We start from the raw sequence: 72,089 nt of genomic DNA on the forward strand, positions 1-72,089 counted from the left end.
GGAGTTTTGAGCCTGACTCCTCTGGTGATTCTGAGCCTACGGGTATCCTTAAGGATGGGGTGATTTTGTCTGCTGTCTCCCCAGACTTGCGACGTGCTTTGCAGGAGTTTCAGACTGATAGGCCTGATCGTTGTCCGCCTGGAAGACTGTTTGTTCCAGATGAGTGGACCAGTAGAGTCATCTCGGAGGTTCATTCTTCTGTGTTGGCAGGCCACCCTGGAATCTTTGGTACCAGAGATTTGGTGGCCAGGTCCTTCTGGTGGCCTTCCCTGTCTCGGGATGTGCGTACTTTTGTACAGTCTTGTGATGTTTGTGCTCGGGCCAAGCCTTGCTGTTCTCGGGCTAGTGGATTGTTGTTGTCCTTGCCTATTCCGAAGAGGCCGTGGACGCACATCTCTATGGACTTTATCTCGGACCTCCCGGTTTCTCAGAAAATGTCCGCTATTTGGGTGGTGTGTGACCGTTTTTCTAAGATGGTTCATTTGGTACCCTTGCCCAAATTGCCTTCTTCATCGGAGTTGGTTCCTTTGTTTTTTCAGAATGTGGTTCATTTACATGGTATCCCGGAAAACATCGTTTCTGACAGGGGATCTCAATTTGTGTCTAGGTTCTGGCGAGCGTTCTGTGCCAGGATGGGCATTGATTTATCTTTCTCGTCTGCTTTCCATCCTCAGACTAATGGCCAGACGGAGCGAACTAATCAGACCTTGGAGACTTATTTGAGGTGTTTTGTGTCTGCTGATCAGGATGATTGGGTCGCCTTTTTTCATGTTGGCAGAGTTTGCCCTTAATAATCGGGCCAGTTCTGCCACTCTGGTTTCTCCTTTCTTTTGCAATTCAGGGTTTCACCCTCGTTTTTCATCTGGTCAGGTGGAATCTTCGGATTGCCCTGGAGTGGACACTGTGGTGGATAGACTGCACCGGATTTGGAGTCATGTGGTGGACAATTTGAAGTTGTCTCAGGAGAAGACTCAGCAGTTTGCTAATCGGCATCGTCGTGTGGGTCATCGTCTTCGTGTTGGGGACTTGGTGTGGTTATCTTCTCGTTTTGTCCCTATGAAGGTCTCTTCTCCTAAGTTTAAACCTCGGTTCATAGGTCCTTATAAGATTTTGGAGATTCTTAATCTTGTATCTTTTCGTTTGGACCTACCAGCATCTTTCGCCATTCATAATGTCTTCCATCGGTCGTTGTTGCGGAGGTACGAGGTACCGGTTGTTCCTTCTGTTGAACCTCCTGCTCCTGTGCTGGTGGAGGGTGAATTGGAGTATGTTGTGGAAAAGATTTTGGACTCTCGCATTTCCAGACGGAGACTTCAATATTTGGTTAAATGGAAGGGATACGGGCAGGAAGATAATTCTTGGGTTACTGCCTCTGATGTTCATGCCTCTGATTTGGTCCGCGCCTTTCATAGGGCGCATCCAGATCGCCCTGGTGGTTCTCATGAGGGTTCGGTGCCCCCTCCTTAAGGGGGGGGTACTGTTGTGAATTCTGTTTTTGGCTCCCTCTGGTGGCTACTGGTGGTACTGGCTTACTTTTGTCTTTTGTTTCCAGTGCACCTGTTCCCATCAGGGTTTGGGAGTTTCCTATTTAGTTTGGCTTCTCAGTCATTCTAGTGCCGGCAATCAATGTTATCAGAGCACCTCTGTTGCTTGCTACCTGCTTCAAGTCTGCAATTCAGCTAAGTTGGATCTTTGGTATTTTTGTGTTTGTTTGGTCCAGCACGCATTTATACACTCTTGCTGCTGGAAGCTCTAGTGATCTGAAATTACTACTCCGGTGTCATGAGTTGATATCGGAGTTAAAGTAATTTCAGGATGGCTGATTAGGGTTTTGAGGTGACCGCGAAGTCCTCTTTTGTATTTTCTGCTATCTAGTCAGAGGGCCTCTCTTTGCTGAACCTATATTCATACTGCGTACGTGTTTTCCGCTTACCTAACCGTTATTATATGTGGGGGGCTACTATCACTTTTGGGGTTTCCCTGGAGGCAAGTCAGGTCTGTGTATTCCTCTACTAGGGGTAGCTAGATCTCCGGCTGGTGCGAGACGTCTAGGGATAAAAACGTAGGCACGCCCCCCGGCTACTGTTATTTGCGTGTTAGGTTCAGCATCGCGGTCATCTGAGTTACCATCTTCCTAGAGCTAGTCCGTTTTTGCCTAAGTCCCTGCCATTGGGAATCATGACAGCGTGGGTGTAGAAAATGAGCGTCTATCTGGGCACAAAATAAAGCACAATAGAAGTAGACAGTGTCAGCAGACCAATAGCCAGTAAATGCCTGTTTAGTACAGAGTTACACATAAAGTGCGTGGCTACTATTGAAAGGAAAAGTACACTTACTGACTGATGGTGTAGCTGCTTGTAAGTGTAACGTCCACAGTGGGGCTGTAGTTGTCCTGATAGGTGGTAGAGACAGGATCGCCAGCGGCCCAGAGAAGTGAAGGTGCAATGTCCAGGGTAGCAATGTCCAAGTAGCAGCGTGGTGCGGCACAAAAAAAAAAAAAAACCCAGGAGTCTATTAAAGCAAAGAAGTGGAATATTATTGAATAGCCAAGTCAGTCACCTGATCTCAACCCAATTGAGCAGCATTTCACTTGTTAAAGACTAAACTTCAGACAGAAAGGCCCACAAACAAACAGCAACTGAAAACCACTGCAGTGAAGGCCTGGCAGAGCATCAAAAAGGAGGAAACACAGCGTCTGGTGATGTCCATGAGTTCAAGACTTCAGGCAGTCATTGCCAACAAAGGGTTTTCAACCAAGTACTAGAAATGAACATTTTATTTAAAATTATTGAATCTGTCCAATTACTTTTGGTCCCTTTAAAAACAGGGTGGCACATGTTAACGAGCTGAAACTCCTAAACCCTTCATCCAATTTTAATGTGGATACCCTCAAATGAAAGCTGAAAGTCTGAACTTCAACTGCATCTGAATTGTTTTGTTTAAAATTCATTGTGGTAATGTCTATAACCAAAATGCGAAAAATGTTGTCACTGTCCAAATATATATGGACCTAACTGTAGATATATCTATAGATATATAGATGTTTCTAGCCATATATCTATCTGGCTAATTTCACACATCAGGTTTTTGCCATCAGGCGCAATCCGGCGAGTTTTGAAAAAAAAAATCCTTTTTTTCTGCTGGATCCGTTTTTTCTCATAGAGTTGTATTAGTGCCGGATTGCGCTTGATGGCCACACGTTTCATCCATTTTTTGCGAAATCCGTCGCTGTGCATTTTTTTGCTGGACAGAAAAAAAGTTTCTCTGTATGACTTTTCCATCCGGCAGAAACAGCTTTTTTGACAGATCCGGCAAAAAACGGATTAAATGTGTGGCCATCAGGCGCAATACGGCGCTAATACAACTCTATGAGAAATAACGGATCCAGCAGAAAAAAACGGATCTTTTTTTTCAAAACTCGCCAGATTGTGCCTGATGGCAAAAACCTGATGTGTGAAATTAGCCAGATAGATATATCCACAGATAGGCCGATGTTGATTAATGAACACAAAGAAAAAATGAGAAAAAATGGCGTGGGCTCCTGTGCAATTTTCTGCGCCAGAGGGGGAAAGCTGACGGCCGGGGCCAATATTTGTAGCCTGGGGAGGGGTTAATACCCATGGCCCCTCCCAGGCTATGAATATCAGCCCACAGCTGTCTCCAAAGCCTTTACTGGCTATTAAAATTGGGGCCCCCCCCAAAAAATGACGTGGAGTCCCCCTATATTTTATAGCCAGAAAGGCTACGCAGACAGCTGCGGGTTGATATTCATCGCCTACAGAGGGGCCATGGATATTGGCCCCCCGGCTACAAATACCAGCCCGCAGCCACCCCAGAAATGGCGCATCTGTAAGATGCGCCAATTCTGGCACTTAGCCCCTCTCATCCCACTCCCGAATAATGGTGGGATATGGGGTAATAAGGGGTTAATGTCACCTTGCTATTGTAAGGTGACATTAAGCTGGGTTAATAATGGAGAGGCATCAATAAGACGCCTATCCATTATTAATCCTAGAGTAGTGAAAGAGTTAAAAACAAAATACACAGCCAGAAAAAAAGTATTTTATTATTCTGAATTTAACCATACTTACCATACTTCAGCGCCTGCAAAAAACGTAAAATAATAAACCGTATACTCCCTGTCTGACGCAGTCCAATTAATAACGAGGGTCCCACGACGATCTCCCCTATAGAACAGTGACATCGGGTGATGTCGCTGCTCTTTAGGACCTCCAGTGACACACTGACAGGAGACATTGGCTCCTGCAGTGTATCACTGAGAGGTTGCTGTATTTTACTGGTCTCACTTTATGGCAATTGCTGCGTGGGAACTTTTTCACACAGCAATGCCAAAAGTGAAACTAGGGACTGTTTTTTACAGTGGCGGAGGAATATATATTCCTGGAGCCCCTAGAGAGCGGTCACATCAGCTGATGCTGCTCCTCTCCACGGGAGATTGTCGTGGGACACTCATGGATTTCTGTGGATCAGGGAGTATATTGTTTGTTTGTTATTTTAATATTTTTTACAGGTGACACTGGCTTCGGGGATCAAAATGACAAGTGATGGTGAGTATGAACTCTATGTTATATGTACTGAATGTCTATATGTATGTATTGTATGTAATGTATGAATGTATTGAATGTAGTATGCATGTAGTATGTATGTATGTATGTATGTTGTATGTATGTAGTATGTTGTATGTTTGTATGTAGTATGTATGTTGAATGTATGTAGTATGTTGTATGTATGTTTTATGTATGTGGTATGTTGTATGTATGTTGTATGTTGTATGCATGTTGTATGTATGTATGTAATATGTATGTATGTAGTATGTATGTATGTAGTATGTAGTATTATGTATGTAGTATGTTGTATGTATGTAGAATGCATGCAGTATATAGTATGTTGTATGTATGTAGTATGTATGTATGTAGTATGTATGTAGTATGTATGTAATATGTATGTAGTATGTATGTATTATACTGTATGTATGATGTATGTATGTGGTATGTTGTATGTATGTATGTAGTATGTATGTAGTATGTATGTAGTATTTAGTATGTTGTATGTATGTAGTATGTTGTATGTAGTATGTATGTTTGTGGGGGGGTTTTACATTCAACACATTAGCCAGATGATGGGACTACTACTGTCTTATGAACCTTTATTAAATGATATCCCAAAATTAGTATTAAACAAGAACTAAACAAAAAACTAATTTATACACAATCTTTATTCCAGAACTAGGATAAACAAACCAACACAACCCCTTAAAAAACCCCTCTGTATGAGACTGGGTTTACAAACTGGCCTGCATGTTCATGGGCAAAGAAGGGTTGAATACCCATCTAAAATCTGATACCTACACGTCCCTAGGGTACCCCCTGCCTATCTGCGGAGGTTGGCACCCTGCGCAGATGACTACTACTGTCCCATCATTGGCTAATGTGTCAATCACTGTCATTGCAGCAGGCATAGCCTGATGGGACTTGTAGTCCCATCGGACGGTGCCTGCACACCCGCACAGACCCTGAGAGGTCCGTACAGATCCCCGGCAGGCCAGCACAGACCCCCGGCTGGCCCACACAGACCCCCGGCAGGCCCGCACAGACCCCCGGCAGCCCGCATAGACCCCCGGCAGGCCCTCACAGACCCCGGCAGGCCCTCACAGACCCCCAGCAGCCCGCACAGACCCCCAGCAGGCCCACACAGACCCCCGTCAGGCCCGCACAGACCCCTGGCAGGCCCGCACACACCCCTGGCAGCCGCACAGACCCCCGGCAGGCCCGCACAGGAAGGACAAGGAAAGAAAGGGTTTATTTTCATTCCAATATTTGTGTCCCATTGACTTGCATTGGTTTCCGGTATTGGAATCAGCGATACCCGATTTTGTTTTGAGTATCGATCCGATCCAATCCGATCAGATATTTCCCGATATCGGAAGGTATTGCTCAACACTAATTGTTACATGTGTACAAGATCCGAACCAATAATAGCACAGGAATCCATCACCAGAACCACCAGCATTACAGAAATACATCACTAGAACCCTGGTCAGTACAGAAACACACTTGCACAACCCTTATCAGTACAGAAATACATCACCAGAACCACTAGCAGTACATAAATTTATCATCAGAATCATCAGCAGTATATAAACACAGCATCAAACCCTCATCAATACATAAATACATCACAATAACCACCATCAGTACAGGGATACATCACTAGGACCACTATCAGTACATGAATTTAGCATCAGAACCATCATCAGTACATGATATATCCATTGTAATGTCAGGTCAGATACATATAAATTTGTATTTCTTCATCTTGTCCAGACACCATTATGACTTTTCATAGCCACAGCTTGTCTCTGCACACTTCCATATTCTCTGGTCTTGTGCAGCATATTTCCTGACAATACCCTTAAACATAGTGTCAAAAATATCTGCCCTACTCTGTGCCCCTGCATAAATAATTGCTCCTCATTGGGTTCCCTGCAAAACAATATGACCCACACACTGTCCCTCTTTTGGTACATGCCCTCCACACTACAGTCTCCTTTCCATACTGGGCCCCATCTTTGCACTGTCCTCTCACACTATGTCTCCCTATATGGCCAGTCTCTATACTATGCTACTTCATCAGACTCCGACTACTCAGCATACTGTCCCCTGTCCACACCAATCCCACCAACTCACTCCCCATAGTGTGTCTTCAAATTTACCCCCACACTCCCAATAGTGTCCTCAAAATTCCCAACTTCTCTCCCCATACCTTATCTGCATCCATCTACCTCACTCCCCAAACTGTGTCTGCACCAATCCCCCTCGCTCCCCATACTTTATCTGCACCAATCCCCATTGCTTCTCATACTTTGCCGAGCACATCCAGCCCCATCACTCCCATGACTGTCTTTAAATTTACCCCATACTCTCCTTAAATTTCCCCCACTTGTTGCCAATATTGTGTACGCACCCATCCATCCTTGCTCAATAAACAGTGTCCTCAAATTTACCCCTTTGCTCTCCATATTGTCCTCAAATTTCTCTCCCTTGCTTTCCATACTGTGTCTTCATCCATCCACCCCTTGCTTCCTATACTATGTTCTCTAATTTCTCCCCCCATTTGTTCCCCATACTATGTCTGCATACAGTCCCCACCTCCCCCCATACTGTGTGCTCAAATGTGTTCATCCCTTCCCCTAATTACAATAAATCTTTGTTGTCTTCAGCTCCATTGGAGCACTTACTGCACCAAACGTCTGCATGATGCCAAGGAGTGAAGATAATAGTGTGAACACATGACCTGATCATGCTATTGACATTATCCTGACCAGGACATGCTGGTGGTCAGGGCTGTAATTGTAATTGAGCCTGAATGCTGTGACTACAATTGACCACTGGGAGCTGTCATGCTGCACCTTCTCTAAGCTGGCTGTCAGCTTGACAGTCTGCTCATAGAACATCCAATTCCAAACTACAAGGGGCAGCAAATAGCAGCTACTGATGAGAAACCTCAGCCCACCGCATCAGTCCATTTGTGCCCAGGGCAAATGCCTTGAATACACCCTAGACACTGTCAAGACAGAGCTCTTGGGTGACCCGGGACAAGGGGCTCATTTACAGTCCCTACCACTATGGGCGCCCTAGCTCGCCCTGCTTCCTAGGATACTTTAGATGGTAAAGATGCCCTTGCCTTAACTCCTAGATTAGCTCTCTGTCTGTTCTCTTCCCCCTCCCAGGGAAGATGGGGAGCTACTGTACACCGCAGTACATCAACCTGACAAACAGGGCAACACAGACAAGGGTTAACCGAAAACTCCAGACATACAAAATATTTACTCACATATCCACTGGGGTGTGCAGGAAGGGGAAAAAACAAAATAGAGAAGTTTAAGGAATTAACATGCATAAACCAAGCAACAGTCACAAATAACTCCTCCAACTCTCATTCTCATACCAACTCCTATCCCTCCATTAGCCATGCAACAATAAAGCTAGCTCTCAGGAGGATTAGTAACAGAGCCAGAGATTACAAAGGGAAAAGGAGTGGCTAACCGAGAACAGCTGAGCACAGGGATTTGCAACATGGCTGATTAACCTGTGGACTGTCAAAAGAAATAACCACATAAGATGGAGAAGTGCTTCTTCTCAGCACCGGAGTAAGAGCAATCAAACGCTGCTATCTTCTGGCTCCACACCGTCATGGCATCCGTGTGACAGATACACTCCTGATGTAAGTTCTTCTGTGTTTGTTCTGTTTATGTTTGGTGTACATTAGTATTAATATGTACAGTTGGGTGATATATTTGGCAAGTGGCACAAGTTTTAATACTGATCATATCAATCGACATTTTACCATACTACTTAAGAAGCAAAGGAATACAATAAATATAATTTAATCGGCCCCATAGCAAATTTTTGATATACACGTCTGGTCCTCTTACCCCTGTCTTCCCACTAAAAAAAAATATTTGGTGTATGTGATGACACAGCTGCAAGCCAGGTGGAATAGGCTGTTATCTATATGTTGACTATTGAATTTATGTGTTTATTCTTTGGTTGGTCAAGAAAACAAAGACTTTTGTTCGTATAAGCCTGTAATATTGATTTTTAAGTTGACATTTGTTGTAACATATTGTACTGTTATCTTTGATGACAGAGATGCAGGGCAATTGAATAATAATGTTTGCTGATATGTTGTTTACACATTGTCCAGGTCAGCTAGCTTGTTGATTTGCAAAACAGAGGAGTAAAAACTATGCAAATTGATTAAATAGTCAAACAGTGCGAGTTAACCTCATCACATCTTCCTCTTGATCTCTGGATACTGGCTTGAAGGACAATAGTTGTAGGCTATATAAGTGGGATATGCCTCTAACAAATATACATCTAGACATCCAGAGAGCCAAGAGAACCAGAGATCCAAAGAGCCAGAGATTCTTTACAAAACCACACCCAGGAACACTCTACAGGATAAATGCCAGATCATGGCTCCATCACAAAGGACACAAATTCGACATTCTACAGGATGCCAGCTAAGGGGATCATGGCCTTGGCTGAAAGAATACAGATCTGCTCCATTGACCATCACTGAACAATGGATACATTTAGGATAGTCAGGATTTGGTCCCACTGATCACCTGAGCCCCATGGATACATTTGGGAAAACCCGGATTGTTTCCCTCCGGTCACCTGACCTTGTACCTCAGTGGTCTGTCAGCTTCCTAAGCTTGATGTTAGCTCCTCTTTGTGCATGATTCAGGTGGGGGTTGTTGACCCTTGAAGCTCTGAATGCATAGCTGCTGTTATCCCAGTGAGTCAGCGGAAGGGTGAGACTCTGAAATGTTACCCCAGTTTGATACTCAAAGAAATTTCCCTCTCATTCCTCATACACAGTATGTTACCACTATAGTGAATTTTCCCACACAATTTACCCCAACAATTACAATATGATGTCCACACTGTGCCCCCAGAAAAGTGTGATTACCCTACAGTGTCACCAACAAAAGTATAATGCTACTACAATGATCCAGCACACTATGATGACCTCACTGTGCCCCTAACATAGTATAATGCTACCACGGTGAACCTCAACATGGTAAAATCTCCCCACACAGCACTACAATACAGTATGATGACCAAATAGTGATAATTCAGGGCAACGTAATATCTACTTTACTATATTCACCTAGACATCTGCTGATGGGAGTCTTGATTTTTTGGTTTTCCCTTGGATCTACAGCAACTCACTAGTACGCTTGTCTTTAATAGGCATAAGCTTAAAAAATAGCCAGATACACATATACTATATGTTTGAACTCTTTTGAATTTATTTGAAGCTAAGTAGGCAATTGTCTGCATCTTGGCTATCTTTGATGTACAATTTTATACAGAAATGTATATGTATTCTGCATTATATATGGAATGTAATATTATACACGATTGTTACCAACATGCCTTTTTGTATTAAATCACCATGTTTTCTTCATTTCGCATTGATACAATTGAACTGATTACTTGCCTCTGTATAGATTCCTTTCTTTAGTGTATTACTGATGAAGGTCTAATGACTAGTGTTGAGCGATACCTTCCGATACTCAAAGGTATCGGTATCGGATGGTATCGGCCGATATCCAAAAAATATCGGATACCGCCGATACCGATACCCGATACCAATGCAAGTCAATGGGACACAAGTATCGGAAGGTATCCTGGATGGTTCCCAGGGTCTGAAGGAGAGGAAACTCTCCTTCAGGCCCTGGGATCCATATTCATGTAAAAAATAAAGAATTAAAATGAAAAATATGGATATACTCACCCCTCCGGCGGCCCCTGGACCTTACCGATGTAACCGGCAGCCTCCGTTCCTAAGAATGAGGAGTGAAGGACCTTCGATGATGTCGCGGCTTGTGCTTGGTCGCGTGACCGCTCATGTGACCGCTCACGCGACCAATCACAAGCCGCGACGTCATCGCAGGTCCTAAACTCACTGCATTCTTAGGAAGGGAGGCTGCCGGTTACATCGGTAAGGTCCAGGGGCCGCCGGAGGGGTGAGTATATCCATATTTTTTATTTTAATTCTTTATTTTTTACATGAATATGGATCATAGGGCCTGAAGGAGAGTCTCCTTTCCTCCAGACCCTGGGAACCATACACTGGGAACTTCCGATTCCCGTTATCACAAAAATATCGGAACTGGGTATCGGAATTCCGATACAGCAAATATCGCCGATACCCGATACTTGCGGTATCGGAATGCTCAACACTACTAATGACTAAAACATTTATTCATACACTTTGCTACAAACTGTAAATAAATTTAATCAGACTGAGTGCCAGATTTGGGGGATTTTTTATACATTATGGGTTGGAACCCTATCTGTGCACTGGTTTACCTTCAGGAGTGCCGTTCTTGTTTTCAAGCATGCGCAGAAATTCAGACACACAAATGAAGTTGAAATTGTGAGTAGTGATGAACAAACCCATGGATATTTGGGTTCACCGAATATACAATAAATATGTTGGTTCGGTCCAGCCTTAACCTCGAGCTTGACCCCGGACCCAAAACTAATAGAAGTCAATGGAAACCTGAACTTTCGTGCTGTAAAATGACTGTAAAATGATCATAGTCTGGGTTATGGGGCTATAAAAGAAAACTTAGTGGTGGGTAAGTGCAGGACAATGGCTCTTCAAACGTGGATAAGGAAATTACTTAAATGGGTTCTGTCACCAAAGCAATCATGGTACAATAGGGCATGGGGCAGAGTACCCCATACAGTAGCAGCTTACAAGTCTCACCCACAGAGCCAAACTTTTATCTTCAGTAGTATACAGTAGAGCAGCTGCAGATAAAAAGATTGTAATTTGATTCTGGATACATCTGGTGGTCCGCCGCAAGGCCTGCTACTGCCAGTCCCAGTCCTTTTGCCTTTGGACTCCTTCCCAATGCTGTTGCCTAAGGGTCATGGGTGCCCAAAGTGTTTCCCTTGAAAAAAATATTGTTCAAAGCAGGCAGTCACCTCTGAGTACTTTAGTTAGGGGTAATGGAATTGTACTCCATTACTATTTTCCTATTTGTTCGACTTGGAGCAATGATTAAGAGGGAGTCCGGTGGAACACAAAGTGAAGGAAGTAGAGGCACTCGCAGCCATGCAATCTCAAACTGACTACAGGTAATGCTGCAGGTAATGGAGAAAAATGGTTCTATTCCAGAAAGGCAGTTTGAGAAACCTGTACCACATCCAAGGAAGGCAGCAGTCAAGCAAATTACCCACTTCTCAAATGAGTCAGCAGTTGTTATTGCCAGACAAAGTAATTTATGACAATTTAGAGGTGTTGTAATTGGAAATAATAGTTACATCCTTTAATGAGAATAAAGGTAGAGTCAAATTATTTTTAAGGCAAACTACTCGCACATACATGGCTGCAGAGTACACAGATGCTTTTAGCCACAGTACCCCAACAGAAGCTAATAGCAAATTTCACCCACAGACCATGTTTCCACATTTTCCCCACAGAAGCGGATAACCACCGGGTGTTAGCTGATTATTACAGCGGACATCCGGCACTATGTGCCAGGAGTGGTCACGGACCGATCCCACCAAATTAACCCCCGGAATGCTGTGATCACGTTTGATGTTTCCGGCAGCATAGGGAAGCATTGCGCAGGGAGGGGGCTCCCTGCGTGCTTCCCTGAGACCCTCGGAACAATGCGATGTGATTGTGTTGTTCCAAGCGTCTCCTCTGTCCTCCTCCCTGCAGGCCCCAGATCCAAGATGGCCAAGGGGGGCCTTCCGGGTCCTGCAGGGAGGTGGCTTGCAAGCACCTGCTGAGAGCAGGCGCGGCAAGCCTGCAGCACTGCCTGTCAAATCGCTGATCTGACACAGTGCTGTGCAAAGTGTCAGATCAGTGATCTGACACTATACAGCGATGTCCCACCCTGGGACAAAGGTAAAAAAAAAAAATTTCAAATGTATAAAAAAAAAAAATCCAAAATAAAGAAAAAAAATATTGTTCCAATAAATACATTTTTCATGTAAATAATAAAAAGAACATTAAAAGTACAAATATTTAGTATCGCCGCATCCGTAACGACCCGACCTATAAAACTGTCTCACTAGTTAACCCCTTCAGTGAACACTGTCAAAAAAAGCGAGGCAAAAAACAATGCTTTATCAACATACCACCGAACAAAAAGTGCAATAACACGCAATAAAAAAAAGGATATAAATAATCATAGTATCGCTGAAAACGTCATCTTGTCCCGCAAAAACGAGCTGCCATACAGCGTCATCAGTAGTGTTGAGCATTCCGATACCGCAAGTATCGGGTATCGGCCGATACTTGCGGGTATCGGAATTCCGATACCGAGATCCGATACTTTTGTGGTATCGGGTATCGGTATCGAAACAACATTAATGTAATAATGTGTAAAAGAGAGAATTAAAATAAAAAATATTGCTCTCCGACGCAGCCTGGACCTCACCGAGGGAACCGGCAGCGTTGTTTGCTTAAAATTTGCGCGTTTACTTCCTTACGTGAAGTCCCGGCTGGTGATTGGTCGCGTGCCGCCCATGTGGCCGCGACGCGACCAATCACAGCAAGCCGTGACGTAATTTCAGGTCCTTCAGGATTTTAAAATTACGTCACGGCTTGCTGTGATTGGTCGCATCGCGGCCACATGGGCGACGCGACCAATCACAAGCCGGGACGTCACGGGAGGCAGGACACGCGCGCGACCAATCACAAGCCAGAACGTAATTTTAAAATCCTGAAGGACCTGAAATTACGTCACGGCTTGCTGTGATTGGTCGCGTCGCGGCCACATGGGCAGCACGCGACCAATCACAAGCCGGGACTTCACGTAAGGAAGTAAACGCGCAAATTTTAAGCAAAGAACGCTCCCGGTTCCCTCGGTGAGGTGCAGGCTGCGTCGGAGAGGTGAGTATAGCAATATTTTTTATTTTAATTCTTTCTTTTACACATTAATATGGATCCCAGGGCCTGAAGGAGAGTTTCCTCTCCTTCAGACCCTGGGAACCATCAGGGATACCGTCCGATACTTGAGTCCCATTGACTTGTATTGGTATCGGGTATCGGTATCGGATTGGATCCGATACTTTGCCGGTATCGGCTGATACTTTCCGATACCGATACTTTCAAGTATCGGACGGTATCGCTCAACACTAGTCATCAGCAAAAAAATAAAAAAGGTACAGCCCTCAGAATAAAGCGAGGCAAAAATAATTATTTTTTCTATAAAATAGTTTTTATTGCATAAAAGCACCAAAACATGAAAAATTATATAAATGAGGTATCACTGTAATCGTACTGACCTGAAGAATAAAACTGCTTTATCAATTTTACCAAACGTGGAACGATATAAACACCCCCCAAAAGAAATTCATGAATTGCTGGTTTTTGTTCATTCTGTCTAACAAAAATCAGAATAAAAAGCGATTAAAAAATGTCATGTGCCCAAATATGGTACCACTAAAAACATCAACTCGTTCCGCAAAAAACAAGACCTCACGTGACTCTGTGGACCAAAATATGGAAAAATTATAGCTCTCAAAATTTGGTAAGGCAAAAACTATTTTTTGCAATAAAAAGTTTTAGTGTGTGACAGCTGCCAAACATAAAAACCCGCTATAAATAGTAAATCAAACCCCCCTTTATCACCGCCTTAGTTATGGAAAAATAATAAAATTAAACAAATGTATTTATTTCTATTTTCCAATTAGAGTTAGGGTTAGGGCTAAAGTTAGGGTTGGGGCTACAGTTATGGTTAGGGCTAAAGTTAGGGTTAGAGTTGGAGCTAAAGTTAGGGTTAGGGTTGGGGCTAAAGTTAGGGTTAGGGTTTGGATGATATTTATGGTTGGGATTAGGGTTGGGATTATGGATAGGGGTGTGTCAGGGTTAAATGTGTGGTTAGGGTTATGGTTGGGATTAGGGTTAGGGCTGTGTTGGGAGTTAGGGTTGAGATTAGGATTAAGGGTGTGTTGGGGTTAGGGGTGTGGTTAGAGTTGGGATTAGGGTTAGGGGCATGTTCAGGCTAGGGGTGTGGTTATGGTTAGGGCTGGGATTAGGGTTAGGGGTGTGTTGGGGTTAGGCACATCAGGGGCTCTCCAAATACGACATGGCATCCGATCTCAATCCAGCCAATTCTGCGTTGAAAAAGTAAAACAGTGCTCCTTCCCTTCCAAGCTCTCCCGTAAGCCCAAAGAGGGGTTTACCCACATATGGGGTATCAGCATACCCAGGACAAATTAGACAACTTTTGGGGTCCAATTTTTCTTGTTACCCTTGGGAAAATAAAAATTTGGGGGCTAAAAAATCATTTTTATGGGGAAAAAATATTTTTTATTTTCACGGCTCTGCGTTATAAACTTTAGTGAAACATATGGGGGCTCAAAGTTCTCACAACACATCTAGATAAGTTCCTTGGGGGGGTCTAGTTTCCAATATTGGGTCACTTGTGGGGGGTTTCTACTGTTTAGGTACATCAGGTGCTCTGAAAACGCAACATGACGCCCGCAGACCATTCCATCTAAGTCTGCATTCTAAACGGCGCTCCTTCTCTTCTGAGCTCTGCCAGGCACGCAAACGGTGGTTCCCCCCACATATGGTTTATCAGCGTATTCAGGACAAATTGGACAACAACTTTTGGGGTCCAATTTCTCCTGTTACCCTTGGGAAAATACAAAACTGGGGGATAAATATAATTTTTGATGAAAAAAAGAGATTTGTTATTTTCACGGCTTTGCGTTATAAACTGTAGTGAAACACTTGGGTGTTCAACGTTCTCACAGCATGTCTAGATAAGTTCCTTAGGGGTCTACTTTCCAAAATGGTGTCAGTTGTCGGGGTTTCCACTGTTTAGGCACATCAGGGGCTCTCCAAACGCGACATGGCGTCCTATCTCAATTCCAGTCAATTTTGCATTGAAAAGTCAAACGGAGCTCCTTCCCTTCTGAGCTCTGCTATGCACCCAAACAGTTGTTTACCCCCACATATGGGATATCTGCGCACTCAGGACAAATTATACAACAACTTTTGGGGTCCAATTTCTTCTGTTGCCCTTAGTAAAATCAAAAATTGGGGCGAAAAGGTCATTTTTGTGAAAAAATATGATTATTTATTTTATGGCTCTACATTATAAACTTCTGTGAAGCACTTGGTGGGTCAAAGTGCTCACCACACATCTAGATAAGTTCCTTAGGGGGTCTACTTTCCAAAATGGTGTCACTTGTTCGGGATTTCTACTGTTTAGGCACATCAGGGGCTCTCCAAACGCGACATGGTGTCCGATCTCAATTCCAGCCAATTTTGCATTGGAAAGTCAAACGGCGCTCCTTCCCTTCTGAGCTCTGCCATGCACCCAAACAGTTTTTTACCCCCACATATGTTGTATCTGCGTACTCAGGACACATTGTTCAACTTTTGGGGTCCAATTTCTCCTGTTACCCTTCGTAAAATAAAACAAATTGGATCTGAAGTAAATTTTTTGTGAAAAAAAAGTAAAATGTTAATTTTTTTTAAACATTCCAAAAATTCCTGTGAAACACCTGAAGGGTTAATAAACTTCTTGAATGTGATTTTCAGCACCTTGAGGGGTGCAGTTTCTAGAATGGTGTCACTTTTTGCTATTTTCTATCATCTAGTCCCGTCAAAGTGACTTCAAATGTGATGTGGTCCCTAAAAAAATGATGTTGTAAAAATGAGAAATTGCTGGTCATTATTTTACCCTTATAACTCCCTAACAAAGAAAATGTGGGTTCCAAAATTGTGCTGATGTAAAGTAGACATGTGGGAAATTTTACTTATTAAGTATTTTGTGTGACATATCTCCGTTATTTAAGGGCATGAAAATTCAAAGTTGAAAAATTGCAAAATTATCAAAATTGTCATAAAATTTCCGCTTTTTTCACAAATAAACGCAAGTAATATCAAGGAAATTTTACCACTAACATGAAGTACAATAGGTCACGAGAAAACATTGTCAGAATCACTGGGATCCATGCAAGGGTTCTAGAGTTATAAAAGGACAGAATTGTAAAAATTGGCACTGTCATTAATATGCAAACCACTCTTGGGGGTTAAGGGGTTAAAGCAAAAGATGCTTCAGGAAAACGCTGTTGTTTTTTTCTGAATTGTTTCTGCACTGTCTTTTTGGTTGTTTTTGCAGTGACTTAGTTGTTTGTCCTTTTTTACTATACACATAAACTAGTCAGCAGCTGCCAAATGGAAAATGCCTGAAGTATAGTCAGGTGACTTTAATTAGCCATGTAACAGCTTTCAAAGTTGTGAAAAGATACTTAATAAGCCTGAATGTATGCACTGGGAGACGTGTTACATTGCAGTACATACTGTATGAAAATTCTTTTTTAGTATTTATTAAGTGCTTTTTCAGATGGATTTTATTTATCTACTAATTCTTTGGCAGTAGAAATCTCAATCAGCCAGCCTCACAATGCACCAAGTCTATCATGGTGCTTCACGCTGTTTCATAAACCTGGCACATTTCTAGACTATTTACTCTACTGGTGTTATGATTAGTGTTGAGCGATACCTTCCGATATCGGAAAGTATCGGTATCGGAAAGTATCGGCCGATACCGTCAAAGTATCGGATCTAATCCGATACCGATACCCGATCCCAATGCAAGTCAATGGGACGAAAATATCGGAATTAAAATAAACCCTTTCTTTCCTTGTAGGTTAATTCTACATGAAGAAAAACAACTAAGAATAATGTAGGATGTATTGGGGGAGGTGGCGGAGACATTAAAGGCACAGAGGTTTAGCCCAAACAAATAGAATAGCAGGTTTTTTTGTTTTTTTTATGACGTTCGGCGTTAGAAAGATTTTGACTATTGTTTTTTTCTTATTTTGTCAGATATTGATGTTTCACTACTTCCACGTCCTTCACCTTCTTTTTTACTTCTCCCACACTTTCTTCTTCATTATCCTCATCATCAGCTTCTTTGACATCAACTATCTTCACCTTATTCATCTTCTTCTTCTTCTACCTATAATTTTTTTTTTACATTGTTCATATTCTTTTTATTTAACTATTATCTTTTTCATATTCAACTTCTTCATCATATTCTTATTTGTGACAGGCATTCCCGTAGTTGTTATCTATAAAAGTTTGAAGATTACACCTTCCGTTCTGCCTGTCACAAAAGAGGTACATTTGTCCGCGTTCAGTTTGGCCTGCAGCATCAGGCTTTATCCAGGGGCACCACGAGGAGGAACGGACTCACCCCCATACACTGCTTAGTCTTCTTCTGCTTATAATTTAGATAATATCTTTTGCTCTTATATTTAGTCTTATGCTTAATGTTCTTCTGCTCTTTGTTCTGCAGCCTCTTGTTCTTCTGCTTCTCGGTCTTCCAGGTTGTCGTCGTTGTCTCCAGGGTCGTCGTCTCCGGGGTCGTCATCATCGGGGTCGTCGTCATCGGGGTTGTCTTCAGGGTCATCGTCTCCAGGGTCGTCGTCATCTCGGTGGTTGTTGTCTCTGGTGTCGTCATCATCTTAGGGGTGGTCTTCCGGGTCATCGTCTTTAGGGTCTTGAACTTGGAAATGTAGCAGAAGGTACAAGAAGGCTGAGAAAATGCCGAGAAACAGCTGATGGAACTGGAACTCGGATGGCTACCCGAAGGTCCAAGAGCCAATGGAACTACCGTGGACCAGCTGACGTTACTGGAACCCGGTTACTAAGCAGGAGGTACCCGTGCCTGAAAGCACTACCAAGGACCACCTGACGTTGGTGGAACTCGGATACCCAGAGGGAGGCACCTAAGCCAAAGGCTCTGCCCGGAACCAGCTGACGGTACTGGAACCAGGATGGGGAGCAGAAGGTACAAGAGCAAAAGACACTGCCGAGAACCAGCTGACGGTACTGGAACCCGGATGGGTAGCCGAAGGTCCAAGAGCCAATGGAACTACCGAGGACCAGCTGACGTTACTGGAACCCGGTTACTAAGCAGGAGGTACCCGTGCCTGAAAGCACTACCAAGGACCACCTGACGTTGGTGGAACTCGGATACCCAGAGGGAGGCACCTAAGCCAAAGGCTCTGCCCGGAACCAGCTGACGGTACTGGAACCAGGATGGGGACCTATTCAAGCTTGTCTTCCTAGAGCCCCAACTGGCGGTGTTAGAGCCCAGGGTCAGCAGAAGGAGGAGCAGGGGGAGGGGAGTGTAGGCCGAAGCCTGCACTGGCGGCAGCTTTGGGTCTGTTGTGTCTGCGTGGCGGTCGCAGGACACGTTGCCGGCTACACAGCAGGGGAACAGCTGGCGGTGCTGAACCCCACTGACACATTGGCGAGGTGTTTGGCTCTGTGCAGCCAGCACTTCCGGACAGCAACTAGCGGTGTTGGAGCCCGGGCTCTGCAGGTGGAGCAGAGTGTAGGCCGAAGCCTAGTTGAACCGATTTCAAAGGTAACCTTTAACCCCCCCTCAGGGGTTACAAACTAGAAGAGCCACAGCTTATGCAGCAGTAGTGCTGCACAAGTCAAAGGTTGCTCTTTTAATTTTTCTCCTTGCACACGCTGAATGAAACACGTATAACATTTAGCCCTTTATACAGTCAAACTGTGTTGGAGGCATGAGTTCCCTTCGTAATGAGACTCAGCACAGCTGACAAAAATGCCACCTTGGTGCTTTGTGCGGCCTCCTGAGCTTCGTTATTTGTTGCACAGGAGTCTGCGCTGTCGTGTTATCCCTTGGCCTTGCGCTGTTAGCGCTGCCCGTCCTCTGACAACATTTGATGTCGGCCGGTGTGGTTCGCGATGACCATGAATCCCAGCCCCGCAGTGTCTTAACATTGTTAAAACACTGCGGGGATGGGATTCATGGCCTGGTGCAGTACATATGTTCGCCTCTCGCTTGGGTTCTTACACCTGCTTCAGACTATGCGGCGTCAGCTGATCCCTTATCGCATGCCATGGCCATGAAGCCGCACAGTCCGAAGAAGGCGGAAGGAGATGAGGGATAGGCGAAGAAATGCACCGTTCATGCCCGTCAATCACACCCTCGCAGTCCAAATAAATAAGACACCGAGGGGCGTTGTGTGGGGCAAGGCGGCCGCAGAGACGCAGCCAGCCAAACAATGATGCCAGAAGACAGGCAGCGCTACCAAGGAGCTTGTTGCGTGTCAATACAAAGGAAAATCACACCTGAGGGACGTTTTAATGGTCTCAGAGGACTCATTTTAGACGTGTTCAGTTCCCCATGGGCAAGGAGAATAAGTTTCCGAGCCACCTTGCACACATGCAGCATTACTGCTGTACAAGGTGGCTGTAAAACATAGAAACACCTGGGGGAGGGGGGACAGGTTCCCTTCAATTTCAGTTCTTGTGTCTGCGTGGCTGTCGCAGGACACGTTGCCGGCTACACAGCAGGGGAACAGCTGGCGGTGCTGGACCCCACTGACACATTGGCTGGTGTTTTTCTCTGTGCAGCTAGCACATCTGGGCCCCAACTGGCGGTGTGAGAGCCCAGGGTCAGCAGGAGGAGGAGGAGCAGGAGGAGGAGCAGGGGGAGGGGAGTGTAGGCCGAAGCCTGCACTGGCGGCAGCTTTGGGTCTGTTGTGTCTGCGTGGCAGTCGCAGGACACGTTGCCGGCTACACAGCAGGGGAACAGCTGGCGGTGCTGAACCCCACTGACACATTGGCGAGGTGTTTGGCTCTGTGCAGCCAGCTCTTCCGGACAGCAATTAGTGGTGTTGGAGCCCGGGCTCTGCAGGTGGAGCAGAGTGTAGGCCGAAGCCTAATTGAACCGATTTTAAAAGTAACCTTTAACCCCCCCTCAGGGGTTACAAACTAGAAGAGCCACAGCTTATGCAGCAGTAGTGCTGCACAAGTCAAAGGTTGCTCTTTTCATTTTTCTTCTTGCACACGCTGAATGGAACACGTATAACATTTAGCCCTTTATACAGTCAACAGTGTTGGAGGCGTGAGTTCCCTTCGTAATGAGACGCAGCACAGCTGACAAAAATGCCACCTTGGTGCTTTGCGCGGCCTCCTGAGCTTCGTTATTTGTTGCACAGGAGTCTGCGCTGTCGTGTTATCCCTTGGCCTTGCGCTGTTAGCGCTGCCCGTCCTCTGACAACATTTGATGTCGGCCGGTGCGGTTCGCGATGACCATGAATCCCAGCCCCGCAGTGTCTTAACATTGTTAAAACCCTGCGGGGCTGGGATTCATGGCCTGGCGCAGTACATATGTTCGCCTCTCGCTTGGGTTCTTACACCTGCTTCAGACTATGCGGCGTCAGCTGATCCCTTATCGCATGCCACGGCCATGAAGCCGCACAGTCCGAAGAAGGCGGAAGGAGATGAGGGATAGGCGAAGAAATGCACCGTTCATGCCCGTCAATCACACCCTCGCAGTCCAAATAAATAAGACACCGAGGGGCGTTGTGTCGGGCAGGGCGGCCGCAGAGGCGCAGCCAGCCAAACAATGATGTCAGAAGAAGGGCTGTGCTACCAAGGGGGTCGTTGCGTGTCATTACAAAGGAAAGTCACACCTCAGGGACGTTTTAATGGTCTCAGGGGACACATTGTAGACGTGTTCTGTTGCACGGGTGCAAGGAGAATAAGTTTATGAGCCACCTTGCACACATGCAGCATTACCGCTGTACAAGGTGGCTGTGAAACATACAAACGCCTGGGGGGACAAGTTCCCTTCAATTTCAGTTCTTGTGTCTGCGTGGCTGTTGCAGGACACGATGCTGGCTACACAGCAGGGGAACAGCTGGCGGTGCTGAACCCCACTGACACATTGGCTGGTGTTTTTCTCTGTGCAGCTAGCAGTACCGGGCACCAACTGGCGGTGTTTGAGCCCAGGGTCAGCAGGAGGAGAGGGAGCAGAGTGTAGGCCGAAGCCTGCACTGGCGGCAGCTTTGGGTCTGTTGTGCCTGCGTGGCTGTTGCAGGACACGTTGCCGGCTGCACAGCAGGGGAACAGCTGGCGTTGCTGAACCCCACTGACACTTTGGCTGGTGTTTTTCTCTGTGCAGCTAGCAGTACCGGGCACCAACTGGCGGTGTTAGAGCCCAGGCTCTGCGGGGGGAGCAGAGTGTAGGCCGAAGCATAATTGAACCAATTTTAAAGGTAACCTTTAACCCCCCCTCAGGTGTTACAAACTAGAAGAGCCACGCCTTATGCAGCAGTAGTGCTGCACAAGTCAAAGGTTGCTCTTTTAATTTTTCTCCTTGCACACGCTGTAATGGACACGTATAACATTTAGGCCCTTACACAGTCAAACTGATTTTGAGGCGTGAGTTCCCTTCGTAAAGAGACGCAGTACAGCTGGCAAAAATGCCACCTTGGTGCTTGGCGCGGCCTCCTGAGCATCGTTATTTGTTGCACAGGAGTCTGCGCTGTCGTGTTATCCCTTGGCCTTGCGCTGTTAGCGCTGCCCATCCTCTGACATCATGTAATGTCGGCCGTTGCGGTTTGCGATGACCATGAATCCCAGCCCCGCAGTGTCTTAACATTGTTAAAACACTGCGGGGCTGGGATTCATGGCCTGGCGCAGTACATATGTTCGCCTCTCGCTTGGGTTCTTACACCCGCTTCAGACTATGCGGTGTCAGCTGATCCCTTATCGCATGCCACGGCCATGAAGCCGCACAGTCCGAAGAAGGCGGAAGGAGATGAGGGACAGGCGAAGAAATGCACCGTTCATGCCCATCAATCACACCCTCGCAGTCCAAATAAATAAGACACCGAAGGGCGTTGTGTGGGGCAAGGCGGCCGCAGAGGTGCAGGCAGCCAAACAATGATGCCAGAAGACGGGCAGCGCTACCAAGGAGCTTGTTGCGTGTCAATACAAAGGAAAATCACACCTGAGGGACGTTTTAATGGTCACAGAGGACACATTTTAGACATGTTCAGTTCCACATGTGCGAGGAGAATACGTTTCTGAGCCACCTTGCACACATGCAGCATTACTGTCGTACAAGGTGGCTGTAAAACGTAGAAACACCTGGGGGAGGGGGGACAGGTTTCCTTCAATTTCAGTTCTTGTGTCTGCGTGGCTGTTGCAGGACACGTTGCTGGCTGCACAGCAGGGGAACAGCTGGCGGTGCTGAACCCCACTGACACATTGGCTGGTGTTTTTCTCTGTGCAGCTAGCATTACCGGGCCCCAACTGGCGGTGTTAGAGCCCAGGGTCAGCAGGAGGAGAGGGAGCAGAGTGTAGGCCGAAGCCTGCACTGGAGCAAGTTGAAAGGGAACCTTTAACCCCCCCCCAGGTGTTTGTAGCTGAAAGAGCCATCTTGTACAGCACTAATGCTGGTAAAGGTAAACTTAGCTCTTTTAATTATGGTCCTTGCACATGCTGAACCTAACACTTATGAAAAGTGTCCCCTCCTACCGTGATATCGTCCGGTTGGTGGAACTTTCCTTTGTGATGTGACGCAGCACAGCCGTCATTCTTACCCCCTTGGCGCCGTGCGCCGCCTCCTCAGCGTTGTTTGAATCAGTCCCGGAGCCTGCGCTGTTAGGTTAGCCCTTGGCCATGCACACATTTTGCGCTGCCCGTCTTCTGACATCATTTGGTGTCAGGCTGGCTGAGCCTGTGCGGCCGCGCTGGACGAGATCCCGCCTCGCAGTGTCATCTAATGTAATCCCAACGCGGGCCTAGGGTTCCGTGGCCATGCGCAGTGCATATCCTCACCTCTCACTCCCCTCCCTACGGCTTATTCAGACTGTGCGGTGTCACGGCCGTGGCATGCTATTAGGGATCAGCTGACACCGCACAGTCTGAAGAAGCCGTAGGGAGATGAGTGAGAGGTGCAGGTTTAGATATGCACTGCGCATGTCCATGGATCTCAGGCCCCCAGTGGGATTAAATCAGAAGACACTACGAGGCGGGATCTCGTCCAGCGCGGCCGCACAGGCTCAGCCAGCCTGACACCAAATGATGTCAGAATACGGGCAGCGCTAAATGTGTGCATGGCCAAGGGCTAACCTAACAGCGCAGGCTCCGGGACTGATTCAAACAACGCTGAGGAGGCGGCGCACGGCGCCAAGGGGGTAAGAATGATGGCTGTGCTGCGTCACATCACAAAGGAAAGTTCCACCAACCGTACGGTATCACGGTAGGAGGGGACACTTTTCATAAGTGTTAGGTTCAGCATGTGCAAGGAGCACCACGAAAAGAGGCACTTTTTCCCTTTGCATCATTACTGCTGCACAAGGTGGCTCCTTCAGTAACAAACGCCTGGGGGGGGGGGGGACAGGTTCCCTTAAATTTAACTTGTTGTGCCTGCGTGGCGGTCGCAGTACACGTTGCCGTATACACAGCAGGGGAACAGCTGGCAGTGCTGAACCCCACTAACACATTGGCGAGGTGTTTGGCTCTGTGCGTACAGCACTTCTGGACGGCAACTAGCGGTGTTGGAGCCCAGGGACAGGAGGGGGAGGTGGTGGAGGAGATAGGAGGTATTGCCACACACACAGCAGGGGAACAGCTGACGTTACTGAACCCCAATAACAGAGGAGGGACTGTTGGGACTGTGCGTACAGCACTTCTGGACGGCAACTAGCGGTGTTGGAGCCCAGGGACAGGAGGGGGAGGTGGAGGAGATAGGAGGGATTGCCACACACACAGCAGGGGAACAGCTGACGTTACTGAACCCCAATAACAGAGGAGGGACTGTTAGGACTGTGCGTACAGCACTACCAGGCAACAACTAGCGGTGTTGGAGCCCAGGGACAGGAGGAGGAGGAGGTGGAGGAGATAGGAGGGATTGCCACACACACAGCAGGGGAACAGCTGACGTTACTGAACCCCAATAACAGAGGAGGGACTGTTGGGACTGTGCGTACAGCACTACCGGGCAACAACTAGCGGTGTTGGAGCCCAGGGACAGGAGGGGGAGGTGGAGGAGATAGGAGGGATTGCCACACACACAGTCTGTCACCATCTGACGGAACCGTTGCCTCCTGCTGACTGGAGCCATCTGTGATGGTGTTGACTTTTGTGGCGGGCACAGAAAAGTGTGCCACAGTTGGGCCATACTGCTCTTGCCTTGGGCAGAGGCACTGCTTCTGCTCCCTCTTTGTGCAGAGCCTCCACCACTGCCTGGACGCACTGAGCTGCTTTGTAATGCACTAGCAGCACTTCTCTCACGTGGAATGGAGAAGATGATGGAATTCACCAGTGTGTCTTGGTACTCCCGCATTTTTCGCTCCCGGTTCAACGGTGTGATGAGGCTTTCTACGTTGTCCCGGTAGCGAGGATCGAGGAGGGTGAACACCCAATATTCAGACATGTTGAGAATGTGGGCGATGCGGCGGTCGTTTCTCAGGCACTGCAGCATGTAATCCACCATGTGCTGCAGACTGCCAACTGCCCAAGAAACGCTGTCCCCTGCTGGAGGCGTGATCTCTGCCCGCTCATCATCACCCCACCCTCGCTGTACACACTGAGTACTGGACAATTCTGTAACTCCCTCCTCTGGACGGATGTCTTCCTCCTCCATTGACTCCTCCTCATCCTCCTCACAAACTGTCCCCTGCCTACGCGTTTGTGAGGAACCACGTGGCGCTGACTGTCCAGAAGATGATGGAAATGGTGAATCCTCATCCTCCACCTCTTCCACAACATCATCCATTAGCGCTTGCAGTGATTTTTCAAGCAGGCAGATAAGTGTTATGACCCCAATGGCGAGGGTCTCAGAGATATCAGCAAGTCTGCGAAGTACAAAAATCCAGCTCATAGGGCAGTGGTAACTGGGTTGACCATATATCTACTCCTAACGCCAACACTAGAAGTAGCCAGGGAACATGCCTACGTTGGTCGCTAGATGTCTCGCGCCAGCCGGAGGCCTAACTACCCCTAGAAGAGGAAAACAAAGACCTCTCTTGCCTCCAGAGAATAGACCCCAAAAGTAGGATACAAGCCCCCCACAAATAATAACGGTGAGGTAAGAGGAAATGACAAACACAGAGATGAACTAGGTTTAGCAAAGAGAGGCCCGCTTACTAATAGCAGAATGTAGTAAGATAACTTATATGGTCAACAAAAACCCTAACAAAATTCCACACTGGAGATTCAAGAACCCCCGAACCGTCTAACGGCCGGGGGGAGAACTCCAGCCTCCCTAGAGCTTCCAGCAAGGAAAGGATACAGATAATGAACAAGCTGGACAAAAATGCAAACAAAAACAAATAGCAAAAAGCAAGAAAGCGGACTTAGCTTAATCACGCAGGAACCAGGATCAGTAGACAAGAGCACTACAGATTAGCTCTGATATCAACGTTGCCAGGCATTGAACTGAAGGTCCAGGGAGCTTATATAGCAACACCCCTGACCTAACGACCCAGGTGAGCATACAAGGGATGATAGACATACCCAGAGTAAAATCACTAGTAGCCACTAGAGGGAGCCAAAAGGTAAATTCACAACAGTACCCCCCCCTTAGTGAGGGGTCACCGAACCCTCACCAAGACCACCAGGGCGATCAGGATGAGCGGCGTGAAAGGCACGAACTAAATCGGCCGCATGCACATCAGAGGCGACCACCCAGGAATTATCCTCCTGACCATAGCCCTTCCACTTGACCAGGTACTGAAGCCTCCGCCTGGAGAGACGAGAATCTAAGATCTTCTCCACCACGTACTCCAACTCGCCCTCAACCAACACCGGAGCAGGAGGCTCAGCAGAAGGAACCACAGGCACAACGTACCGCCGCAACAAGGACCTATGAAATACGTTGTGAATGGCAAACGACACCGGAAGATCCAGGCGAAAGGACACAGGATTAAGGATCTCCAATATCCTGTAAGGACCAATGAATCGAGGCTTAAATTTGGGAGAGGAGACCTTCATAGGAACAAATCGAGAAGACAGCCATACCAAATCCCCAACACGAAGTCGGGGACCCACACCGCGGCGGCGGTTGGCAAAACGCTGAGCCTTCTCCTGTGACAACTTCAAGTTGTCCACCACATGATTCCAGATCCGCTGCAACCTATCCACCACAGAATCCACTCCAGGACAGTCAGAAGGCTCCACATGTCCCGAGGAAAAACGAGGATGGAAACCGGAGTTGCAGAAAAATGGCGAAACCAAGGTGGCAGAACTAGCCCGATTATTAAGGGCAAATTCAGCCAACGGCAAGAAGGTCACCCAATCATCCTGATCAGAAGAGACAAAACACCTCAAATACGCCTCCAGAGTCTGATTAGTTCGTTCCGTTTGTCCGTTAGTCTGTGGATGAAAAGCGGAGGAAAACGACAAATCAATGCCCATCCTACCACAAAAGGATCGCCAGAACCTGGAAACAAACTGGGATCCTCTGTCCGACACAATATTCTCAGGAATGCCGTGCAAACGAACCACGTTCTGGAAGAACACAGGAACCAGATCAGAAGAGGAAGGCAGCTTAGGCAAAGGAACCAGATGGACCATCTTGGAGAAACGATCACATATCACCCAGATGACAGACATGCCCTTAGACACCGGAAGATCCGAAATGAAATCCATAGAGATGTGTGTCCAAGGTCTCTTCGGGACAGGCAAGGGCAAGAGCAACCCGCTGGCACGAGAACAGCAAGGCTTAGCTCGAGCACAAGTACCACAGGACTGAACAAATGACCGCACATCCCTTGACAAGGAAGGCCACCAAAAGGACCTGGCCACCAGATCTCTGGTGCCAAAAATTCCCGGGTGCCCTGCCAACACTGAGGAATGAACCTCGGAAATGACTCTGCTGGTCCATTTAGCAGGCACAAACAATCTGTCAGGTGGACAAGAGTCAGGCCTACCAGCCTGAAATCTCTGCAACACACGTCGCAGATCTGGAGAAATAGCTGACAAGATAACTCCTTCCTTAAGAATACCCTCAGGTTCAGCGACTCCAGGAGCATCAGGCACAAAGCTCCTAGACAGAGCATCGGCCTTCACATTTTTAGAACCTGGTAAATACGAGACCACAAAGTCAAAACGGGAGAAAAACAATGACTAGCGGGCCTGTCTAGGATTCAGGCGTTTAGCAGACTCGAGATACATCAAATTTTTGTGATCAGTCAAGACCACCACACGATGCTTAGCACCCTCGAGCCAATGACGCCACTCCTCAAATGCCCACTTCATGGCCAATAACTCCCGATTGCCCACATCATAATTTCGCTCTGCCGGCGAAAACTTCCTAGAGAAAAAGGCACAAGGTCTCATAGTAGAGCAACCAGGGCCTCTCTGCGACAAAACGGCCCCTGCCCCAATCTCCGAAGCATCCACCTCAACCTGAAAGGGAAGTGAGACGTCAGGCTGGCACAAAACAGGCGCCGAAGTAAACCGGCGTTTCAACTCCTGGAAAGCCTGCACGGCAGCAGGAGCCCAGTTAGCTACATCAGAGCCTTTCTTGGTCATATCCGTCAGCGGTTTAACAACGCTAGAGAAATTTGCGATAAAACGACGGTAGAAGTTAGCAAAACCCAAGAACTTCTGAAGACTCTTAACTGACGAGGGTTGAGTCCAATCATGAATAGCTCGGACCTTGACTGGATCCATCTCCACAGCAGAAGGGGAAAAAATGAACCCCAAAAAGGGAACCTTCTGTACACCAAAGAGACACTTTGAGCCTTTTACAAACAAAGAATTTTCACGCAGAATCTCAAAAACCATCCTGACCTGCTCCACATGCGAGTCCCAATCATCAGAAAAAAACAGAATATCATCCAGATAAACAATCAAAAATTTATCCAGATACTTCCGGAAAATGTCATGCATGAAGGACTGAAAAACTGAAGGTGCATTAGAGAGCCCAAATGGCATCACCAAGTACTCAAAATGACCTTCGGGCGTATTGAATGCGGTTTTCCATTCATCGCCCTGCCTAATGCGCACAAGGTTGTACGCACCACGAAGGTCTATCTTGGTGAACCACTTGGCACCTTTAATCCGGGCAAACAAATCTGACAACAGCGGCAAAGGATACTGAAATTTGACAGTGATCTTATTTAAAAGCCGATAGTCAATACAAGCCCTCAAAGATCCGTCCTTTTTGGCCACAAAAAAGAATCCCGCACCAAGAGGGGAAGAAGAAGGACGGATATGCCCCTTCTCAAGAGACTCCTTGATATATGAACGCATCGCGTTATGTTCAGGTACCGACAGATTAAACAGTCTCCCCTTAGGAAACTTACTGCCAGGAATCAAATCTATTGCACAGTCACATTCCCTATGAGGAGGCAGTGCACTGGACTTAGACTCGCTGAAGACATCCTGATAATCAGACAAATACGCCGGAACTTCCGAAGGCGTAGAAGATGCAATAGACAAGGGCAGGGAATCTCCGTGAATTCCATGGCAGCCCCAGCTTGACACTGACATAGCCTTCCAGTCCAAGACTGGATTATGGGTCTGTAACCATGGCAAACCCAAAACAACCAAATCATGCATTTTATGTAGAACAAGAAAACGTATTACCTCCCGATGTTCGGGAGTCATGCACATGGTAACCTGTGTCCAAAACTGCGGTTTATTTTTTGCCAATGGCGTAGAGTCAATACCCCTAAGAGGGATAGGATTTTCCAATGGCTCAAGCACAAATCCGCAGCGCTTGGCAAATGACAGATCCATAAGGCTCAGGGCAGCACCTGAGTCCACAAACGCCATGACAGGATACGATGACAGTGAGCAAATCAAAGTTACAGATAGAATAAATTTAGGTTGCAAATTACCAATGGCGACCGGACTAACAACCTTAGTAAGACGTTTAGAGCATGCTGAGATAACATGTGTAGAATCACCACAGTAGTAACACAAGCCATTCTGGCGTCTATGAATTTTCCGCTCATTTCTAGTCAGGATTCTATCACATTGCATTAAATCAGGTGCCTGTTCAGACAACACCATGAGAGGATTTGCGGTTTTGCGCTCCCGCAACCGCCGGTCGATTTGAATAGCCAGGGCCATAGAATCATTCAGACCTGTGGGAATGGGAAAACCCACCATCACATTCTTAATGGCTTCAGAAAGGCCATTTCTAAAATTTGCAGCCAATGCACACTCGTTCCACTGGGTCAGCATGGACCATTTCCGAAATTTTTGGCAATACACTTCGGCCTCGTCCTGGCCCTGAGACATCGCCAGCAAGGCTTTTTCTGCCTGAATCTCAAGATTGGGTTCCTCATAAAGCAAACCGAGCGCCAGAAAAAGCGCATCAATGTCAGCCAATGCCGGATCTCCTGGCGCCAGCGAGAAGGCCCAATCCTGAGGGTCGCCCCGTAAAAAAGAAATAACAATTTTAACTTGCTGAGCGGAGTCTCCAGATGAACAGGGTCTCAGGGACAAAAACAATTTACAATTATTCCTGAAATTTCTAAATTTAAATCGGTCTCCGGAAAATGGTTCAGGAATCGGTATCTTAGGTTCTGACATAGGATTTCTGATAACATAATCTTGTATGCCCTGCACACGAGCAGCAAGCTGGTCCACACTTGTAATCAAGGTCTGGACATTCATGTCTGCAGCAAACACAAGCCACTCAGAGTTAAAGGGGAAAAGAAAAAAAAAATGAGAGAGAGAAAAAAAAAACTCAGAACTTTCTTTCTTATAATCCCGCTTCTGCAATGCATTTAACATTTAATACGGGCCTGGCAAACTGTTATGACCCCAATGGCGAGGGTCTCAGAGATATCAGCAAGTCTGCGAAGTACAAAAATCCAGCTCATAGGGCAGTGGTAACTGGGTTGACCATATATCTACTCCTAACGCCAACACTAGAAGTAGCCGGGGAACATGCCTACGTTGGTCGCTAGATGTCTCGCGCCAGCCGGAGGACTAACTACCCCTAGAAGAGGAAAACAAAGACCTCTCTTGCCTCCAGAGAATAGACCCCAAAAGTAGGATACAAGCCCCCCACAAATAATAACGGTGAGGTAAGAGGAAATGACAAACACAGAGATGAACTAGGTTTAGCAAAGAGAGGCCCGCTTACTAATAGCAGAATGTAGTAAGATAACTTATATGGTCAACAAAAACCCTAACAAAATTCCACACTGGAGATTCGAGAACCCCCGAACCGTCTAATGGCCGGGGGGAGAACTCCAGCCTCCCTAGAGCTTCCAGCAAGGAAAGGATACAGATAATGAACAAGCTGGACAAAAATGCAAACAAAAACAAATAGCAAAAAGCAAGAAAGCGGACTTAGCTTAATCACGCAGGAACCAGGATCAGTAGACAAGAGCACTACAGATTAGCTCTGATATCAATGTTGCCAGGCATTGAACTGAAGGTCCAGGGAGCTTATATAGCAACACCCCTAACCTAACGACCCAGGTGAGCATACAAGGGATGATAGACATACCCAGAGTAAAATCACTAGTAGCCACTAGAGGGAGCCAAAAGGTAAATTCACAACAGATAAGGGGGACAGTCATGCTGACTAGTGCATCATCTGCACTCGCCATCCGCGTGGAATAATCGAAGGGACGCAAAACCTGGCAGACGTCATTCATAGTGGCCCACTCTGTGGTTGTGAAGTCTGAACGGCGCTGAGTGCGACTTCTTTGCGCCTGATGCAGCTGGTACTCCATTACAGCTTGCTGCTGCTCACACAACCGCTCCAACATATGTAACGTGGAATTCCACCTGGTAGGTAGGTCACATATGATGCGATGTTCCGGCAGGCGGTGTCGGCGCTGCAGAGCCGCAATGCGCGCTTTTGCCGTGCTGGAACGCCGCAAGTGAGCACACTCTAGGCGGACCTTGTGCAGCAGTGCATCAAGATCCGGATAGTCCCTCAAAAAACTCTGCACGACCAAATTGAGCACATGTGCCAGACAAGGGATGTGAGTGAGGTTGCCGAGGCCCAGAGCTGCCACCAGATTTTGGCCATTATCACACACTACCATGCCTGGCTGGAGATTCGATGGCACAAACCACACATCGCTCTCCTGCTTGATGGCATTCCAGAGCTCCTGCGCTGTGTGGCTTCGATTCCCCAAAGAAATTAATTTCAAGACGGCCTGTTGACGTTTGGCCACGGCTGTGCTCATGTCGGTCGTAACAGGTAAACGTTCATCACGGGTCCATGTGGAGGTGGACTGTGACGGCTCCTGCAGCGATGATTCTGAGGAACTGGTGTAAGAGGAGGAGTCAATGCGTACAGAATGGATTGCTGCAATCCTTGGAGTGGGCAGGACACGTCCTGCGCCACTCGCACAGTCTGTACCCGGCTCAACGACATTAACCCAATGGGCAGTGAGGGAAAGGTATCGCCCCTGTCCATGTTGACTGGTCCACGCATCGGTGGTGAGGTGGACCTTGCTACTGACGGCGTTCAGTAGCGCGTGTTTTATGTGTCCCTCCACATGCTTGTGCAGGGCAGGGACGGCTTGCCTGCTGAAATAAAAGCGGCTGGGCACATTGTACTGTGGGAATGCCAATGACATCAAGTCACGGAAGCTGTCAGTCTCCACCAGCCTGAATGACAGCATTTCCAGTGACAGAAGTTTGGCAATGCCTGCAGTCAGAGCCTGTGCTCGTGGGTGGTTTGCCGAGAAAGGCCGCCTTTTCTCCCATGCCTGTACTACCGATGGCTGTACACTGGGCTGGGAGTGTGTGGATGACTGGGAAAGTGGTGCTGCGGGTGGAATTACAGCGGGTCTCTGGACAACAGGGCCAGAGGTTCTTCCACGGCGATCCTGGGAGGAAGCCAAACCAGCTGCGTGTGAGCTGGAGGAAGAGGCAACACGAGCTGAAGAGGTGGTAGCTGCCGCTGTTGGTTGGCCTAGCTCTTCAGTGTGTTTTTCTAACAACGCCGCGTGCCTGTTGCGCACATGTTTCCACATGTTGGAGGTATTGAGGCAGCTGACATTTCGACCTCTTTTGACTTTCTGATGACACACCTTGCATTTGACATAGCAAATGTCATCTGCAACTGTGTCAAAAAAGGCCCAGGCACTGCAAGTCTTGGGAGCGCCCTTTTTGGCTTTTGGAAGAGACATGCTCCTAACGGGTGCCAAAGCGGAGGCTGCAGGATCCGCAGTCTTCCCCCTCCCTCTCCCTCTTTGGGCCGTACGGGGAATCTCTTCCTCAGAGCTGCTCCCACCACCTTCCTGTCCCTCACGCCAAGATGGGTCAAGGACCTCATCATCTACACTACCCTCTGCCCCCAACTGCTCCTCCTGGGTAGTCTCAGCAGCAGAGCACGCACCAGTAAGTGGCACCTGAGTGTCATCATCAGCGGATGCGGCCTGCGATGTGGTGACCGGAGGCACTGGCCCACCCGCCTCTTCAGACTCAGAGAGAAAAAGCTGTTGGGCATCACTGCACCCTGCCTCTTCTTCCATTTCTCCAATGCTGCTTGGCTGGCCCCCTGTTTCCGAGCCAAGAGATTCAGAGAACAGAAGTAGAGACGGCTCCTGTCCTGGGCTCTCTGTCTGCCTGGGCAATTTGGCAGGTGGTGAAGAGACAGATGGCTGCTCTCCAGTGCTCTGTGTCTGAGAGGATGTGGCACTAATTGAAGTTGATGCATTAGCTGCCATCCATCCGACAACGGCTTCAATTTGGTCTTCACGCAGCAGCGGTGTACGGCGCTCTGCGACAAAGCTACGCATGAATGACTGTTCCCTGGTGAAAGTGGGTGCTGATGAGTCACCGGTGCCCGCAGCAGGCACAGAATCCCCATGTCCCCTCCCTGCTCCGCGCCCACGCCCACGTGCCTTACTCACTGCCTTCTTCATCTTGGTTGACTGATAAAGATAAGCAGAAAAGTACTAACGGCTTTGTGTGCTTATTCCTGAACAACTCCTAACAGGTATAAGAAACACTAATTTTCTAAAGTGTGGACTAGACTTTAATATGAGCTAATGTGGCCTACACAAATGTAAAGTGGTGTCACTGGTGTGTTTGGTGAACTTTATTATTTTTTTATTTTTTGGGGGCTGAACTGACAACAGAGAGAGCTGCAGTCACACGGAGACCGTGCAGACAGCCGTAAACGGCGCTGCAAGGCCCAAAAACCCTCCTCTACGTTATCCTATGTAGTGTTTTTCCACAAATTAGCTGGAGACGGGTGGAAAGACACTAATAGGATTTTTTTGAAAAAATTAGCAGCAGACTACACTACTTAAAAGAAAAGGAAAATTGATTTTACGGTATGACGCAGTGAAGAACCCTGGGCTGGAGACAACCAGGCTATGGCTGCTCACAGACTACAGGGCGAGCTGCAGTCACACGGAGACCGTGCAGACAGCCGTAAACGGCGCTGCAAGGCCCAAAAACCCTCCTCTACGTTATCCTATGTAGTGTTTTTCCACAAATTAGCTGGAGACGGGTGGAAAGACACTAATAGGATTTTATTGATAAAATTAGCAGCAGACTACACTAATTAAAAGAAAAGGAAAATTGATTTTACGGTATGACGCAGTGAAGAACCCTGGGCTGGAGACAACCAGGCTATGGCTGCTCACAGACTACAGGGCGAGCTACAGTCACACGGAGACCGTGCAGACAGCCGTAAACGGCGCTGCAAGGCCCAAAAACCCTCCTCTACGTTATCCTATGTAGTGTTTTTCCACAAATTAGCTGGAGACGGGTGGAAAGACACTAATAGGATTTTATTGATAAAATTAGCAGCAGACTACACTACTTGAAAAAAAAAAAAAAAAAGAACAGTATGAGGCAATGAACCACCCTCCCTGAACTGAATACAACCAGCTATGGATGGCCTATGTGGCTGCACTCAGACTAGAGAGTGGGCTGCACTCACACACACACACACAGACCTTGCAGATCGGTGTGAAAACAGCGCTGCAAGGCAAAAGCAAGGTGAATAGTAGGTGAACGCAGCGGTTGCTAAATTAGCCTTGGAAAAGCACAAAGAAGCAAATCGCTATCTCTAAACTGGCCCTCAGTCAGCAAACAGCGTCCTGTCACTAACTGAATTCACAGCAGAGTGATCGCAAAATGGCGCCAGCGACTTTTAAACTGCATCATGACATCATTTCAGCAGCCAATCACAGCCTTGCCAGTAGTTTCATGCCCTCCATGCTGAACAGGATGTGCCCACACTTGGAATCAGTCTCATTGGCTGATTTCGTGCAGTTTGAATCTGGGAACTTCCGATTCCGGTATCCGATACGCGGCAAGTATCGGAATCCCGGTATCGGAATTCCGATACTTGCGGTATCGGAATGCTCAACACTAGTTATGATTCATATTCTCTGAAAAAAGGCCAAGAAAGCAAAAATTCTACTGAGGTATCAAAACTTTTGAGCACAACTGTATATATATGGCAATGCTCATTGCATGACTTTCAGTTACTTAAATGCCAGACTGTTCAGACAGCAAATAGACCATGATTAACACTTCTTGTCTAAACGCATTAAGTTTGTTTTGAGCAAATTTTATATAGCCAATGAAAAGCTAAGTTTTACCAACAATCTAAAAGCTTCTTCACTGAATTTCTCCCATTTTTTATGTTAATGCTGCAGTTGCTCTGGCTTACTTCATGTGACGCACTCCATGCGCCACACTCTGAAAGGTGAGTGAACTTTTTTGTTTATTTTCACCATAATATATATGGAGCTGTGAGGTGTACCATCATACTATATGAGGGACATTGGACATCATACTATTTGGGGGCTGTTGGAGGGACCATCATACTATATGGGGGGTTGTGAGGTGAGGTGGACCATCATACTTTATAGGGGTTGTGGGGGGACCATCAAACAGTATTGGGGCTATGAAGGATCTTCATAGTGTATGGGGGATCTATCTTACTGTGTGGGGTGATTGTGGTGGACATCTTACTGTGTTGGGTGGTTTTGGTGGACATCTTCATTTGTGGGGTGGCTGTGGTGGACATTATACTGTCTGAAGTTCTATGGGGTACATTATACTATGTTGGGGGCTGTGGTCACCATTATACTGTACTAGCTATTGAACCCGTTCTACGCCCGGGTGGCGAGCATTTATATTGGTATATGGTCTCCATCCTGGTATGTGCTGCTCCCATGTTGCTCTCCCATCCTGTCATGTGCTGCTCCATCCTGTGCCCCCATCCTGTCATGTGCTGCTCCATCCTGCACCCCCATCCTATCATGTGCTGCTCCATCCTGCGTCCCCATCCTGTCATGTGCTCCCATCCTGCGCCCCCATCCTTTCATATGCTGCTCCATCCTACACCCCCATCCTGTCATGTGTGTGCCCCATTCTGTCATGTGCTGCTCCCATCCTGTGCCCCCATTCTGTCATGTGCTGCTCCCATCCTGTCATGTGCTCCCATCCTGCGCCACATCCTGTCATGTGCTCAGATCCTGCACCCCCATCCTGTCATGTGTGCGCCCCATTCTGTCATGTGCTGCTCCCATCGTGCGCAAACATTCTGTCATGTGCTGCTCCCATCCCGTGCCCCATTCTGTCATGTGCTGCTCCCATCCCGTGCCCCCACTCTTTCATGTGCTGCTTCCATCCCGTGCCCCCATTCTATCATGTGCTGCTCCCATCCTGCGCCCCCATTCTGTTGTAATGTGCTGCACCCATTCTGCCTGTTTCCATTCTGCCATATGTTGCTCCCATCTTTCTCTCTCTAGCTCTACTGCCCGAGTGCTACTGTGCTGAGTGCAGGCGGTTGTGCTGAATGCGGGCGGCTGTGCGTGGCTGTGGTGAGTGCAGGCGGCTGTGCGTGGCGGTGCTGAGTGCGGGCGGCTGTGCGTGGCAGTGCTGAGTGCGGGCGGCTGTGCGTGGCGGTGCTGAGTGCGGGCGGCTGTGCGTGGCGGTGCTGAGTGCGGGCGGCTGTGCGTGGCTGTGGTGAGTGCCGGCAGCTGTGCGTGGCTGTGGTGAGTGCGGGCGGCTGTGCGTGGTGGTGCTGAGTGCGGGCGGCTGTGCATGGCGGTGCTGAGTGCGGGCGGCTGTGCGTGGCGGTGCTGAGTGCGGGCGGCTGTGCGTGGCTGTGCTGAGTGCGGGCGGCTGTGCGTGGCTGTGCTGAGTGCCGGCGGCTGTGCGTGGCTGTGCTGAGTGCCGGCGGTTGTGGTGAGTGCAGGCGGCTGTGCGTGGCGGTGCTGAGTGTGGGCAGCTGTGCGTGGCGGTGCTGAGTGCGGGCAGCTGTGCGTGGCGGTGCTGTGTGCGGGCAGCTGTGCATGGCTGTGGTGAGTGCGGGCAGCTGTGCGTGGCTGTGGTGAGTGCGGGCGGCTGTGCGTGGCTGTGGTGAGTGCGGGTGGCGGTGCTGAGTGCGGGCGGCTGTGCGTGGCAGTGCTGAGTGCGGGCGGCTGTGCGTGGCGGTGCTGAGTGCGGGCGGCTGTGCGTGGCGGTGCTGAGTGCCGGCAGCTGTGCATGGCTGTGGTGAGTGCGGGCGGCTGTGCGTGGTGGTGCTGAGTGCGGGCGGCTGTGCATGGCGGTGCTGAGTGCGGGCGGCTGTGCGTGGCGGTGCTGAGTGCGGGCGGCTGTGCATGGCTGTGCTGAGTGCGGGCGGCTGTGCGTGGCTGTGCTGAGTGCCGGCGGCTGTGCGTGGCTGTGCTGAGTGCCGGCGGTTGTGGTGAGTGCAGGCGGCTGTGCGTGGCGGTGCTGAGTGTGGGCGGCTGTGCGTGGCGGTGCTGAGTGCGGGCGGCTGTGCGTGGCGGTGCTTAGTGCGGGCGGCTGTGCGTGGCTGTGGTTAGTGCGGGCGGCTGTGCGTGGCTGTGGTGAGTGCGGGTGGCTGTGCTGAGTGCGGGCGGCTGTGCGTGGCGGTGCTGAGTGCGGGCGGCTGTGCGTGGCGGTGCTGAGTGCGGGCGGCTGTGCGTGGCTGTGGTGAGTGCGGGCGGCTGTGCGTGGCTGTGGTGAGTGCGGGCGGCTGTGCGTGGCTGTGGTGAGTGCGGGCGGCTGTGCGTGGCTGTGCTGGGCGCTGAGTGCCGGGGGCCTGAGCAGGCGGGGACACTGGTGCGCTGTGGGGGTCAGGTGCTGGAGTCGCCGCTAGCTCAGGCCCCCTGCACTTGCTATATTTACCTCTCCCCCGTTCCACTGCTGCATGCCTCTCCTTCTTCTGGGTCCTCTGGCTGTGACTGTTCAGTCAGAGGGCGGCACGCATTAAGCGCGTCATCGCGCCCTCTGACCTGAACGTCACAGGCAGAGGATGTGGAGGACAGAGCAGCGCACATCGGTGGAACGGGGGGACAGGTATACATAGCATACTCACCCTCCTGGCTCGTCCCTGCTTCTCCGTTGGAGATCGCGGTGTGCGTTCAGTGCTTACGCATACAGCGATCTCCTGGGAGCGTCACTCTGTGGGGTCCAAACTGCGGTGGCACTTATGCTTGCGCAGTCTATAAAGGCTTCGGACAGAGTGACGCTCCCAGCGTTATATTATAGATTAGATGACTATAAGGGACATCAAACTGTATGGGGCTGTGCGGTCCTCATAATATACGAGGGCTTTGATGGACATCACACTTCATATAGGGGCCTGTGGTAGACATCATATTGTTTGGAGGTCTGTGGTGCCTCTTATGCTGTATATTGGGGGCTGTGGTGGATACCATACTGTATGGGAGGTGGACCTGACAATCTTACTGTGTGGGGTGTTACGGGCATCGTAGTTTGTGTAAGGTTTGTGGGGCAATCATACTGTGAGAGGTCATCATAATTTGTGGGGTTATAATACTCTACGGGGGTCATGAAATGAGTATCATAGTGAGTGAGACCATTTGGGGATATTAGTAAAGTAGTAATCAGCTGGAAGAGTATAGCCCCTATATATAAAACATAACTTTTACTAATGATAGTTAAAATTTGAACAAACAAATAATACCCAATAACCAAAGGTGCTCACGACGAAAACTGTGCAGATAAAAAACTGGTTGGATCTCACCAATTGCAGATTGGAGTGCCACATAGATGAATGCGGGTCTCCGGGAGGGTCCAGCAATAAAACGTAATGGAGCAATGTGTAAAGGGATGGGGAACCGTTGTCTAATCCCCTGTCGTGCCCCAGCATTGACTCCTGTCCTTACAAGGACAGGCCCAGATGAGCCCTATACTGGACACCCCCCACCAAGTATGTTAAAAAGTAGCGCCTCCCAACGCGTTTCTTCTCCACTTGCAGAGATTCATCAGGGGAGTTCATATGAATCCATGGGCAAAGTCTTTGCTCAGGTGTATAGTCTTGAGGGCACCAGCAGTGGCTGAGTGCCTTCTGATCTCAGGGAGATTCCTGTGTGGCCGTCTGCCCCCAAAGGTGAGTCAACCAGCAATGGCACCCACTACTTATTTATATAGCTACTGGGCAATACCCAAATACACGCCCCCCCTTCCTCTAATCAGAGCGCTTACATACCTAGCCATGCGGCATACTCCTGGCGCGCATAGCTCCCAGTGTAAATAGTCAACATCCGGTCACCTCACACTGAGCGTGCCGGAAAACCGGAAGCTCCAGTTCCTCCTCGGTATTTCATACCTCCGACATTGCGTGCGCCTCGTTGCGTTCCAAGTTCCTGGAACGCACGCCGGCCGACACAGATGACGCATACCCGACCATCCCTTGTACGGAGCACCGGAAATGCACGTACCATCTTGGATCGACAACTTCCGGTACGCCGATACCTGGATGCGTTTCAACAATGGGACGCATGCAATGATGTCAGCATGTGTGCGTCCTATTAACCCCCTCCTTGTCAGCGCACGGCTATGACTCTCACCTTATACCGGTATTTTTCTGCAGATCAGTACCTCCCCGCAACATCTATTATAAGACCGTCACATATTGTCAATGTGATCCATATCTGGTCCATATTATCAGTCTACAAAAGACCCTTATAAACCGGGGGTGTACGCACAAATGATATATATATATGCCATTTGTAAACAAAAGGGAGAACAGACAAGAAAAGGGGGCGGGGGAGGAAAAATGATGGAAGAGGAAGAAGGGAAAAAGAAAATTGGTGCCCAATAATAATAAGTAACCATACAAGATTAATAAAGTTTGTCCAAAATAAAGATATATATCCCTGATCCCTGGAAACAGATCACGATATCATAATACAATTTGTGACCCAACAGTGCCAGATTCTCTCCGATCAGGGGGAAAAAAGGGCCAGGAACATAATAGTGATCCTGCCCAATAAATCATGTGAATGTTTTGTTTCCTACAGCTGTCTTAAGGGACAGGTCCAAACACAATATGTACCAACGTGATAGACACGGACACATTTGTACAATCAAATGTATTCAGAGAGGGAGGGGGATAGGGGCAATAGGACTCGTGAATAGGGGTACCCCATGACCTGGAAAAATATACATGACAATAGGGCCTACAAAAAGCAGCCAAAATTAAGCTGCTCGTTGAGCCCATGTGGGTGGCAGGTATCTAACCGAAATATCCATCTCGCCTCCCTTTGTAGTAGGATCTTGTCAAAGTCACCTCCCCTGGGTGGTAGAGAGACCTTGTCAATCCCCATAAAGGCAACGGCTTTCACATCTCCACCATGTTCAGTATTTACGTGTCTGGCGATGGGGGTGTCCCTCTGATTACGGATATCCCCCAGATGTTCCCCTACCCGTCTCCTGAGTTCCCGGGTAGTTTTGCCAATATAAGAGATACCACACGTACACAGCGCCCGATAGACCACCCCTTTGGACTTACAATTAATAAATTGCTTGATAGTATATGTTTTTTGTGTATGCGCATCATGAAATTCTTTGGCCACCCGTATTGATTCACATGCGACGCAACCTCCACATCTGTAGCAGCCCCAAGGTCTTTTGGGCAGCCATGTAGATTGAACCGGTGTGGTAAGGTGACTGTGGACCAGTCGATCCCCTAATGTTCTGCATTTCCTATACATGACCTGAGGCACCGTACCCACTACCTCCTTAATGTCCTCGTCCATCGCAAGAATGCCCCAGTATTTATTCAGGACCGCTCTTACTTGTGGGGCCCCATTGTCATATGCACAAATCATTCTGATGTTTTTGGAATCGTTGTTCTCCCTACCCCGTGGTATCAACAAATCGCTTCTAGCCCGAGTTCTAGCCTGCTGATATGCCTCCCTCAGCACCCGATCAGGGTACCCCCTCTCCAAAAACCTGGATCTAAGGTCTCTCGCCTTGATCCTGAAGTCAGTCTCATCAGAGCAATTCCTTCTAAGGCGAAGATATTGGCCCTTAGGTATGCCTTTTTTGAGGGAGTATGGATGGTTACTATCCCACCTTAGTACCGAATTAGTGGAAGTCGGTTTTCTAAAAATTGTCGTATCAAAGCCATCCCCACCGTTTTTAGAAATCAAGATATCCAGGAACGGGAGACTTCTCTCCTCCAGTTCACATGTGAACCTTAGGCCCAGATTATTCAGATTTAATGTTGAAATGAATTCGTGAAAAATTTCTCTGGTGCCCCTCCATAAGACAAATACATCGTCTATATAACGGACCCACAGGTCAATATAGACGGTAAAACGTTCATTTGTCTCCGTAAATACGGTAGTGTCCTCCCACCAGCCCAGGAACAGGTTGGCATAGCTGGGTGCACAAGGGCTACCCATAGCCGTGCCCCTGAGCTGGTGGAGGACATCCCCGTCAAAGAGGAAGTAGTTGTTATTAAGAACATACTCAAGAAGGGAAAGCACGAACTCATTGTGAGAAGCAAACTGTTGTCCCCTAGTACTAAGGGAGTATCGCACCCCCCGCATCCCACAATCGTGTGGGATCGAGGAGTACAATGACTCCACATCAATGCTTGCCAGAAATGACCCAGGTTCAATAGAGATCCCTTCCAACCTACGTAACAGGTCCATAGTATCCCTGATATACGAAGGGAGGGATGTCACAAAAGGTCTTAGGATCTGGTCAATATAGGTGCCGATGTTCTGGCAAATACTGCCTATCCCCGACACAATCGGTCTCCCTTTTAGGGGTACCGTGCCCTTGTGAACCTTTGGGAGAGCGTAGAATGTGGCCGTAATCGGGTGCTGAGGGAGGAGGAACTGGTACTCCTCCTGACTTATAAGGTCATTAATTTTAGCCTTAAGTAAGATGTTTTCAAGGTCTCTCATACACTTTGCTGTTGGATTTTGCATTACTCGAGCATAGGTGGTCCGATCATTCAAAAGAGCAAGACACATACCCTTGTACTGTTCCACATCCATAACTACCACATTGCCCCCTTTATCAGAGGGCTTAAAGATGACAGTATTGTCTGTCTCTAAATTGTGGAGTGCTGTAACTTGCGCTTTACTCAGGTTGTGTCTTGCTCCACCACCAGCCAACTGTTTGATATCCCTAGTGGTCAGATTAAGGAATACATCAATGGCTGACACGTCTGCCCCCACCGGTGCCAACCTCTTACTTGGATTTCTCAGTTGTGTAAACGGGCCCAATCCTCTAGATGTCTGAGGTAGAGATTCCAGACCTGCCAACAACTGAACATCCTGTATCATGTCGGGGGGAATCCCCAGATCCACTGCCAATTTTCTGTCCTTCTGTTTGAAAAGTTTATGCCACCTCAATCTCCTAACAAACAGATGCAAATCCTTCACCGCATCAAACAAAGAAAAGTCAGTAGTCGGTATAAACGAAAGACCTTTTGATAGGACTGACATTTCTACACTGTCAAAACTCCTACTCGACAAATTAATGATTTGTGGTGCTAGTCCCTGCTGTACGTGTTGTGACTCCTTAGTTGGTAGGGACGGTCTAAAAAACCAGACCTGGGTGTGGCCGAGTGATACCTTCCTCCTCTTTGATAACCCCTATTTCTCCCTCGTTGCCGTCCCCTAGATGGTCCGCCCCTGCCCTCAGTATCAGACACGTCAGTGTCTGTAGATGAGAAGTCTGTTTCCCTCTCACCCCTCTCCTGTCGTTCGCTCACCACCTGATATATTTTGTTGTCTTTAAAGTCTTGTAAATCTCTGAGGTATTGTTTATGTTTCCCTTCCTTGAGGTTATATTGAAAATTTTCTATTGTGTTCTGTAACTGGCTCCCTTTTGTGGAGAAGTCGCTCTCTGCACTGAATTTCTTGGTGATCTCAATTTGTTCTTGCAGTTGCAGGAGACCTTAGATCCAGGTTTTTGGAGAGGGGGTACCCTGATCGGGTGCTGAGGGAGGCATATCAGCAGGCTAGAACTCGGGCTAGAAGCGATTTGTTGATACCACGGGGTAGGGAGAACAACGATTCCAAAAACATCAGAATGATTTGTGCATATGACAATGGGGCCCCACAAGTAAGAGCGGTCCTGAATAAATACTGGGGCATTCTTGCGATGGACGAGGACATTAAGGAGGTAGTGGGTACGGTGCCTCAGGTCACGTATAGGAAATGCAGAACATTAGGGGATCGACTGGTCCACAGTCACCTTACCACACCGGTTCAATCTACATGGCTGCCCAAAAGACCTTGGGGCTGCTACAGATGTGGAGGTTGCGTCGCATGTGAATCAATACGGGTGGCCAAAGAATTTCATGATGCGCATACACAAAAAACATATACTATCAAGCAATTTATTAATTGTAAGTCCAAAGGGGTGGTCTATCGGGCGCTGTGTACATGTGGTATCTCTTATATTGGCAAAACTACCCGGGAACTCAGGAGACGGGTAGGGGAACATCTGGGGGATATCCGTAATCAGAGGGACACCCCCATCGCCAGACACGTAAATACTGAACATGGTGGAGATGTGAAAGCCGTTGCCTTTATGGGGATTGACAAGGTCTCTCTACCACCCAGGGGAGGTGACTTTGACAAGATCCTACTACAAAGGGAGGCGAGATGGATATTTCGGTTAGATACCTGCCACCCACATGGGCTCAACGAGCAGCTTAATTTTGGCTGCTTTTTGTAGGCCCTATTGTCATGTATATTTTTCCAGGTCATGGGGTACCCCTATTCACGAGTCCTATTGCCCCTATCCCCCTCCCTCTCTGAATACATTTGATTGTACAAATGTGTCCGTGTCTATCACGTTGGTACATATTGTGTTTGGACCTGTCCCTTAAGACAGCTGTAGGAAACAAAACATTCACATGATTTATTGGGCAGGATCACTATTATGTTCCTGGCCCTTTTTTCCCCCTGATCGGAGAGAATCTGGCACTGTTGGGTCACAAATTGTATTATGATATCGTGATCTGTTTCCAGGGATCAGGGATATATATCTTTATTTTGGACAAACTTTATTAATCTTGTATGGTTACTTATTATTATTGGGCACCAATTTTCTTTTTCCCTTCTTCCTCTTCCATCATTTTTCCTCCCCCGCCCCCTTTTCTTGTCTGTTCTCCCTTTTGTTTACAAATGGCATATATATATATATCATTTGTGCGTACACCCCCGGTTTATAAGGGTCTTTTGTAGACTGATAATATGGACCAGATATGGATCACATTGACAATATGTGACGGTCTTATAATAGATGTTGCGGGGAGGTACTGATCTGCAGAAAAATACCGGTATAAGGTGAGAGTCATAGCCGTGCGCTGACAAGGAGGGGGTTAATAGGACGCACACATGCTGACATCATTGCATGCGTCCCATTGTTGAAACGCATCCAGGTATCGGCGTACCGGAAGTTGTCGATCCAAGATGGTACGTGCATTTCCGGTGCTCCGTACAAGGGATGGTCGGGTATGCATCATCTGTGTCGGCCGGCGTGCGTTCCAGGAACTTGGAACGCAACGAGGCGCACGCAATGTCGGAGGTATGAAATACCGAGGAGGAACTGGAGCTTCCGGTTTTCCGGCACGCTCAGTGTGAGGTGACCGGATGTTGACTATTTACACTGGGAGCTATGCGCGCCAGGAGTATGCCGCATGGCTAGGTATGTAAGCGCTCTGATTAGAGGAAGGGGGGGCATGTATTTGGGTATTGCCCAGTAGCTATATAAATAAGTAGTGGGTGCCATTGCTGGTTGACTCACCTTTGGGGGCAGACGGCCACACAGGAATCTCCCTGAGATCAGAAGGCACTCAGCCACTGCTGGTGCCCTCAAGACTATACACCTGAGCAAAGACTTTGCCCATGGATTCATATGAACTCCCCTGATGAATCTCTGCAAGTGGAGAAGAAATGCGTTGGGAGGCGCTACTTTTTAACATACTTGGTGGGGGGCGTCCAGTATAGGGCTCATCTGGGCCTGTCCTTGTAAGGACAGGAGTCAATGCTGGGGCACGACAGGGGATTAGACAACGGTTCCCCATCCCTTTACACATTGCTCCATTACGTTTTATTGCTGGACCCTCCCGGAGACCCGCATTCATCTATGTGGCACTCCAATCTGCAATTGGTGAGATCCAACCAGTTTTTTATCTGCACAGTTTTCGTCGTGAGCACCTTTGGTTATTGGGTATTATTTGTTTGTTCAAATTTTAACTATCATTAGTAAAAGTTATGTTTTATATATAGGGGCTATACTCTTCCAGCTGATTACTACTGTTCTCCCCAAGAGTTGTGTAGACAGCCTGGTTGGTCCAGGCTGGAGCTGTACGGATATTAGTAAAGGAAAAATTACTATCTAAGAGCTGCAGTGCATTTCCTTCTCTATTTCTTAAAGTGTTGAGAGATTTGCTCTTCTTTGACTGTGACATGATAGAACTTTTTCTATGGGGCGCCTGTTATTTCTATGTACGCTCCTGTTCAGGAGCATTATTATAATAAAGAAGCACTGAGGGTCATTATTATAAGGATGCACAATGGGAGGGAATGTTATAATTTTAGGGGAAGCAAGGAGTTATTATTATTATAAGAAAGAATAGGGGGACCTCGTGAATGACCTGCAAAGAGCTGGGACCACCGTAACAAAGGCTACCATCAGTAACACACTACGCCGCCAGGGACTCAGATCCTGCAGTGCCAGACGTGTCACCCTGCTTAACCCTAGAATGCATACCCATAGAAATCTACACATTCACGCACCTGGGGCCTTTTAGGCCTGTTTACAATTATCATGGAATAACTCAAATAAAAATACTTTTCAAAGTTTATTGCAAAGTAAGGATGCATTCCCACTAGCGCAGGGGTCCGCCAGGATGGGATTCCGTAATGGATCTGACCTCCTGGTGACCCCAGCTAAGGCTGGCGGACGCATACCTGGGGCCTCGCAGGCCTGCCAGGTTACTTGTTTTCTATTTTCTGTAAAATTACTTTAGATAGAATTTTGAAACTCTAGGTATTCCTCAGGTATATAGTTGTTAGTAATTTCCAGTTGTTCATATATTTTTATGTTATAGGCATTTCGGTATAACAACCTTTTTTTGGGACTACCACATATTCACGCACCTGGGGCCTTTTAGGCCTGTGTGCAAATAACACGGAATAACTCAAATAAAAATACTTTTCAAAATTTATTTTACAATTGCAAGGTAAGGATGCATTCCAACTAGCTCTGGGGTCCGCCAGTAGGGGATCCGTAATGGATCTGACCTCCTGGTGACCCCAGCTAAGGCTGGCGGAATCCCGCCATTCCGGCAGCCTTAGCTGGAGTTACCAGGAGGTCAGATCCATTATGGATCCCTTTCTGGCGAACCCCAGCACTACTGGGAACACAGCCTAAGATGTGTATATTTAAAAACATAATTATGTGCATAAAACAACAAAAAAGTAAGTAAACGGGCACACCAAATATAGGTATTCTATATGCAATTTTTTTATGAAAACATTTTTTGGTTGTAGCAAACTTGGTGCAGGAATATTTATTTGTAGCTTTACATATTCCCCCGACAATTCTCGCATATTATTTTTTCGACTGAATGTTCTTTGCATACATTTTGTCCGCAAGTAGAACAGAAACGCTCTGATTTTCTTTCCTTCTTTGCTGGACAAATATAGCAGCGCTTTCTTTTTTTTTCTCTTTGCTCTGGATGTTCCAGAAAGCGTATTCCACATCGGATCATTGCCTCCGTAATTTGCCTTGATAAGCATATCATGCTGCTTCTCTCCATCATAGTAGGCATCAAAAGTTCATAACAAAGTTCTGTCAAAAATAGACGTCTCTTGTCTTTCCTGTTGGCATGGAATTCTGGATTAGTTTGACAATAAACAATGTAGCTATTGAGGGCTGACACATCAAGGATTTTGGAAAAAAGGGCAACATGCCAACATTTAGTCTGCCTTTTGCATGAATACTCTCCAATCATTTCGTCCATCTTGTCGACACCTCCTTTTGTCTTATTATAATGCAGTATGATTTCAGGTTTTTTTTTCCTATCATTGGTGTCAATACTTCTATCATGATGCATTGTACTCAGTAGTATCACGGATTTTTCTTCCTTGGCTTTATAAGACACCATTGTTGCTTGATTGCAGAAACCGAATACACTCTCGTAGATTGTTCGCTGTGCATTGTGCTTCATGATTGAAGGAATTTCACGGCGGTTTGGCCTCATAGTACCAACAAGTGTAAGTTGCTTTTGAAGCAAAAAGTTGGCCATTTCAAAATTGGTAAAGTAATTATCCACTGTAATATTTTTATTCTTTTTTTTTCTTTTTTTTCTTTTTTTTATTATTTTTATGTTGTCATGCAGAATCCACACTCTTCCCAGCAATAGCAGTGTCATAAAAGTTCTTCCCCAGCAACAATACAGACAAAAAGACTGAGTATCACATGTAAACCTAGTACAGGCCTAAAAGGTCCCAGGTGCGTGAATATGGGGTAGTCCCAAAAAAAGGTTGTTATACCGAAATGTCTGTAACATAAAAATATATGAATAACTGGAAATTACTAACAACTATATACCTGAGGATTACCTAGATTTTCAAAATTCTAACTAAAGTACTTTTACAGAAAATAGAAAACAAGTAACCTGGCAGGCCTGCGAGGCCCCAGGTATGCGTTCTAGGGTTAAGCCAGCACATGTCCAGGCCCATCTGAAGTTGACTAGAGAGTAGTGTTGAGCGATACCTTCCGATATCGGAAAGTATCGGTATCGGAAAGTATCGGCCGATATCGTCAAAGTATCGGATCTAATCCGATACCGATACCCGATCCCAATGCAAGTCAATGGGACGAAAATATCGGAATTAAAATAAACCCTTTCTTTCCTTGTAGGTTCATTCTACATGAAGGAAAACAACTAAGAATAATGTAGGATGTATTGGGGGAGGTGGCGGAGACATTAAAGGCACAGAGGTTTAGCCCAAACAAATAGAATAGCAGGTTTTTTTGTTTTTTTTTATGACGGTCGGCGTTAGAAAGATTTTGACTATTTTTTTTTTTATTTTGTCAGATATTGATGTTTCACTACTTCCACGTCCTTCACCTTCTTTTTTACTTCTCCCACACTTTCTTCTTCATTATCCTCATCATCAGCTTCTTTGACATCAACTATCTTCACCTTATTCATCTTCTTCTACCTCTAATTTTTTTTTTTTACATTGTTCATATTCTTTTTATTTAACTATTATCTTTTTCATATTCAACTTCTTCATCATATTCTTATTTGTGACAGGCATTCCCGTAGTTGTTATCTATAAAAGTTTGAAGATTACACCTTCCGTTCTGCCTGTCACAAAAGAGGTACATTTGTCCGCGTTCAGTTTGGCCTGCAGCATCAGGCTTTATCCAGGGGCACCACGAGGAGGAACGGACTCACCCCCATAAACTGCTTAGTCTTCTTCTGCTTATAATTTAGATAATATCTTTTGCTCTGATATTTAGTCTTATGCTTAATGTTCTTCTGCTCTTTGTTCTGCAGCCTCTTGTTCTTCTGCTTCTCGGTCTCCCATGTCGTCGTCGTCTCCAGGGTCGTCGTCTCCGGGGTTGTCGTCATCGGGGTCGTCGTCATCGGGGTCGTCTTCAGGGTCATCGTCTCCAGGGTCGTCGTCATCTCGGTGGTTGTCGTCTCTGGTGTTGTCATCATCTTAGGGGTGGTCTTCCGGGTCATCGTCTTTAGGGTCTTGAACTTGGAAATGTAGCAGAAGGTACAAGAAGGCTGAGAAAATGCCGAGAAACAGCTGATGGAACTGGAACTCGGATGGCTACCCGAAGGTCCAAGAGCCAATGGAACTACCGTGGACCAGCTGATGTTACTGGAACCCGGTTACTAAGCAGGAGGTACCCATGCCTGAAAGCACTACCAAGGACCACCTGACGTTGGTGGAACTCGGATACCCAGAGGGAGGCACCTAAGCCAAAGGCTCTGCCCGGAACCAGCTGACGGTACTGGAACCAGGATGGGGAGCAGAAGGTACAAGAGCAAAAGACACTGCCGAGAACCAGCTGATGGTACTGGAACCCGGATGGGTAGCCGAAGGTCCAAGAGCCAATGGAACTACCGAGGACCAGCTGACGTTACTGGAACCCGGTTACTAAGCAGGAGGTACCCGTGCCTGAAAGCACTACAAAGGACCACCTGACGTTGGTGGAACTCGGATACCCAGAGGGAGGCACCTAAGCCAAAGGCTCTGCCCGGAACCAGCTGACGGTACTGGAACCAGGATGGGGAGCAGAAGGTACAAGAGCAAAAGACACTGCCGAGAACCAGCTGACGGTACTGGAACCCGGATGGGTAGCCGAAGGTCCAAGAGCCAATGGAACTACCGAGGACCAGCTGACGTTACTGGAACCCGGTTACTAAGCAGGAGGTACCCGTGCCTGAAAGCACTACCAAGGACCACCTGACGTTGGTGGAACTCGGATACCCAGAGGGAGGCACCTAAGCCAAAGGCTCTGCCCGGAACCAGCTGACGGTACTGGAACCAGGATGGGGACCTATTCAAGCTTGTCTTCCAAGAGCCCCAACTGGCGGTGTTAGAGCCCAGGGTCAGCAGAAGGAGGAGCAGGGGGAGGGGAGTGTAGGCCGAAACCTGCACTGGCGGCAGCTTTGGGTCTGTTGTGTCTGCGTGGCGGTCGCAGGACACGTTGCCGGCTACACAGCAGGGGAACAGCTGGCGGTGCTGAACCCCACTGACACATTGGCGAGGTGTTTGGCTCTGTGCAGCCAGCACTTCCGGACAGCAACTAGCGGTGTTGGAGCCCGGGCACTGCAGGTGGAGCAGAGTGTAGGCCGAAGCCTAATTGAACCGATTTTAAAAGTAACCTTTAACCCCCCTCAGGGGTTACAAACTAGAAGAGCCACAGCTTATGCAGCAGTAGTGCTACACAAGTCAAAGGTTGCTCTTTTCATTTTTCTCCTTGCACACGCTGAAAGGGACACGTATAACATTTAGGCCCTTACACAGTCAAACTGTGTTGGAGGCGAGAGTTCCCTTCGTAATGAGACGCAGCACAGATGTGAAGAATCCCACCTTGGTGCTGGGCGCAGCCTCCTGAGCATTGTTATTTGCTGTACAGGAGTCTGCGCTGTCGTGTTATCCCTTGGCCTTGCGCTGTTAGCGCTGCCCATCTTCTGACATCATTTCATGTCGGCTGTTGCGGTTTGCGATGACCATGAATCCGAGCCACGCAGTGTCTTTACATAGTTATTACACTGTGGGGCTGGGACTCATGGCCTGGCGCAGTACATAGGTTCGCCTCTCACACTCGGGTCCTTACACCCGCTTCAGACTGTGCGGCGTCAGCTGATCCCTTATCGCATGCCGCGGCCATGAAGCCGCACAGTCTGAAGAAGGCGGAAGGAGATGAGGGACAGGCGAACATAAGCACTGCTCATGCCCGTCAATCACACCCTCGCAGTCCAAATAAATAAGACACCGAGGGGCGTTGTGTGGGTCAGGGCGGCCGCAGATGCGCAGGCAGCCATACAATGATGCCAGAAGACGGGCAGCGCTACCAAGGGGGTTGCAGCGTGTCATTATAAAGGAAAGTCAGACCACCGGGACGGTTAAATGGTCACACAGAGGACACATTTTAGACGTGTTTTCAGTTCCACATGTGCGAGGAGAATACGTTTATGAGCCACCTTGCACACATGCAGCATTACCGCTGTATGAGGTGGCTGTAAAACGTACAAACGCCTGGGGGAGGGGGGACAGGTTTTCTTCAATTTCAGTTCTTGTGTCTGCGTGGCTGTCGCAGGACACGTTGCCGGCTACACAGCAGGGGAACAGCTGGCGGTGCTGGACCCCACTGACACATTGGCTGGTGTTTTTCTCTGTGCAGCTAGCACATCTGGGCCCCAACTGGCGGTGTGAGAGCCCAGGGTCAGCAGGAGGAGGAGCAGGAGGAGGAGCAGGGGGAGGGGAGTGTAGGCCGAAGCCTGCACTGGCGGCAGCTTTGGGTCTGTTGTGTCTGCGTGGCGGTCGCAGGACACGTTGCCGGCTACACAGCAGGGGAACAGCTGGCGGTGCTGAACCCCACTGACACATTGGCGAGGTGTTTGGCTCTGTGCAGCCAGCTCTTCCGGACAGCAACTAGCGGTGTTGGAGCCCGGGCTCTGCACGTGGAGCAGAGTGTAGGCCGAAGCCTAATTGAACCGATTTTAAAAGTAACCTTTAACCCCCCCTCAGGGGTTACAAACTAGAAGAGCCACAGCTTATGCAGCAGTAGTGCTACACAAGTCAAAGGTTGCTCTTTTCATTTTTCTCCTTGCACACGCTGAAAGGGACACGTATAACATTTAGGCCCTTACACAGTCAAACTGTGTTGGAGGTGAGAGTTCCCTTCGTAATGAGACGCAGCACAGATGTGAAGAATCCCACCTTGGTGCTGGGCGCAGCCTCCTGAGCGTTGTTATTTGCTGTACAGGAGTCTGCGCTGTCGTGTTATCCCTTGGCCTTGCGCTGTTAGCGCTGCCCATCTTCTGACATCATTTCATGTCGGCTGTTGCGGTTTGCGATGACCATGAATCCGAGCCACGCAGTGTCTTTACATAGTTATTACACTGCGGGGCTGGGACTCATGGCCTGGCGCAGTACATAGGTTCGCCTCTCACACTCGGGTCCTTACACCCGCTTCAGACTGTGCGGCGTCAGCTGATCCCTTATCGCATGCCGCGGCCATGAAGATGCACAGTCTGAAGAAGGCGGAAGGAGATGAGGGACAGGCGAACATAAGCACTGCTCATGCCCGTCAATCACACCCTCGCAGTCCAAATAAATAAGACACCGAGGGGCGTTGTGTGGGTCAGGGCGGCCGCAGAGGCGCAGGCAGCCATACAATGATGCCAGAAGACGGGCAGCGCTACCAAGGGGGTTGCAGCGTGTCATTACAAAGGAAAGTCAGACCACCGGGACGGTTAAATGGTCACACAGAGGACACATTTTAGACGTGTTTTCAGTTCCACATGTGCGAGGAGAATACGTTTATGAGCCACCTTGCACACATGCAGCATTACCGCTGTACGAGGTGGCTGTAAAACGTACAAACGCCTGGGGGAGGGGGGACAGGTTCCCTTCAATTTCAGTTCTTGTGTCTGCGTGGCTGTCGCAGGACACGATGCCGGCTACACAGCAGGGGAACAGCTGGCGGTGCTGGACCCCACTGACACATTGGCTGGTGTTTTTCTCAGTGCAGCTAGCAGTACCGGGCCCCAACTGGCGGTGTTAGAGCCCAGGGTCAGCAGGAGGAGGAGATGGAGCAGAGTGTAGGCAGAAGCCTGCACTGGCGGCAGCTTTGGGTCTGTTGTGCCTGCGTGGCTGTTGCAGGACACGTTGCCGGCTGCACAGCAGGGGAACAGCTGGCGGTGCTGAACCCCACTGACACATTGGCTGGTGTTTTTCTCTGTGCAGCTAGCAGTACCGGGCCCCAACTGGCGGTGTTGGAGCCCGGGCTCTGCAGGGGGAGCAGAGTGTAGGCCGAAGCCTAATTGAACCAATTTCAAAGGTAACCTTTAACCCCCCCTCAGGTGTTTCAAACTAGAAGAGCCACAGCTTATGCAGCAGTAATGCTGCACAAGTCAAAGGTTGCTCTTTTAATTTTGCTCCTTGCACACGCTGAAAGGAACACGTATAACATTTAGGCCCTTACACAGTCAAACTGATTTTGAGGCGTGAGTTCCCTTCGTAATGAGACGCAGCGCAGCTGACAAAAATGCCACCTTGGTGCTTTGCGCGGCCTCCTGAGCTTCGTTATTTGTTGCACAGGAGTCTGCGCTGTCGTGTTATCCCTTGGCCTTGCGCTGTTAGCGCTGCCCATCCTCTGACATCATGTTATTTCGGCCGTTGCGGTTTGCGATGACCATGAATCCCAGCCCCCCAGTGTCTTAACATTGTTAAAACACTGCGGGGCTGGGATTCATGGCCTGGCGCAGTACATATGTTCGCCTCTCGCTTGGGTTCTTACACCCGCTTCAGACTATGCGGCGTCAGCTGATCCCTTATCGCATGCCACATCCATGAAGCCGCACAGTCCGAAGAAGGCGGAAGGAGATGAGGGACAGGCGAACATAAGCACTGCTCATGCCCGTCAATCACACCCTCGCAGTCCAAATAAATAAGACACCGAGGGGCGTTGTGTGGGGCAAGGCGGCCGCAGAGGCGCAGGCAGCCAAACAATGATGCCAGAAGAGGGGCAGCGCTACCAAGGAGCTTGTTGCGTGTCAATACAAAGGAAAATCACACCTGAGGGATGTTTTAATGGTCGCAGAGGACTCATTTTTAGACGTGTTCACTTCAACATGGGCAAGGAGAATAAGTTTCTGAGCCACCTTGCACACATGCAGCATTACTGTCGTACAAGGTGGCTGTAAAACATAGAAATGCCTGGGGGAGGGGGGACAAGTTCCCTTCAATTTCAGTTCTTGTGTCTGCGTGGCTGTCGCAGGACACGTTGCCGGCTACACAGCAGGGGAACAGCTGGCGGTGCTGAACCCCACTGACACATTGGCTGGTGTTTGGCTCTGTGCAGCTAGCACATCTGGGCCCCAACTGGCGGTGTTAGAGCCCAGGGTCAGCAGGAGGAGGAGAGGGAGCAGAGTGTAGGCCGAAGCCTGCACTGGAGCAAGTTGAAAGGGAAACTTTAACCCCCCCCCAGGCGTTTGTAGCTGAAAGAGCCATCGTGTACAGCTCTAATGCTGGAAAAGGTAAACTTAGCTCTTTTAATTATGGTCCTTGCACATGCTGAACCTAACACTTATGAAAAGTGTCCCGTCCTACCGTGATACCGTCTGGTAGGTGGAACTTTCCTTTGTGATGTGACGCAGCACAGCCGTCATTCTTACCCCCTTGGCGCCGTGCGCCGCCTCCTCAGCGTTGTTTGAATCAGTCCCGGAGCCTGCGCTGTTAGGTTAGCCCTTGGCCATGCACACATTTTGCGCTGCCCGTCTTCTGACATCATTTGGTGTCAGGCTGGCTGCGCCTGTGCGGCCGCGCTGGCCGAGATCCCGCCTCGTACTGTCTTCTGATTTAATCCCACTGGGGGCCTGAGATCCGTGGCCATGCGCAGTGCATATCCTCGCCTCTCACTCCCCTCCCTACGGCTTCTTCAGACTGTGCGGTGTCACGGCCGTGGCATGCTATTAGGGACCAGCTGACACCGCACAGTTTGAAGAAGCCGTAGGGAGATGAGTGAGAGGTGGAGGTTCAGATATGCACTGCGCATGTCCATGGATCTCAGGCACCCAGTGGGATGAAATCAGAAGACACTACGAGGCGGGATCTCAGCCAGCACGGCCGCACAGGCGCAGCCAGCCTGACACCAAATGATGTCAGAAGACGGGCAGCGCAAAATGTGTGCCTGGCCAAGGGCTAACCTAACAGCGCAGGCTCCGGGACTGATTCAAACAACGCTGAGGAGGCGGCGCACGGCGCCAAGGGGGTAAGAATGACGGCTGTGCTGCGTCACATCACAAAGGAAAGTTCCACCAACCGTACGGTATCACGGTAGGAGGGGACACTTTTCATAAGTGTTAGGTTCAGCATGTGCAAGGAGCACCACGAAAAGAGGCACTTTTTCCCTTTGCATCATTACTGCTGCACAAGGTGGCTCCTTCAGTAACAAACGCCTGGGGGGGGGGGGACAGGTTCCCTTAAATTTAACTTGTTGTGCCTGCGTGGCGGTCGCAGTACACGTTGCCGTATACCCAGCAGGGGAACAGCTGACGTTACTGAACCCCACTAACACATTGTCGAGGTGTTTGGCTCTGTGCGGACAGCACTTCTGGATGGCAACTAGCGGTGTTGGAGCCCAGGGACAGGTGGAGGAGGTGGAGGAGGTAGGAGGAGGTAGGAGGGATTGCCACACACACAGCAGGGGAACAGCTGACGTTACTGAACCCCAATAACAGAGGAGGGACTGTCGGGACTGTGCGTACAGCACTACCAGGCAACAACTAGCGGTGTTGGAGCCCAGGGACAGGAGGGGGAGGTAGGAGGAGGTAGGAGGGATTGCCACACACACAGCAGGGGAACAGCTGACGTTACTGAACCCCAATAACAGAGGAGGGACTGTTGACTGTGCGTACAGCACTACCAGGCAACAACTAGCGGTGTTGGAGCCCAGGGACAGGTGGAGGAGGAGGAGGTGGAGGAGGTAGGAGGGATTGCCACACACACAGCAGGGGAACAGCTGACGTTACTGAACCCCAATAACAGAGGAGGGACTGTCGGGACTGTGCGTACAGCACTACCAGGCAACAACTAGCGGTGTTGGAGCCCAGGGACAGGTGGAGGAGGAGGAGGTGGAGGAGGTAGGAGGGATTGCCACACACACAGCAGGGGAACAGCTGACGTTACTGAACCCCAATAACAGAGGAGGGACTGTCGGGACTGTGCGTACAGCACTACCAGGCAACAACTAGCGGTGTTGGAGCCCAGGGACAGGTGGAGGAGGAGGAGGTGGAGGAGGTAGGAGGCATTGCCACACACACAGCAGGGGAACAGCTGACGTTACTGAACCCCAATAACAGAGGAGGGACTGTTGACTGTGCGTACAGCACTACCAGGCAACAACTAGCGGTGTTGGAGCCCAGGGACAGGAGGGGGAGGTAGGAGGAGGTAGGAGGGATTGCCACACACACAGCAGGGGAACAGCTGACGTTACTGAACCCCAATAACAGAGGAGGGACTGTTGACTGTGCGTACAGCACTACCAGGCAACAACTAGCGGTGTTGGAGCCCATGGACAGGAGGGGGAGGTAGGAGGAGGTAGGAGGGATTGCCACACACACAGCAGGGGAACAGCTGACGTAACTGAACCCCAATAACAGAGGAGGGACTGTTGACTGTGCGTACAGCACTACCAGGCAACAACTAGCGGTGTTGGAGCCCAGGGACAGGTGGAGGAGGAGGAGGTGGAGGAGGTAGGAGGGATTGCCACACACACAGCAGGGGAACAGCTGACGTTACTGAACCCCAATAACAGAGGAGGGACTGTTGACTGTGCGTACAGCACTACCAGGCAACAACTAGCGGTGTTGGAGCCCAGGGACAGGTGGAGGAGGTGGAGGAGGTAGGAGGAGGTAGGAGGGATTGCCACACACACAGCAGGGGAACAGCTGACGTTACTGAACCCCAATAACAGAGGAGGGACTGTGCGTACAGCACTACCAGGCAACAACTAGCGGTGCTGGAGCCCAGGGACAGGTGGAGGAGGAGGAGGTGGAGGAGGTAGGAGGAGGTAGGAGGGATTGCCACACACACAGCAGGGGAACAGCTGACGTTACTGAACCCCAATAACAGAGGAGGGACTGTCGGGACTGTGCGTACAGCACTACCAGGCAACAACTAGTGGTGTTGGAGCCCAGGGACAGGAGGGGGAGGTAGGAGGAGGTAGGAGGGATTGCCACACACACAGCAGGGGAACAGCTGACGTTACTGAACCCCAATAACAGAGGAGGGACTGTTGACTGTGCGTACAGCACTACCAGGCAACAACTAGCGGTGTTGGAGCCCAGGGACAGGTGGAGGAGGAGGAGGTGGAGGAGGTAGGAGGGATTGCCACACACACAGCAGGGGAACAGCTGACGTTACTGAACCCCAATAACAGAGGAGGGACTGTTGACTGTGCGTACAGCACTACCAGGCAACAACTAGTGGTGTTGGAGCCCAGGGACAGGAGGAGAAGCAGAGGAACACAATGTAGGCCGAAGCCTGATTGGAGAAAGTCGAAAGGGGACCTTTAACCCCCCCCCAAGGCGTTTGTAGCTGAAAGAGCCAGCTTGTGCAGCAAAAAAGATGCAAAAGGAAAAGGTGGCTCTTTTCATGATGCTCCTTGCAAACACAGAACTAAACACTTATAAAATGTGTCCCCTGATACCGTGTGACCGTCCCGGAGGTGGGACTTTCCTTCGTAATATGACGCAGCACAGCCGTCATTCCTACCCCCTTGGCGCCGTGCCCCGGCTCCTCAGCGTTGTTTGATTCCGTCCCGGAGCCTGCGCTGTTATGTTATCCCTTGGCCAGGCACACTTAGCGCTGCCCGTCTTCTGACATCATTTGGTGTCAGGCTGGCTGCGCCTGTGCGGCCGCGCTGGCCGAGAGCCCGCCTCGCAGTGTCGTCTAATGTAATCCCACCGCGGGCCTGGGATCCGTGGCCATGCGCAGTGCATATCCTCGCCTCTCACTCCCCTCCCTACGGCTTCTTCAGACTGTGCGGTGTCACGGCCGTGGCATGCTATTAGGGACCAGCTGACACCGCACAGTCTGAAGAAGCCGTAGGGAGATGAGTGAGAGGTGGAGGTTCAGATATGCACTGCGCATGTCCATGGATCTCAGGCCCCCAGTGGGATGAAATTAGAAGACACTGCGAGGCGGGCTCTCGGCCAGCGCGGCCGCACAGGCGCAGACATCCTGACACCAAATGATGTCAGAAGACGGGCAGCGCTAAGTGTGCCTGGCCAAGGGATAACATAACAGCGCAGGCTCCGGGACGGAATCAAACAACGCTGAGGAGCCGGGGCACGGTGCCAAGGGGGTAGGAATGACGGCTGTGCTGCGTCATATTACGAAGGAAAGTCCCACCTCCGGGACGGTCACACGGTATCAGTGGACCCATTTTATAAGTGTTAAGTTCTGCGTGTGCAAGGAGCTAAACCAAAATAGCTACCTTTTCCTTGTGCAGCATTACTGCTGTACAAGGTGGCTCTTTCAGTACCAAACGCCTTGGGGGGGGGGACAGGTTCCCTTACATTTCAGTTGTTGTGTCAGCGTGGCGGTCGCAGGACACATTGCCGGCTACACAGCTGGGGATCAGCTGACGTTACTGAAACCCAATAACACTGGGTCGTATGTTTTGACTGTGCAGACGGCACTTCTGAGCCTCAACTGGCGGTGTTGGAGCCCAGGAATTAAAGTTCAGGTGGTAGAAAGATGAACACAACAGGAGACCTGGATACTGTAGACAGTCACCTAATTATTTAATCAGGAAGAGGAGTGGCAAATTCCTGCGAGATCCAGGCCTTGTTCATTTTCAGGAAAGTAAGCCGGTCAACGTTATCGGAGGATAGTCGCATGCGACGGTCAGTTAGTAAACCACCTGCAGCACTAAAGACACGTTCCGATAATACACTGGCCGCAGGGCAAGACAGCACCTCCAATGCATACTGGCTTAGCTCTGGCCATGTATCCAGCTTTGAGACCCAAAACTTGAAAGGGGAAGAGCCGTCTGGGAGTACAGCAAGAGGGCAAGACATGTAGTCTGTCACCATCTGACGGAACCGTTGCCTCCTGCTGACTGGAGCCGTCTGTGATGGTGTAGACTTTTGTGGCGGGCACAGAAAACTGTGCCACAGTTGGGCCATACTGGTCTTGCCTTGGGCAGAGGCACTGCTTCTGCTCCCTCTTTGTGCAGAGCCTCCACCACTGCCTGGACGCACTGAGCTGCTTTGGAATGCACTAGCAGCACTTCTCTCACTTGGAGTGTGTCTTGGTACTCCCGCATTTTTCGCTCCCGGTTCAACGGTGTGATGAGGCTTTCTACGTTGTCCCGGTAGCGAGGATCGAGGAGGGTGAACACCCAATAATCAGACATGTTGAGAATGTAGGCGATGCAGCGGTCGTTTCTCAGGCACTGCAGCATGTAATCCACCATGTGCTGCAGACTGCCAACTGCCCAAGAAACGCTGTCCCCTGCTGGAGGCGTGATCTCTGCCCGCTCGTCATCACCCCACCCTCGCTGTACACACTGACTACTGGACAATCGTGTAACTCCCTCCTCTGGACAGATGTCTTCCTCCTCCATTGACTCCTCCTCATCCTCCTCACAAACTGTCCCCTGCCTACGCGTTTGTGAGGAACCACGTGGCGCTGACTGTCCAGAAGATGATGGAAATGGTGAATCCTCATCCTCCACCTCTTCCACAACATCATCCCTTAGCGCTTGCAGTGATTTTTCAAGCAGGCAGATAAGGGGGACAGTCATGCTGACTAGTGCATCATCTGCACTCGCCATCCGCGTGGAATAATCGAAGGGACGCAAAACCTGGCAGACGTCATTCATAGTGGCCCACTCTGTGGTTGTGAAGTCTGTACGGCGCTGACTGCGACTTCTTTGCGCCTGATGCAGCTGGTACTCCATTACAGCTTGCTGCTGCTCACACAACCGCTCCAACATATGTAACGTGGAATTCCACCTGGTAGGTAGGTCACATATGATGCGATGTTCCGGCAGGCGGTGTCGGCGCTGCAGAGCCGCAATGCGCGCTTTTGCCGTGGTGGAACGCCGCAAGTGAGCACACTCTAGGCGGACCTTGTGCAGCAGTGCATCAAGATCCGGATAGTCCCTCAAAAAACTCTGCACGACCAAATTGAGCACATGTGCCAGACAAGGGATGTGAGTGAGGTTGCCGAGGCCCAGAGCTGCCACCAGATTTCGGCCATTATCACACACTACCATGCCTGGCTGGAGATTCGCTGGCACAAACCACACATCGCTCTCCTGCTTGATGGCATTCCAGAGCTCCTGCGCTGTGTGGCTTCGATTCCCCAAATAAATTAATTTCAAGACGGCCTGTTGACGTTTGGCCATGGCTGTGCTCATGTCGGTCGTAACAGGTACACGTTCATCACGGGTCCATGTGGAGGTGGACTGTGACGGCTCCTGCAGCGATGATTCTGAGGAACTGGTGTAGGAGGAGGAGTCAATGCGTACAGAATGGATTCCTGCAATCCTTGGAGTGGGCAGGACACGTCCTGCGCCACTCGCATGGTCTGTACCCGGCTCAACGACATTAACCCAATGGGCAGTGAAGGAAAGGTATCGCCCCTGTCCATGTTGACTGGTCCACGCATCGGTGGTGAGGTGGACCTTGCTACTGACGGCGTTCAGTAGCGCGTGTTTTATGTGTCCCTCCACATGCTTGTGCAGGGCAGGGACGGCTTGCCTGCTGAAGTAAAAGCGGCTGGGCACATTGTACTGTGGGACTGCCAATGACATCAAGTCACGGAAGCTGTTAGTCTCCACCAGCCTGAATGACAGCATTTCCAGTGACAGAAGTTTGGCAATGCCTGCAGTCAGAGCCTGTGCTCGTGGGTGGTTTGACGAGAAAGGCCGCCTTTTCTCCCATGCCTGTACTACCGATGGCTGTAGACTGGGCTGGGAGTGTGTGGATGACTGGGAAAGTGGTGCTGCGGGTGGAATTACAGCGGGTCTCTGGACAACAGGGCCAGAGGTTCTTCCACGGCGATCCTGGGAGGAAGCCGAACCAGCTGCGTGTGAGCTGGAGGAAGAGGCAACACGAGCTGAAGAGGTGGTAGCTGCCACTGTTGGTTGGCCTAGCTCTTCAGTGTGTTTTTCTAACTCCGCCGGGTGCCTGGTGCGCACATGTTTCCACATGTTGGAGGTATTGAGGTTGCTGACATTTCGACCTCTTTTGACTTTGTGATGACACACCTTGCATTTGACATAGCAAATGTCAGCTGCAACTGTGTCAAAAAAGGCCCAGGCACTGCAAGTCTTGGGAGCGCCCTTTTTGGCTTTTGGAAGAGACATGCTCCTAACGGCTGCCAAAGCGGAGGCTGCAGGATCCGCAGTCTTCCCCCTCCCTCTCCCTCTTTGGGCCGTACGGGCAATCTCTTCCTCAGAGCTGCTCCCACCACCTTCCTGTCCCTCACGCCAAGATGGATCAAGGACCTCATCATCTACACTACCCTCTGCCCCCAACTGCTCCTCCTGGGTAGTCTCAGCAGCAGAGCACGCACCAGTAAGTGGCACCTGAGTGTCATCATCAGCTGATGCGGCCTGCGATGTGGTGACCGGAGCCACTGGCCCACCCGCCTCTTCAGAGGAAGAGAGAAAAAGCTGTTGGGCATCACTGCACCCTGCCTCTTCTTCCATTTCTCCAATGCTGCTTGGCTGGCCCCCTGTTTCCAAGCCAAGAGATTCAGAGAACAGAAGTAGAGACGGCTCCTGTCCTGGGCTCTCTGTTTGCCTGGGCAATTTGGCAGCTGGTGAAGAGACAGATGGCTGCTCTCCAGTGCTCTGTGTCTGAGAGGATGTGGCACTAATTGAAGTTGATGCATTAGCTGCCATCCATCCGACAACGGCTTCAATTTGGTCTTCACGCAGCAGCGGTGTACGGCGCTCTGCGACAAAGCTGCGCATGAATGACTGTTCCCTTGTGAAAGTGGGTGCTGATGAGTCACCGGTGCCCGCAGCGGGCACAGAATCCCCACGTCCCCTCCCTGCTCCGCGCCCACGCCCACGCCCACGTGCCTTACTCACTGCCTTCTTCATCTTGGGTGACTGATAAAGATAAGCAGAAAAGTAAGTACTAACGGCTTTGTGTGCTTATTCCTGAACAACTCCTCCTAACAGGTATAAGAAACACTAATTTTCTAAAGTGTGGACTAGACTTTAATATGAGCTAATGTGGCCTACAGAAATGTAAAGTGGTGTCACTGGTGTGTTTGGTGAACTTTATTATTTATTTATTTTTTGGGGGCTGAACTGACAACAGATAGAGCTGCAGTCACACGGAGACCGTGCAGACAGACGTAAACGGCGCTGCAAGGCCCAAAAACCCTCCTCTACGTTATCCTATGTAGTGTTTTTCCACAAATTAGCTGGAGACGGGTGGAAAGACACTAATAGGATTTTTTGTTAAAAATTAGCAGCAGACTACACTACTTGAAAAAAAAAAAAAAAAGAACAGTATGAGGCAATGAACCACCCTCCCTGAACTGAATACAACCAGCTATGGATGGCCTATGTGGCTGCACTCAGACTAGAGAGTGGGCTGCACTCACACACACACACACACAGACCTTGCAGATCGCTGTGAAAACAGCGCTACAAGGCAAAAGCAAGGTGATTAGTAGGTGAACACAGCGGTTGCTAAATTAGCCTTTGGAAAGCACAAAGAAGCAAATCGCTATCTCTAAACTGTCCCTCAGTCAGCAAACAGCGTCCTGTCACTAACTGAATTCACAGCAGAGTGATCGCAAAATGGCGCCAGCGACTTTTAAACTGCATCATGACATCATTTCAGCAGCCAATCACAGCCTTGCCAGTAGTTTCATGCCCTCCATGCTGAACAGGATGTGCCCACACTTGAAATCATTCTCATTGGCTGAATTTGTGCATTTTGAATCTGGGAACTTCCGATTCCGGTATCCGATACGCGGCAAGTATCGGAATCCCGGTATCGGAATTCCGATACCGCAAGTATCGGCCGATACCCGATACTTGCGGTATCGGAATGCTCAACACTACTAGAGAGTATTTGGATTATCCACAAGAGTATTGGGAGAATGTCATATGGTCTGATGAAACAAAGGTAGAACTGTTTGGTAGAAACAAATCTCATCGTGTTTGGAGGAGACAGAATGCTGAGTTGCATTCAAAGAACACCATATGTACTGTGAAGCATGGGGGTGGCAACATCATGCTTTGGGGCTGTTTCTCTGCAAAGGGACCAAGCGACTGATCTGTGTACATGAAAAAATGAAATGAATGGGACCATGTATCGCGAGATTTTGAGTGCAAACCTCCTTCCATCAGCAAGTGCCTTAAAGATGAAACCTGGATGGGTCTTTCAGCATGATAATGATCCCAGGCACACCACCAGGGCAACAAAGGAGTGGCTTCAAAAGAAGTAGATGAAGGTCCTGGAGTGGCCTAGCTAGTCTCCAGATCTCAACCCCATAGAAAACCTTTGGAGGATGTTGAAAGTCCATGTTGCCCAGCGACAGGCCCAAAACATCCAAAACACTGCTCTAGAAGAGATCTGCATGGAGGAATGGGCCAACATACCACCAAGAGTGTGTGCCAACCTTGTGAAGACTTACAGAAAAAGTTTGACCTCTGTCATTGCTAACAAAGGATATATTAAAAAATATTGAGATGAACTTTTGTTAATTACCAAATACTTATTTTCCACCGTATTTGGAAAATAAATCTTGCCAAATCAGACAAGGTGATTTTCTGGATTTGTTTTCTCATTTTGACTCTCATAGTTGTGGTCTACTTATAATGTCAATTACAGGCCTCTCTCATCTTTTTAAGTGGGAGAACTTGCACAATTGGTGGCTGGCTAAATACTTTTTTCCCCCATTCTATGTGGTCTGTTGAGAACTGATGTAAAACTGATGTCACCATTATATGGTCACTGTATGGTGGTAATAGCAGTCTTAGTACAGTGTTTTTGGTTAAAGTAGTTATCCAAGCTTGCAGTGATTCTGTGACTGCAGATTTCTCAATCCTCACAGAGCTCTCGTGCTGTGAGGATTCTCTGGTGCCAGCACTGCGAGTTGGTGATCATGTATAGTGGCGTAACTCGTACAGCATGAACCCCAAAACAAAAGCTCTATTAAGAGCCCCCAACTATTGCAAGTCTTTAATAGCATTGGTCTTTTTATGTAGACCAATGTGGCCAGAGGTGTGAATATCACATACTTGCGGTCACATGATGACCTCTTCCAATGCCGGCAGCGGAGAATCATCTCAGTGGACGCTATACGAATTTAGAAGTCTGAAGATACATAGACTTTAACCTCAACCCCTTTAGTGATAAGTATGGTGGTATTATCAATACTGAATATGCTGGAAAATACTTGGTTATGGTTTGTTGGTATTTGTCTGTAATATTGCAATATTGTTGTTTTGATATTATAATTATTTAATCTTATATAGCAATATTATTGGTATTATTAGAAATAAGCCGGATTACTCACCGGTAATGCTCTTTTAGTGAGTCCACGACAGCACCCTACTGGAGAGAGGGATCCGCCCCGCAGGAACAGGAAACCTATTGAGAAATAAATGGGGGCGGTCCGCCTCTCCTCCTCAGTTTTGATTTCAGAGTACCCGGAGGACCGCCAGTATTAGGCAAATATCATTTATTTCATTGTTTAAACTTATTTGCTTATGATTAAAAGGATTTTACTCAAATAATATGTATTATATTAATCTAGGGAGGGATGTAAGAGGGTGCTGTCGTGGACTCACTAAAAGAGCATTACCGGTGAGTAATCCGGCTTTTTACTCTTCGCCACGACAGCACCCTACTGGAGATCTTTCAGAGACCATCACCTAGGGAGGGGACCACCGTGCTGAGGACAGTCCTGCCAAAGTCTAGGTCAGAAGTTGACGATAGGTCTAGCCTATAGTGGTTATAAAATGTAGAAGGGTTTGACCACGTTGCCGCCTTACATATAGTTTCAATCGGGACGTCTCCCCTCTCTGCCCAGGAGGATGCCATCGCTCTGGTAGAGTGTGCCGTTATGCCTTCCGGAGGGTTTTCTTTCCTCGCGGAGTAAGCCAGTCTGATAGCCTCTCTGATCCACCGGGATAAGGTGCTTTTTGTTACTCCATGACCCTTCTTGACGCCCTGGAAGGAAATAAACAGAGCCCTACTCTGTCGCCAGCTGCTGGTCTTTTCAATGTATTTTAACACTACTCTTTTAACGTCTAGAGTGTGATATTTTTGTTCTTCAGGAGTGGATGGATTACTGAAGAAAGTGGGCAAGATTATTTCTTGTGACCTGTGGAATTTTTTTGCTACTTTGGGCAGGTAGGAAGGGTCTGGTTTAAGAATTAGCTTATCCTGAAAGGTTAACAAAAAAGGTGGATCTATAGAGAGTGCTTGGATGTCACTGATTCTCCTAGCTGAAGTCAGTGCTACCAAGAGGGCCGTTTTTAGTGATAGACATTTAATTGGTATTGAGTCTATTGGCTCGAATGGAGAGTCTGTTAGGGCTTGTAAGACTAAATTTAAATCCCAGGGTGGAATCCTAGGTATGTTAACTGGATTCATTCTTTCGCAGGCCGTAATAAATCTGGATACCCATCTATCCCCCGCGATGTTATGGCCATAGAGGGCTCCTAGCGCTGAAACATGAACCTTTAAGGTGTTTACAGTTAGACCTAGTTCTCTCCCTTTTTGAAGAAACTCCAGGATAGAATGTATCGGAATTTCTGATGTGTCGGTAGATGTATGGAATTGAAAAAATTTTCTCCATACTCTTGTATAGATTTTTGTGGTGGAGGGTTTTCTACTATGGAGAAGCGTATCAATTAAACCCCCCGAGAATCCTCTCGATCTTAACATCTGCCTCTCAAGTTCCAGGCCGTCAGGTGTAGATTGTCCACCTGAGGGTGGAAAAACGGACCCTGGAAGAGAAGGTTGGGCGTTGAGGGGAGGACCCAAGGATCTGAGACCGACATGGTCTGTAACCATGAGAACCATGGTCTCTTGGGCCAGAATGGAGCTATCAGTACAACTCTCGCCCCTTCTTCCCTGATTTTGCGTATAACTTGAGGAAGCAATATGATCGGAGGAAACGCGTACGCCAGACTGAACTGCCAAGGGACTTGGAGAGCGTCCAGAATGTCCGGATGATCCGCTAGAGATAGAGAAGCAAATCTCCGGACTTTTCTGTTTTTCCTTGTGGCGAAGAGATCTATCTGAGGACGGCCCCAAAGAGATATTATGTCCAGAAATATCTGCTGGTTTAGACACCACTCTCCTTGCCTCAGGGTGTGTCTGCTTAAGAAGTCCGCCTGCTGATTGCTTGCTCCCCTTATGTGCAATGCAGTAAGGGATGTTAGGTGACTTTCTGCTAGATTTAAGATTTCCGTAGCAGAAGACATCAGAGTCTCTGATCGTGTACCTCCTTGCCGATTTAGATACGCCACCGTGGTGGTGTTGTCGGACAGGACTCTGACGTCTTTCCCCCGAATCTGTGGGAGGAAATGGTATAAGGCGTATTTTACAGCATTCAGTTCTTTAAAGTTAGAGGAGCTGCAATTTTCTTCCCTGCTCCATAAACCCTGGCAATAATCGTTCCCCATATGAGCGCCCCATCCATGAGGACTGGCGTCAGTGGTTATGGTGTGAGATGGCGTTATTACCCATGGAACCCCACTCAACAAATGGTTTGAGTCTAGCCACCACTCTAAGGAAGTTAAAACCTCCTGAGATAAGGTTATTTTTGTATTTAGGTGACCAAATAACCGTCTATCCTCTTGTAAAATTTGATGTTGTAGGACTCGAGTGTGGTGTTGAGCCCATCTCACTGCTGGTATACAAGAGATAAGAGACCCTAGTAACGACATAGCTTGTCTTAGGGATATACGAGGATTAGTTATTGCGGCTAGGACTTTGTGTCTGATCAGTAGGATTTTTACCTGCGGCAGGAGACACTTTTGAGATATGGAGTCTAACTGGAACCCCAAAAACGCCTGACGGGAAAGCGGAGTGAGTCTGGATTTGTCGGTATTGATTATCCAGCCCAGGTCCTGTAGAGAGGAAATTGCGTGAGCCAAACGATCGGCACATTGAGTAACTGAATTTCCTATTACCAAAAAGTCATCCAGATAGGGCACAATCAAAGTTTCCTTCTGGCGTAGGTATGCCATCACCTCTAGCATTATCTTGGTGAAGATCCTCGGCGCTGTTGAGAGGCCGAAGGGTAAGGCCGCATACTGGAAGTGACGAACCTCATTGTTGATTTTTACCGCCACTCTGAGGAATTTTTGGTATCTGTTATGAATGGGGAGATGATAGTAAGCATCCTTTAGATCAATGCCCCCCATCATACAGTTTGGGAAGAGGAGTTTTATGGTGGACCTAATGGACTCCATTTTAAATGTATAATTTTCAATGAATGAATTGAATTTTTTAAGGTTTATGATGGTTCTGAAAGAACCGTCGGGCTTAGAGATTAAGAATAGGGGAGAATAGAATCCCCTACCCTCCTGTCCCACTGGCACTTGGACTAGGACCCGTTTTGATATTAGGGTTTGAATTTCAAGCTCTAAAGCCTGTTGCTGTATAGGCGAGCTGAGAGTTGTTATAATATAAGACTCGTGGGGTACACGAGAGAATTTTAATTTAATTCCATCTCGGACGATATTTAAAACCCACGAGCTAGATGTTATCTTCTCCCATTGGGTGGTGAAAAATTTAAGTCTGCCCCCAACTGGTATGTCCTCAGTATTTGTCTTTTGGGGGGTTGGGTCTTCTAAACATGGTACCTCTCTGCTTGTCGTCCTTAGGGGCCCATGTTGTAGACCTATCCGTTTGCCTCCTTTTGCCAAACGGCCTCCTTTTAAAGGCTCTCCTGTAAAACGGAATAGAGGTTTCAGGAAAAGCTTTCTTCCTGTCCTTTGCCTTTTTGAGTATCTCATCTAAGGTTTTACCAAAGAGGTACTCACCCTCACATGGGATTGCGCATATTTTAGACTTAGATTGCGCGTCCCCTTTCCAACTCTTCATCCATAGGGCTCTTCTTGCGTTATTTACAAGGCCCGCAGATCTTGCTGCTAAACGGAGTGAGTCGGCGGAGGCGTCTGCCAGAAAGGCCGCTGCTCCTCGTATTAAAGGGATGGCTGCTCTTAGTTTTTCCCTCGAGCTTTTCTTTTCAATTTGCTGGTCTAACTGATCAATCCAGATGATCATTGACCGGGCCGCGCAAGTGCTGGCTACTGCAGGTTTGAATATCCCTGTAGCCGCTTCCCAGGAACGTTTAAGGGATGATTCAGCCTTACGATCCAAAGGATCGACCAATAGTCCCGCATCCTCCACAGGTAGAGTGGATTGTTTGGAGGTAGAGGCTACAGCTGCGTCGACCTTAGGGACTTTGGTCCAAGTAAGAAGCTCCTCGTCACTAAACGGATATTTGCGTTTTGAGGCTGAGGGTAGAAAGCCTCTCTGATCTTGCTTCTCCCACTCTCTTTTAATCAATGTTTTCACTGCTGGAATAACCGGAAAACATCTCCTCTTTCTGTCTGCCAAACCCGCGAACATTATTTCTTGCGCGGTTTGCGCACCCTTAGACTCCTCACACCCCATGGTATTTCGAATAGATTTTACCAAGTTGTCCACACTGTCCAAGGGGAAACATGAGCGTCCCTCAATCTCTGATGAGGATGATGACGCTGGACATGATGATAGGGAGGCATCTGACAGTATCGGTTGGTCACTGTCGGAGTCTGACACAAGTGTTGGCGTTTTAGATTTAGAACTACGCGGTTTTTCCTGGGTCATATTTTTTAGTTCTTCTCTAATAATGGCCCGAAGGTCCGTAATGGACACTGCTGCTCCCTGTGTTTCTTTTAAACAGTCCTCACAAAGTTTTTTGGGGTATGAGTCAGGGAGGGGCTGGTTACACAAGGCACATTCCCTGTGCTTCGTTTTTTGTCGTTTTTTGCTCTAAGCGTGTAAGTAGAGAGAGAAAGGGAAAAGAGAGAGATAGGGAGACAGCGTTAGCTTAATAGGTAGAGTTCACAACTCACCCAGTGAAGCAAATAATACCGGATCAGAAGGCCGAGATCCTGTTCTGGAACCGTCGCTTTTACGAGCGGTGTCCGAGGATCCTCTGGCGTGATCTTTGGCGGGGGGTACTGGAACTCCGGTTGTAGGGTCCATGGCACCTGGGGATGACATCTCTGCATCGCCGATTCAGCGTTAGTGAGCGCTTTAAATAGAGCGCCAAAACGTTTTTTGTTTTTTTTTTCTCGCGCATGCGCAGATCAGTGCCGGCTCCCCCGCCCTGGATCCGGCCTAGGCGCCCCGGAAGTCCAAGAACCACTTCCGGGGTAGCCTGTATGTGCGGCGGTCGGCGCACGCGCGGCCCGGGATTCAACGCCGGCCGCTGGAAGGTCACCTTACCCGGCTCCTGCTGCCGTACCGCACGCTGGGAAGGACGCCGGTCGGCCTTTCCCGGACCCGGCCGTCTGCCCACTCCATCAGACGAGGGGGGAGCCGTCTAACGGAACTCCCCCGACGCTGCTTCTGAGCCGCAGCCCCTGCCGTTCTCACGGATACTGCGCAGGCGGCATGCAAGCCCAGGTATGTCTTCTCAGTAAGAGTCCTGTCGTTCCCGCAGGAACAGGAAACCTAAACTGAGGAGGAGAGGCGGACCGCCCCCATTTATTTCTCAATAGGTTTCCTGTTCCTGCGGGGCGGATCCCTCTCTCCAGTAGGGTGCTGTCGTGGCGAAGAGTAAAATTAGTAAAATATCCTCATCTGGTGCTTGGGTGCAAGGACAGCATGGGCCTGCTTGATTTTAAATGCCAGGGCTGAAATTCAGTCCCAGTCCGTCCCTGCACCAGCCTCTAGCAAGTTAGTTACATCATGTGCAGTGCAAGTAACTAACTTGTATCAATGCAGCATTGATAGTTATAAAGCACAGCAATTCTCGTGCATTACCACCTAACAAAAAAGTGGAATAAAATGAGATGAAAAAAGACAAATGTACATAGAAATGGTATAGCTGAAAACGTCATCTTGTCCCTCAAATAAACAAACTGACAGAAATCTCCATCAAGGGAAAAATAAAAATGTTATTGAGTAAAAGCACCAAAACATAAAAAAATATAAATGTGGTATTGCGGAATTGTACTGACCAGAAGAATAAAGCTGCCTTATTCATTTTAATACACGTGGAATGGCATAAAAAAAACTAAAAAAAAAAAACATTCCTCAATTGATTTTTTTCATCCTGCTGCACAAAAATTGGAAAGTCATCAAAAAATGTAATGTGCCCAAAAATGGTACCATTAATGTCAATTTGTCAATGCCAAACATGTAGATATCTGGAAAAATTATAGCTATCAAAATATAATCAAATCAAACTACCTTTGGCAAAAAACAGAGACAGTCTGGTATCACTGTAATCGCTCCGATCCGAAGAATAAAGTAGTCTAATCATTTATACCGTATGAGAAATGGTGCAAAAAATAAATACAATAAATTCTTCACCTGCTGTTGATTTTTTCATTCTGCCTCATAATGATCGCAGTAAGTCTCAGCTCAAATTTATCTTTTGCTCTATGCTGAGGGCTTATACCAGGTTATCCATGTAAATCTCTGAAATACGTGATTCAGATTAAACTCCTGGCAGAAGTTCCCCTATAATGAGTCAGATTGAGAGAATTTTTCTGAATATTTTCCCACGCTAGAGTTCATACCACCAGGGGGCGCAGCACCGTAAGTCAACAAAGCTGAATTCCATTAATTCCCCAGTTTTTACAGCCAGGGGCAGCTGCATTAGCAGGCTCCTGGTTGCAAAAATATTTAACCCCTTCAGATGGATTTACATCGTGGGACATGACTGCACGGTGGACAGGTATAGGAGATTGTTGTTTTTTTATTTTTCCTTTTTTTCAGAAGATCGAGGGTTGTCAGTTGGATTGAGGGTACAATAAAGACATTAAAACCCCATGTGTTTATTTGTTTCATTAAAATACTTTATTCATAATATGTGTGTGTTTATTTAACCCTTTATCACTATTGGATTATTAATCAAGAGGTATCTTATTGACATCTCTCCATTATTAACCTGGCTTAATGTCGCCTTACATTAGCAAGGTGACATTAACCCCTTATTACCCCATATCTCACCGCTACTCGGGATTGGGAAGAGAGTGGCCAAGTGCCAGAATAGGCGCACCTTACAGATGTGCCTTTTCTGGGGTGACTGGGGGCAGATGTTTTTAGCTAGGGGGGGCAATAACCATGGTCCCTCTCTAGGCTATTAATATCTGATCTCAGTCACTGGCTTTCCAACTCTGGTGGAGAAAATTTTACTGGAGCCCACACCAGTTTTTTCCGTGATTTAGCCCTTTATTTTAACATCTATAGCTCCCAAATTTTACACACAGACACTTCTAACATTATTAGTGAGGAATATGTAAAAATATAAGGGATATGAAATGGTGTATTGTATGTAAACCATATCTCATATCCTGTCAGGTTTGATAAGGAGATAGCAAAAGCCGGCAATTGAATTACCGGCTTTTAAGCTATCTAGCTCTGTATTAAATAAATAAATTGTAACAATTCTGCTGGCATCACTGCATGGCCTTCCATCCCTGACCTGCCTGCCTTATTCTATCCTGAAGATGTCATGTTGACCTGGACTGTGTGTGAATCTATTCTTCTTCTGCAAATCATCTTGGCGAGCTTAAAGAAGAGGGGCCGTAAAGGGGGGGTACTGTAACAACTCTGCTGGCATCACTGCATGGCCTCCCATCCCCCACCTGCATTACACTCAAACTCACTTACTTCTCTGGGCCTGGTTGTGACTTCTCTCTGCTGCCAGCTCCATGCTGTGTGCCTCATGTCTGCTGTTTGCTCTGTGCATGCTCTGTCTGTGTGCATAGGGGGGCGGCGCCGGGAACTCCTGTTTCTTATAGAGACTGTGTGCACCTTGCTAAGGTGTCCCTGGCCAATAGCCATGAGGCTTCCTGTATTTAAGACATCCCCACCCATTGGTCGGGGCCTGTGCAACTTACTCCCTCAGTCAGTTCTTAGCTGCTGAGGCACCAGGCCCTGTCTCGCTTACTCTCATGTCTGCCACCCAGGGGGGCTTTGTACCCTGGCCTATGTCCTTGTGTAGCCACCCAGCGGGGCTTTGTACCCTGGCCTATGTCCTCCACCCAGAGGGGCGTCGTACCCTGGCTTGTGTCCATGTCTCTGTTCCTTGTTTTGTTCCTGACTCTGTCTTAGTCTAGTCCCATTCCTGTGTCCATTTATATCCCTGTCTTGGTTTGCTTTTTCTGCTGTGCATACTCTGTGTCTTGCTTTGCTCTGCTCTGCCCTCCGTGTCTTGCTTTGCTCGGCTTTCGGCTCTGCCCTCTGCAACCTTGCTTTGCTCCTTGCTCTGCATTGTGAACTTGCTCTGCACTCTGTGGTTTTGCTCTTGGCTCTGCTTTCTGTGTCTTGCTCTGCACTCTGACTTTGCTCTGCTCTCAGCTCTGCACTCTGTAGCTTTGCTCTCAGTTCCTCTCTGTAGCTTTGCTCTGCGCTTTGCTCTGTACTCTGACTTTGCTCTTCACTCTGTGACCCTGCTCTGCGGCTCCGCTCAGCTCTCACTCTGCGGCTCTGCTTCTTGAGGTTCTATGTTGCTCCGCTCCTTGCGGTTCTACTTCCCCTGCTCTTGGCTCCACCTCCTGTGTTTCTGCACTTGGCTCCACCTCCAGCTCTTGGCCGTGCCTCCTGCATTTCTGCACTTGGCTCCGCCTCCAGCTCTTGGCCCCGCCTCCTGCGGTTCTGCACTTGGCTCCACCTCCTGCGTTTCTGCACTTGGCTCCACCTCCAGCTCTTGGCCCCACCCCTGCATTTATGCACCTGGCTCCGCCTCCAGCTCTTGGCTCCGCCTCCTGCGGTTCTGCACTTGGCTCCGCCTCCTGCATTTCTGGGTTTGGCTCCGCCTCCAGGTCTTGGCTCTGCCTCCTGCATTTCTGTGCTTGGCTCCACCTCCTGCTCTTGGCTCCACCTCCTGCGTTTCTGTTCTTGGCTCTAGCTCCTGTGCTATCGCTCTGCATCCTCTCTTGTGGTCTTTCTCTACCTACTCTTAAGTCCTCCTGTCTGAACAGGTTCTTACCTGTTTTACATGCCTGCCTGCAGACCGGTCCCTACCGGTTCTTCC

Source organism: Ranitomeya variabilis, chromosome 1 (genome assembly GCF_051348905.1).
Source record: "Ranitomeya variabilis isolate aRanVar5 chromosome 1, aRanVar5.hap1, whole genome shotgun sequence".
Taxonomy (NCBI): Eukaryota; Metazoa; Chordata; class Amphibia; order Anura; family Dendrobatidae; genus Ranitomeya; species Ranitomeya variabilis.